Source organism: Vicia villosa, linkage group LG1 (genome assembly GCF_029867415.1).
Source record: "Vicia villosa cultivar HV-30 ecotype Madison, WI linkage group LG1, Vvil1.0, whole genome shotgun sequence".
NCBI classification, from domain to species: domain Eukaryota; kingdom Viridiplantae; phylum Streptophyta; class Magnoliopsida; order Fabales; family Fabaceae; genus Vicia; species Vicia villosa.
In genome coordinates, this window is record NC_081180.1 from 94,532,174 (window position 1) to 94,604,262 (window position 72,089).

The 72,089-nt window shown below is 34.9% G+C and overlaps 7 protein-coding genes across 7 annotated transcripts; 4 read left to right on the forward strand and 3 right to left on the reverse strand.

The window, feature by feature from the left end:
* The first annotated feature begins 15,440 nt into the window (after positions 1–15,440).
* On the forward strand, positions 15,441–16,001 carry LOC131649552 (protein MAIN-LIKE 1-like). The gene is made up of 2 exons (XM_058919313.1): positions 15,441–15,478; positions 15,557–16,001. Exons 1-2 carry the CDS (start codon positions 15,441–15,443, stop codon positions 15,999–16,001), a joined length of 483 nt encoding a protein of 160 aa, XP_058775296.1.
* A 1,885-nt stretch (positions 16,002–17,886) lies between these two features.
* LOC131612709 (probable polygalacturonase) lies at positions 17,887–19,705 on the forward strand. The gene is made up of 5 exons (XM_058884472.1): positions 17,887–17,931; positions 18,011–18,334; positions 18,413–18,708; positions 18,799–18,869; positions 18,999–19,705. The coding sequence occupies exons 1-5, from the start codon at positions 17,887–17,889 to the stop codon at positions 19,703–19,705; spliced, it is 1,443 nt and encodes a 480-aa protein (XP_058740455.1).
* A 2,188-nt stretch (positions 19,706–21,893) lies between these two features.
* Positions 21,894–22,658, forward strand: LOC131649567 (uncharacterized). The gene has a single exon (XM_058919327.1). The coding sequence runs from the start codon at positions 21,894–21,896 to the stop codon at positions 22,656–22,658; it is 765 nt and encodes a 254-aa protein (XP_058775310.1).
* Positions 22,659–23,411: 753 nt separating this feature from the next.
* On the forward strand, positions 23,412–26,273 carry LOC131612722 (uncharacterized). Its single transcript, XM_058884480.1, has 6 exons — positions 23,412–23,906; positions 24,297–24,407; positions 24,506–24,555; positions 24,651–24,748; positions 25,042–25,867; positions 25,938–26,273. The coding sequence occupies exons 1-6, from the start codon at positions 23,833–23,835 to the stop codon at positions 26,021–26,023; spliced, it is 1,245 nt and encodes a 414-aa protein (XP_058740463.1). The 5' UTR covers positions 23,412–23,832; the 3' UTR covers positions 26,024–26,273.
* A 2,802-nt stretch (positions 26,274–29,075) lies between these two features.
* LOC131649574 (uncharacterized) lies at positions 29,076–30,543 on the reverse strand. The gene is made up of 2 exons (XM_058919332.1): positions 29,691–30,543; positions 29,076–29,581 (listed from the first exon to the last, which is right to left on the reverse strand). The coding sequence occupies exons 1-2, from the start codon at positions 30,541–30,543 to the stop codon at positions 29,076–29,078; spliced, it is 1,359 nt and encodes a 452-aa protein (XP_058775315.1).
* A 2,672-nt stretch (positions 30,544–33,215) lies between these two features.
* On the reverse strand, positions 33,216–34,085 carry LOC131649579 (uncharacterized). Its single transcript, XM_058919335.1, has one exon. It carries the CDS (start codon positions 34,083–34,085, stop codon positions 33,216–33,218), a length of 870 nt encoding a protein of 289 aa, XP_058775318.1.
* Positions 34,086–58,820: 24,735 nt separating this feature from the next.
* LOC131649587 (uncharacterized) lies at positions 58,821–59,730 on the reverse strand. The gene is made up of 4 exons (XM_058919342.1): positions 59,654–59,730; positions 59,320–59,577; positions 59,158–59,232; positions 58,821–59,078 (listed from the first exon to the last, which is right to left on the reverse strand). The coding sequence occupies exons 1-4, from the start codon at positions 59,705–59,707 to the stop codon at positions 58,821–58,823; spliced, it is 645 nt and encodes a 214-aa protein (XP_058775325.1). The 5' UTR covers positions 59,708–59,730.
* Positions 59,731–72,089: the final 12,359 nt, after the last annotated feature.

The window sequence follows — 72,089 nt, forward strand, 5'->3', positions numbered from 1 at the left end:
GATCATTTACTATTAAGGCAACTTTGAAGGGACTATGATCTTATGATGATTTTTAATCTCTGTAGGCAACCTTACTTTAGGTATCCTCGGAATCGAGGGACTTGACTATTTAGTACAATTTAGAGGCAACAGGCAACAAGGCAACAGAAGAGGTTACCCTAAAGGTGAGTGTGTGCACCAATCACGTGATTGTATTCAGATATTTATCTTATAATTAGTTATCTAATTCTGTTAAAGGCTTGCACTCCCTAAGATTACTAACCACGCAGTTTAAAATGGCAGAAATTAAAGGTAGGAAAATAAAACCTATGCTATTACAATAAACACCTGCGGGGATGGGGGAAATTAAAAGGCGGAAAATAAGAAGGATCAATAATTAGAAAAAAAAATCCTTAAGCGTCTTGATCTTCCTCGAACCCTGAAAATTAAAAGGAGAATAAATAAGGGTGAGTGCATTGACTATTCGAGGCAAACCCTATTTTGGGCAAAAGGCAAAAGGTAAATAATATTTAAATAAAATAAAATAAAGGATTGGAAACTTAGCTCTGATGGTGTGTAGTCGGAGAATCTTGGCTATCCCTGAAAAGTGAAGAAGAGAAAGGGAAAGAATTGGGCGCGAAAATAAAAAGGCAAAAATAAAGCAAGATATTTAAAGCAGAAATTAAATAAAAGCAAAAAAAAATTAAAATTAAAATGGTATTTAAGCCAAGAAAGAGTTAAAAACTTAGCTTTTTAGTGGGTAAGGCGCGTTGTCGGAGGATTTTGATTAAACCTGAAAATTGGGCACAAAGAAAAGAAATTGTGAGTGCATTAAAATTCCCAACAATTATAATGTGGCAAATTAAAAAGATTAAAAATTAACAGTAATAATTTAGGCAAGAGATAACAAGGTAAAAGGCAAACCCCAAAACAGTGAGTAGTTGTCATGCTAACATCAGGGTTGAAGGCATAAAAATAATTTAAATTAGTCTAAAATTAAATTGTTATTCTAAAATAGTTATTAGCTTAAAAACCAATTTAAAACAAATTATTTTTAACATTATAAGCAAAATCAGGTTTTCGATTGAATTATTGGCAAAATATATTATTAGTAGTAAGTATAAATTTTTAAAAGGAACTTAGCTGGGATCTAGTCTGGTTCCCTTTTGATGGTGTACCATGGATTGCTTGCTTATCTGCGTTGGATCAGCCTGGGTAGAGATCCTATGATGGACGCGTGAGAGTCTATCGTGAGGGTACAGGGCAGGTGAACACCGGATTCGTTGAAACTGCAAGAGAACACAAGTGGTAAAAATTATTTGTCTGAAGCATGATTCGAACTCACCTACCATGCCTCAAATAAAATCCTCTTTTGCCAGTCGCGCTGCAATAATATATTGATATAGCAATCAGTTAAAACAATTAAATAAGAAAACAAGTGGTTAAATGAGAAATTTGAAACAAAGTCAAACTGGGCCCCCTGGATTCTGGCGCGAGCCAATCAAAGCGGAGAGAGCAAGTAAGACCGTGGACTGGCCAATAGCAGCGCAAACACACGTGGTCAAAGGGTCCACGTTACTGTTCATTGTCTTCTTCATTGGATACCTGCGGATTTTTTCACGATATTTGCTGCGGATTTATTTGTGAAAAATCCTTCAAATCTCAAAACCTGTAAAATCAACATTAGTAGAAACAAAGAACAACCCAGATCCACGTAAAATCGTCTTCTGAATTCAATAGTGATGTCCGTTTGGCCTAAAAACGCTTGAAAATGTGGATCCGATCGCGTAGAGCTTTTATGCCCTAACCATGGTGGATGGTTGTTCCTGCACCAAAACCTTCGAAACAATGCTCCAGACAACTCTAAACATGTCCATTAGTACTAATATATGCGCAAGAGTCATTTATATGGCATGAAAATAAAGTTTGAATATGAAGAAATTTTAGACAAACCGTGAGAATGAGGACGAAGTCTTTTCACGTGCTATGGGTATCTGTGATGATGTGGATTGAGTCCTGGGATCCTTAGGAGCATGATGGCATGATTATAGCTCGCTGAAACTTGCAGGGGAAAGCCATGGAATGTGCCCTAGTTCTTTGAACTTTTTGCCACATAGAACCCTTGTCTTTTGGCTGCCTCCACCTCCAGATTTTCGTCCTCTAGCACATGAATGAGTTAAATATATATAGTATGAGAATTAGGGTTGGTTTTTGAGGAGAGAAAAAGGTTTGATTGGTGATTGGAGATTAAAAAGATTTTGAATGAAATTTTCTTCAAATCTTTCTATTCTTGGATCAATTCCAATTCTTGCACCTTTTCCTTTTAATCCTAGCCATTAGATGATATTAAATCAGATTTATTCAAGAGAAAAATTTGATTTATTTATTTGATGATTTATTTGACTTTTATTTGAATTTTAATGATAAAAATCAAATATAAATGAAATAAATATCAAAATAATAATTTTACTAGTAAATGGACCTCCCTTGGGCTCCAAATTTCGTGGATGGTTCAAAATTTTAAAGCCCATTACTCAAAGACTAAAATTCACCAATTAGGGTTTTATGCAAATTCTCAAAAATCGATCAACTTGTACCAAGCATATCTCTCTCATTTTTTATGATATGAAGGTGTTCTCATACTTTTTAGAAAGCTCAAAGAGTCCTTTAAACACTCCTTTTGGTTTCATCTTCATTGAACTTTCCATATTCATATACACTTCTTTGCAAAAAGATGACTTTTTGCGATCTTTTAGAAGGACTTGTAATGTTTTGGCTTATATCTTCCAAATGAAGCATTTTTGGACTTGGCATGTGAGAGACAAAGTTGTAGAGAATTCAATTTCCTTCAAAATGAGCTTTGGATGGGGAATTTTTGATGTTCCATGTGAAAGTTATGGCTGCTCAAAGTTGTGTTGGCTTTTAGTCCAAAACCCTAATTAGAAACTTGAGTTTTTTTTGTCAACTTTGGAGCTCTTCTTGATGAATCATGATCAACCCTTGATTAAGTGATGAATGTAAATTCAAAATATTGATGTTGACCAAAAATCAGAAGTTTTGACTGTGGTTCGACCATAGTTTGACTTTTAGGTTAATCAGTCGATTATTGATCTTTTGGGTCATTGAGTGAGTAATCTTTTGAATCAGAGCTCGAAACTTGGCATGAGGATCATTTGAATCATATGGGAGGACATGGAGGCATCAGAACCTGACTTTTCTTTGACAAAGAGAAAACCCTAGTTGGAAGGCTGTTGTTTAGGAGAGTGTATACTCAGTTGAGTATTGAGACTTTGATATTCAAATGAGCTTGAGTATAAAAATGTAATGGGCAAATTTTGGGGTATGACACCTTACAATATTTATCCTTTATTTTTGGTTTAGTTATTTTGCCTTCGAACCGATAATGCACTCACTGTACTTTGCCTTCTTGGTCTTCCTCCTTTTTCAGGTTTATCAATTGCCAAAGCTACGTCATTGGTAACCCTAAACCTCATTTTATTTTATGCTTTTTATTATTATTACTTGTGTCAAACCCTGATAAGGGATCCGCTGGTTACAATTTCCCGCCCCCTTTATTGCTTTATATTAATATATACTGCGTGGTTAGTAATCTTAGGGAGTGCAAGTCTTGAACTGAATTAGAATGACTTAATCACAAGATAAAATTTCTGAATTAATCACGTGATTGTTGCACCCACGCACACTTTTGGGGTAACCTCTCTGTTGCCTTGTTGCCTGTTGCCTTGTTGCCTCGTTGCCTTGTTGCCTTGTGTTTTTTTTGCAGAATAAGCCATGTCCCTCGAATACGAGGATACCTCAGCCATGTTGCCTCTTAAATAAAGGTCATACGACCCTAATGATGCTGCCTTCGATACACTATATGACCTCGACCCTCGGAAGTTGCCTACGGAAAAGGCTGAGGTATCCTCTGGTTGCCTACGAATAAGGCTTATTCTGATCCTTACCTTAGACTACCTGCCCTTCTATGGCATGGGACAGTCTTATGGCAAAGGATGTTTCGACGACCCTTTAACCTCCAAATGAAAGGCTTCCTGCCCTCTTATGGCAAGGATAGACCCTTTCATTCTGAAAGGCTAAAAAGAGACCTATCATCTGAGTTTAAGGTAATTGCCCCTAATTGCCTTGCAATGCTCATCTTTAATATTCTTTCTCACAATTCTTCGAAAACTGGCTACGCTCATTTACGAGCTAAAGTCCACTTTCTTCTTTCATCTACTGTTTTTCTAAAAAACAAACGAGCAAGCAAAGCAATTAAGAGCCCATGGAAAACCATGGATGCAAAGGGTGCCTTACACCTTCCCTTTGCATAAATTACCCCCCGAACTTAGATTTCTTTAAAAGGTTTTTTTCTGTTTCTTTTAGCCTTTCTGAATTCGTTTGGATAAAATAAAAGTCGGTGGCGACTCTTGCTTAACCGCGACATTTTCGATCATAAAAGTCAGTTCACCGTATTACAGAACTGGCGACTCTGCTGGGGAAAATTCGATAAAAGAGGGGTTACCTTGAAAGTTTAGGAATTACTTAAATGTTTTCTATTGTTTGTTTTGTTTGTTTTATTTTTCAGGGGCGTTTTGGGAAAATTGAAGGACGAATCCTATTCCCGGATTCAAGAACACTTAAGTTTAGGAGTGGCATAGTCATGGAGGCCTCTTTCACATATGTGGGAGATGAGTCAATATGAAGTTCACGCTTGAGTTAGGACTCCATAGCATATGCACACCTTTCTCAAATGAGGGAGGTCTATGTATGTGTCTGTGGGTGCGCCGGAGCTCAAGGACCTTTAGTTACCTTTAACCCATCCTGGCCTTTAGGAACGTAGTGGGGGGACTACTCTTGACAAATGTTGAGAACTAGTCGCTACCCGATGCTACAATTCAGATAGGTCCTTTCTCAAAGTATCATTGCATGGTGCAAATGCATCATGTCCGAGGGTGCTTTAGAAGGGCTGACAATTCTGGATAACTTGTAGAACCCGTTGCTGAAATCTCCTTATCCATAGAAATACCCTTGGGAAGGACACCTGATCAGACCCCATGCAAGCCTTAAGCCAAAAATTGTGTGACTTGCGTGACTTGCCTGTGTTTGCTACTAACCTTCGTTTCCTTGCAGGTTTTGTTAAAAGGACTTGTTTGTCCTTACTATCTCCCACTATGTCTAATGAACTGCATTCGCATAACATCATGACATCATAAGCATAACATAATTAACTAACACTTTCAAGGATCTTAGGAATTTAGGGAGCGCAATTTCAGGTGCTCTTATCAAGGACCGAATTCCCAATCAAGTGGCAAGAGGATTTATTTTCCTCTGGCCACATACCTTCCAATTCAAAGACACAATATCTATCAAGGGGCAAGAGGATTTATTTTTCTCTAGCCATATGCTTTCAAACTCAAAAGTATAAGTATCCCGAATCAGAGGCTATGACCCACTGGATATGGTGAGCTTGATTCCCATGGAAGAACATCCAAGAATCAGAGTTCTTCGAACAAAGATGCGACCAAACCATTTTCTGATGTTGCTAACCAAATTCCTAAAGATCCTTGAAAAGATTGCATTTGCATTCATAACATCACATAAAACTAACTTTTCCTTTCAGGTCGACCAACTGGTCAGAAAAATACCATCAACAAATCAATCCTAATCAGATGAACATTCTGGAAGCTTGATCCCCAGACTTCTGAAACATTCCAATCAGATGAACATTCGGGAAGCTTGACCCCTAGAATTCTGAAACATTCCAATCAGATGTACATTCCGGTAGCTCGAACCCCGGACATTCTGAAACATTCTTATCAGATACACATTCCGAAAGCTCGAACCTCGAATACTCTGAATCTCTATGCTAGTTCCACAAAGACGCAAGTCAGATGCACCTAAGCGTCAGTTCACGAAGGTCAACATGTCACTGGCTCAGGCATTACAATATTTATTGAAAGCAAACTTGATTACTGTGAGGGATCCTCCTGTAAAGCCCAACACTTCCGCTCCTAGCTATAAGCCCAATGCGAGGTGCGCATACCATTCCAATAGCCCCGGACATGATACAAATGACTGTTGGCCATTGAAGAACAAGATTCAAGACATGATCGATGCTGGTGAAATTGAATTCAATCATCCCAGGGTTCCAGTGGTGATCACCGCTCCCATTCCTAGTCACGACAAGACTGACTAACGTCTAAGTGGATGAACTTTTAATCATTAGCTTTACTTTCATTTGCAATTTCAATTCTGTTTGTTTAAACATTCGAATTATGATAGACATTATCTATTTTAATAATCATCATCAGTGCATTGCATATGTTTGTCTTGAATAAATTATTTCGCTATCACTCATCTAAACTACATCTTTACTTTGCATATGTTTTGTGATACTCAACTCCTGCTAAGCTGTAAGCCTTTTGAGGGAGGATGAAGAAAACGATACCGCAACCTCATACTGTATGCTTTTGAGCAGACTATGCTGACGATGTACAGGCATTGTTTCAATTCCTAAACAGTGGAGATATAAGGATGTTAATCCCTCGTCAACCCCTTTGAGCCTAAGGAGTAGAAGTTTCTTTCTTGTACTAATTAAAACCCTTGATCATAACCTGGGACAGGGTAGTTCTCAGTTAATTTGGCTGTGCATTCTATTTTAAGAGAATCATTCAGTACACCTTTCAACAAGGGTTTCAATCACAAGCGATCATCCGCACACATCAAAGAAGTGTTGGAGACATCAATCAAAAGCCAACGATGGTTCATCAATCATTAAGCAAGGCAGTCAATATCTTTCAAAAGAGAAAAATGAAAAAACATATATACAAAGAAAAGCCTGCTAAGTCAAAAAAAAAATCAAAAAGAAGACTTAGGCAAAATCAAGGCATCCCGCTGACTGTAAGCTCAAAATAGACAGTTCAGGCAAAAGTTAGGGATATCAAAAAGATGAAAAAAGAGAAGTCAATAAATTCCTGAACAACACAAAGTTGTGACTACCAAAAGGAAGAAGTGACTGCCATCTCAAAAGTTCTCTTTGTTTGCGAACCATCAACATTATCAAAGGCGCAAATCCAAAAGTCTCTTGGAACCTGAATGCATAAGTCGAACCAACTGAGCTTAAGAATGAAGAACATCACGAAGAAGGGGATGGGTATAAATAAACTTTGAGCCTTTATCTTTTGTTTCTTAAAACCGTGAACCAAGCCACGTTACAACCCTTGAAAGTCCTAACTGAAGCATGGTTAGTTCGAAAGCATACTGTCACCAAAAAGGTATCCCGACTCCTTAAGGTTTACTAAAATGCTGAGTGGATATTTCGCTTCTACAAAAAATAGCATGTTTTACAAATATCACGCTTTTACATCTCTTGTTTTAATGTTTTTTAAAACTCAAGACAAACGTATGCATTGCATCTCATGAATTCATTATTAAACATATTCTGCTACGTAATTTCAAATGTTAGCATCAGAATAAATTTGCACAGGGTATGGCTAATGACTGAAAGTTATCCCGACAAACAAAATCACTCCAAGAAGCCATGTCTCTTACGTATACAAGGGGCATGACATGTTTTGCCCAATCAATCTGAGGCAATCAAGTCAAGATTCCAAGAATCTCTCAAATGACAAACAGTCAAAGGCATATATCCCAAGTGGGTTTCATACTATTTCCCGATCAATCTGAGGCAATCAAGTCGAGATTCCGAGACTCTCTCATGGATGGTCGAACAATCAGGGGCATGCATCCAAGCATATCTAAAGCTACTCCCCAATCAACGCGGGACATTGTCTTGAGCCTATGAGCGCTGGGAGCATATTACCCATAGGGTACCTTTCATAAAGTCCTCGCGAGGCGAATCTTACCAAAGTTCCTGCTAACTGGGGAAAACCTATGCAAGTCCAGTTTGACATTTTCGATCAACACTCATTGGCACGTTCTAATCAACACAGATCCAGGAATGACAAGTGCTATAATACTGGGGGCAACTCTCAAGACACCCATGTCCCCCCACAGAGTCAGGTTCATAAAATAACATCCCCAACAGAGTTGACATCTTCAACACCACCGATACTTTGTTCTTCTCCAACATGGTTTACTAATATCTTTCATCCCCAGTCAGGATCCATCAAATTACTATTCATTCCCAAGCAGAAGTCATAAATCCCCAGCTAAACATCTTCAAGACAAGACCAGACGTCAAAATCACAAAGACATAGAGATTTATTTTCTCGAAAAAGACAACATAAATCATATTTCGCATACCATACGGCACAAACATATTCATACATCGCATACATCACCTCATAAACATACAAAGTCTCTCATTTATTTTGAGGTACTCATTACATAACACATGCATCATGACATAAGAAAACTAACCTCTATTTTTCAGGATATTACTATCTATTCTCAAGTATTAAGTCGACACCTTTGACGGTTCCTTAATACACCAAGAGTTAAGTCGACACCTTTGACGGTTCCTTAACAACACACTTCAGATATAAGTCGACACCTTTGACGGTTCCTTATACAATCTATCTGCATATCTGAGTCGATACCTTTGACGGTGCCTCAACAATATGCTTCAAATTTAAGTCGATACCTTTGACGGTTCCTTAAATAACCCAACACAGATTTGAGTCGATACCTTTGACGGTTCCTCAACATTCAAAAAAGAGAAGACGGCAAAAGCAGAAATTTCGCAACAATCCATACTCCAACAACTACCAGATGGCATCTACAAGCCCATCTCCGACAAAAAGTCCCTACTGCAAATAGGGCAAATTTCTTGGTATTCTATTGTTCAATCATCTTCCACCTTCAGATACCGACTGGCACACAAACCACTCTACATCTTCAGGTTTAAGATAATTGAACAGGGGCAGCTGTCATACCCCAAAATTTGCCCATACCATTTCCCATATGCAATTTCAAAATCAAGACATAAAGCTCCAAAACACACTCTCCTATACAAAGGCTCTGAGTTAGGGTTTGATTCATTAAAAGGAAAATCACTGAATCAATGGCTCAAGATGATTCCATAGGGTCACCAACATCCCAAAGAATCTCCATATAAAGTTTCAAGTCAAACAGAGCAAATTTAGTCCCTCAAATCCTGATTAGGTCAACAGTCGACTCTCAAGGGCAAAACAGTCATTTCAAGTCAATATATAGTCAAAACTCAAGATATTTGGTCAACAACATCCTCATAACCCTAAAATCATCATTTGATCAAGGGTTGATCATGATGATGCAAGGAAAGATCAGAGAAGTCAAAAGTCAAGAGTTACTATTTTGGGCATGAACTGAAAAAAGTCAACCAAACTTTGAAAATTCACCAAATATTCATACTTCATCAGAAAAATTCCCACCAAAGCTCATTTTGAAGGGAATTCATTCCTCTATCCAATGGTCCAAGAAACAGAGCTCATAGGTCAATGGTTTAAGAGATATGGCTTCATACATTATAGGTCCTTTTCAAAAGTCAATAAAAAGACACTTTTTTAAAAGGTCATAAAAGGAGAATGGAAAATGATTTTGATACGAGACCAAAGACATTGGTTAGAGGATTCTCTAAGGTTTCCAAAATGTCCTGGAACACTTCCATACCTCAAAAAATGAGAGAGATAGGCCTTGTCAAAGTTAGGCTATTTTGGAGGGAAAAAATGTGAAGGAATTCAAATATTTTGCAAATAGGCCCAAGTGCTTTTGATCCAAATCTTGCTATACAAGTTATTTAGAAGCTCCATTTGCCATGTCACGAATTATGGATGAATAATTGATTTTATATGATTTTTTATTCATTAAAAATACAAGACTAATCAAATATTTTGAAAGAAAAGAGGAAAAGATGATTTTATTTTGTTTCTAATCAAATTAAATCATCATTTAAGTCATATATTTGATTCAGATTCGTGGTCAAGAGAATTGGAAGGAAAAGATTGAGATTTGGCCATAGTTAGAAATTTGCAAAATCAAATTCCAATCAAAGTTGCAAATCATGATTCAATGAGATTCTCTACAAATATGTTGACCTAAAACGTTCCAATATAAATACACAACTGATCCAAACCCTAAAAAAAAAATCTGCAGTGCAAGAGTCAAAACCGAGTCCAAAAATTCAGAGAAATTTCAAAGTTGAACTCTGAGTTAGAAGCGAATTCAGAGCATCTCTTTGATCCAAACACATTCCTTGAAGATTGTTGAAGCTATCCAGACCATCACCATCAATTTACACGATCAGAATCAACCCCTAAGAAGCTCCACGGTTTGCTTTTCTTTTTCTTATCGATTCGCATTATACAAGCATCATTGATCATATTGGAATGCATATTTGTGTTTATCTCAATGTTCTGATTGTTTCTGGAGAATTAATTGTGCTCTTGTGATGTCTCGAGCGATATGCCATTATTAGGGTTCATGAGCTTCAATTAGGGCTTCCGTATACAGGTGAAATTAGGCCAAATAAAGGCCATAGGTAAACTCGCGAGGCTTGGACGAACACCTTGATGGTCTCGCGAAACGTTTTTGCATAGGTTTGCTTGTATTCTTAATTGCAGGTCTTGTAGCAACGACGCAGCACCGTCACTATAGGTATTTACAGACCTAAGACGACGGTTGGGAGGAAGAAGACGATTACGCGTCACTCCCCCATTGGTCCCCTTCGCGCGCGTGTTTGGTTCAAATCCGGGAAGATCCAGTGGATTAAGATGTACCCATTAGCGTGTTCCTTCACCATCCCAGCCGTTAGATGCGTTCTTGGATCAATCCCACGCACCAGAACATGCAAATGCACCATAGACTTCACGCATGCGCCGCACTAGATAATTACGCTAAGTTTTCTAATTTTTTTTTCTTTTTAATTACATAAAACTATTTTTTTATATATTAATATATATATTGTTTTTGATTGTTTTTTTCTATTATACAATAATAATATATATCATATATCTTTTTCTAAACACTTTCTTTTTATAATAATGATTATTTTACTTTTATATATTAATATTTCTTTAAATATATTTATTTTATTTATATTGCTTAATTATTTTTCATATATACATTTTCTTTTACTCTTATATATTTATTTATAATTAATACTTATTTTATTTAAATTACTTAATTTAAGTCATTTATTATCTTTTATTTAAATTATATTTATTATGTATTTTATTCAAAAAATTCATATATATCTTATTTTCATTCCAAAAATCCCAAAAAATATTTTTGTGCTTGACTTTGTTTTCACATCCCGATTTAATTAATTAGGTCCCGAGACCAATAATTAATTAAATCAATTTACCATTATACTCAATTTGAATCCTAATGTGGATTCGCCATACACTGAAAATATTTTCTTCCTTTTGTGCCTTGCCTTTTCAGGGTTATCGACATGGTTCACTCCGAATACGCGCCTGATTCAAAAACCCAAAGTTAAGTATTTTACTTAATTTAATTTAACTATTCTGTTTGGTTTATTTTATATAAGGGTTTGTTTCGCCTTCATCTTCTTCTGCCTTGTCTCTTTTCAGGTTTAACCTTAAAGGCGTCCTATCAACCATATCAGATCAAATCAAAGCTAAGTATCTATTTTTCTTTATTTATTTATTTAGCCTTACAATATTTATCCTTTATTTTTGGTTTAGTTATTTTGCCTTCGAACCGATAATGCACTCACTGTACTTTGCCTTCTTGGTCTTCCTCCTTTTTCAGGTTTATCAATTGCCAAAGCTACGTCATTGGTAACCCTAAACCTCATTTTATTTTATGCTTTTTATTATTATTACTTGTGTCAAACCCTGATAAGGGATCCGATGGTTACAATTTCCCGCCCCCTTTATTGCTTTATATTATTATATACTGCGTGGTTAGTAATCTTAGGGAGTGCAAGTCTTGAACTGAATTAGAATGACTTAATCACAAGATAAAATTTCTGAATTAATCACGTGATTGTTGCACCCACGCACACTTTTGGGGTAACCTCTCTGTTGCCTTGTTGCCTGTTGCCTTGTTGCCTCGTTGCCTTGTTGCCTTGTGTTTTTTTGCAGAATAAGCCATGTCCCTCGAATACGAGGATACCTCAGCCATGCTGCCTCATAAATAAAGGTCATACGACCCTAATGATGCTGCCTTCGATACACTATATGACCTCGACCCTCGGAAGTTGCCTACGGAAAAGGCTGAGGTATCCTCTGGTTGCCTACGAATAAGGCTTATTCTGATCCTTACCTTAGACTACCTGCCCTTCTATGGCATGGGACAGTCTTATGGCAAAGGATGTTTCGACGACCCTTTAACCTCCAAATGAAAGGCTTCCTGCCCTCTTATGGCAAGGATAGACCCTTTCATTCTGAAAGGCTAAAAAGAGACTATCATCTGAGTTTAAGGTAATTGCCCCTAATTGCCTTGCAATGCTCATCTTTAATATTCTTTCTCACAATTCTTCGAAAACTGGCTACGCTCATTTACGAGCTAAAGTCCACTTTCTTCTTTCATCTACTGTTTTTCTAAAAAACAAACAAGCAAGCAAAGCAATTAAGAGCCCATGGAAAACCATGGAAAACCATGGATGCAAAGGGTGCCTTACACCTTCCCTTTGCATAAATTACCCCCCGAACTTAGATTTCTTTAAAAGGTTTTTTTCTGTTTCTTTTAGCCTTTCTGAATTTGTTTGGATAAAATAAAAGTCGGTGGCGACTCTTGCTTAACCGCGACATTTTCGATCATAAAAGTCAGTTCACCGTATTACAGAGTCATTCCTATTATAGAACACTAATTCTTCAAACTCACGACAAGCAAGTCAATATTTATCAAACGTAAACAATTTGGAATCCCAAAAATGATTGGAGTATTTAAGGATGATCAAGAAATGATCAGAAACATTGCTAGAAAAGACCTACTAGAAAGCCACATCCTAACAATCCCACCAACCATCAACTAAAATGATCATATCAATCTACAAGTTGTAACCCCGTTGGATTGTATTAGAGTTTGACCTAACTTATCCTTACAAAACCGATTTTGTAAGGATGAGTTAGGTCAGACTTTAATATGGTATCAGAGCCTATCGATCGGACTATGGGCCGCCCACCGTTAATATCCACGCATCATCCCAAAAAGAATGCTGGGCGTGAGGGGGTGTGTTAGGAAGATCCTAAAGTCCCACATTGGTTGGAGATAGAGCATTGAAAAAGTTTATATAGAGGGAAATTCCTCACCTTACCAAACCAGTTTTGTAAGGATGGGCTAGGTCAAACTCTAATATGGTATCAGAGTCTATCAATCATATTATAGACCGTTCACCATTAATATCCACGCACCAAGCCCAAAAAAAATGCTGAGTGCGAGGGGGGTGTTAGAAATATCCTATGTCCCACATTGGTTACTCCTCACCTTATCAACCAGTTATGTAAGGATGAATTAGGTTAAACTTTAATAGATTAAAACAAAGTGTATTTCCTTCCCTAGAATGGAATTAAAATCACCCGAACCCTTTTAAGCAATATGAAACTATTGAAGGCTAAACACTCCATTCTAAGACTAGAACCAGAGTGACTCCCACTCCCCACCCTTTTACTTGGTAGTATTACTATTAACAGGAGTAATGAAATATTGGTAAGTTTAAATAATACTGCTAATAACTATTGAAAATTTCTTGTTTATATTAAAAATAAGATATAATAGTTGGTGTTTTATTTTAATATTTAATTTTGTTAGTATTTTATTTTAGGTGAACATTACAATTTCCTAAAATTTAATAATTAAATCTGAAACCAGTTTTATCAAAGGGATATTAATACTCAACCAAATTTAAAGATATAAAATTTATCTTTATTTTGTAAATATTTATATGAATTAGATAAAAATAAATAACAAAAAAATTATTTTATTACTACGTATATACAAACCAGAATGACATAATATATTTCATACCATATTTAACTCTTAAAAACCATACTTGAATTTTAATATACTTTTGTCACCTGTGTTGAACTTATGGACCCATATCTCGCTACAATGAAATGGCAGGTAATTTTCTTTTTATTTTCTTATGATTTTATTCATTTGTGTCCAACATCAATAAACATAGACAATTTTTTATCCTACCCCATGGCCTTTTTTTTTTTTTTAACAAACCCCATGGCCTTCTTACGCACTACTGAATTGATTAAATTGCCTTCGTGATTCCGTAGATGCACTTCCGAAAGCACCTTTTTTTTTATTTAACGTTGGTTTATTCTGTAGATGCACTTACGGGACTATTCTGTAGATGCATCTACGGAACGGTTTGACGTTATAACTCGCCTTTTCCCTCCCTCATTCTCTTCATTTCAAATTTCTTTCTCTTAAACTCTCTAAACCCCAAACACTCTCAAGCTCTCAAACACCCGACCATCAAGTATTAAGATCAAGTATCAAGACATCCATCAACTTCAAATCGTTATTTAACCGGTAAGTTTTTGACATTTTGACTTATTTGAGAGTATTTCGAAATCGAATTAGAATATGATATTTAGGTGTAGGAATGATTGGATAGGATTAGAGATATTGTTTAGAGACAATGTAGGTGCTGTTTGTGGTTTATTTTGGACGATCAATAAAAAAATTGGGGTTTTTGGGTGATTGAACAGTGCAGTTACGCCATTGTTGCATTTCTGAGCTTCAGGGGCTTCCGTAGATGCACCTACAAAAGAGATGATCGTTAGGGCATTCCGTAGGTGCATCTACAGAAGCACCATACATTTTGAAAATAAGATGCTTCCGTAGGTGCATCTACGGAAGCATCGTACATTTTGAAACTAAGATGCTTCCGTAGGTGTATCTACGGAAGGAGTATTTTTTTTTAATTTCTTGTTTATTTATAAATCATTGTTTATGTATAGGTACATAGTAGCTAAGTAGTTGTTATCACAAAGCAGAAATTATGACTCACGGTCCGCATAGAGATATACATGGGAGGACTGCACATCACGCATCCGTGCGGCGTGAACCGGCGCAAGTAGTATCTTAGGTGACTGATGGAGCTGCTGTTCCACCTAATACACCCGCTCCAGTCGGGCCTTCTACAGTTGTCCCAGTTGACGGGCTCTCAGCTGCTGTTCCAGTTCATACACCTGCTCCAGCCGGGACTTCTACATCTGTCCTAGTTGAGGGGCTCTCAGCTGCTGTTCCAGTTGATACACTCGCTCCAGCCGGGAATTCTACACCTGTCCCAGTTGAGGGCCCTTCCCCGTCTACTACTACTTCACGGAGGCCCCGCGATGATGCTTAGGGTTCCTCACAAATACCACCCCCACAGACGTCGTCGTGGCACTACTTCTACTTCTACTCCTGTGCCTGTGCTAATGACGGGCGATACAGGATCTGTTGTGCCACTTCCGACAGGACACGAGGATGAGCCAGTGACAGAGCCTATATGATACCCTGGGGGTCCTATAGACGCAACCTTTTGACAGAGTATGCCTATCATGCATCTAGGCGTATATGGGATGAAGAGGTAAATTTTCTTTGTTAATTACTTTTTTTCTTCAGTTTATAAATTTTATTATTATGCATTGTGTTTATTTTTTAAAAGATTTCAAGATAGGGATCCCCAGAGGCTCTACAACCACGGACGGAAGATTGCGGGTCTTGCGCAGTCTGACGAGCCGTGGTTCCAGGATATACTAGCAGCTTCTGACCTGAGGGACCTCTGTCAAGTGGACTACATGACGATACATAATGGGATGCTAATGGCATTTGCGGAGAGATGGCATCCAGAGACTTTCTCATTTCATCTTCCTCACGGCGAGATTACCATCACTCTAGATGATGTGGCATGCCTCCTGCATCTACTTATCAAAGGTACCATCCTTGGTCACAGTAAACTGACGAAGGAGGAAGCGATGGAGATGCTGATTGCTGAGCTAGGATGCGATTCAGATAACGCACTTGAGGAGGTGGAGAGGACCCGAGAGGCGCATGTGAGGTTTCACACCTTGCAGAGGTTATATGACACAGAGCTTCTTGCGGCACATTAGGCTACTGGCGACGAGGTGGAGGCCGATATACATAGAGAGTGGGTGCTGAGATGTTACTTCCTATATTTGATAGACACTTAGCTCTTTCTGGACATGAGCTCGACGTACACATACGTCGTCTACCTGACGTATTTATAAGATACATCACGTATCCATGAGTACAACTAGGGAGCGGCTGTACTGGCGTACAGTTACTACAGACTGGAAGAGGGATGCTTATGGAAGGCAAGGACGGTAGAAGACAACTATACCCTTTTAGTGGTAACAATCTTATCCCCTTCTACTTATTATATATTTGTGATAGTAAATTAAAATAACTGTGTTTTTTTCAGGCTTGGATACTGCAGCACTTTCCAGACATTATTGAGTGGGGAGAGGTGCCGACCAACACTGAGCTCATGCCGCGTGCCAGTAGATTCAGCCCCCGCAGAGGAACCAGGAGCCTCTATCCTACATGTGCGCACTTGATCGCATTGCTGCCGAGGACGTACGGTATGACTGCTATGCTGAGCACTGGGAGACGGTTCCCTTTGATGAGATAGCGTTGTATTCTGGATGGTTGGCCGCCAGCTCGACCATCCTTGTACGATAACTTCCGGAGCACGTCATGCGTCAGTTTGGCTACGCACAGACGATACCTCGCGACCCCTATAGTCTCCGCTCCTATCACCATGAGCCGTTGGCAGTTAGATGAGGTCTTTGCAGTCTGGGAGCATCACATTGTTCCTGAGGAGGCTCGGGCGACGAGAGCAGAGAGCGACTAGAGCTGCGTCGAGGGATACATCACCTGATACTACAGGGTGTCACACCCGTACATGCTGCCCACTGCACCTGGAGATCTGTCCAGACCAGCCCACAAGGAGATTCTGCAAGCTCATCAGGCTGAGATGGACCACACTCACGATCTCCTTCCTCAGTGTCGTGAGATAGCTGACACGGGTCTATGAGCCATTGCAGATGGTCTATTTCCTGAGGGGTTTGCGCAGAGGCCTGTGGTGGATACTATGTTTAGGCTAGCACATGAGGCATTTCTATACCGTAGAAATCGTGCCAGGAGAGACCGTGGTGGAGAGCATCAGGATGATGTCTGACACACACAGTAGTGATGCCTGTGGTCTATTTTTATGTTTGTATTTTCTTTGATGATGTATTCGACATTATTTATACAATGTGTTTTTATTTATTTACCGACTATTGTATTTAAAATGTGTCTCTTTAGTTTTACATTTGTATTTTAAAATATTATTGTAACCAAAATTGAGTTTGGAGTGAAATGAACATGATTTGAAAATTTAGCAGACTGTTTCGTAGATGCACCTACGGAACACTCCTTCCGTAAATACATCTACGGTAGAAAACACATTTTTTTTAAATTCAGATGCTTCCGGAAGTACATCTACGAAAACTGAAAGTAAAATTAGAATTTTACGTGATGGTTAAGAGTTCCATGGGGTGGATTGAGAAATTGTCTAAACATAAACCTGTATCAACAAAGACACTGTTGATATTTTTCCACTTGCAAACATTTGCCATGCATAACCGACAATTAACTTATGAAAGTATCAAATATTACAAATTATTCTTGAATGACTTTTTTCTTTTATCATTCACAAATCTTAACATTTAATTTCAATCAAAGATGGACATGTTTAGAATTCAATTTCTGCTAATATCGTCAGGAAGAATTAAATTGTAAATATTTTTTTCTCTAAGAATCCAATTAAAATCGTTAAACATGCCATTTAAGCCACTAAACAATAACCGTTGATTGAAGAATAACCGGTCAGATTTTTACGCATTTAGAAATCCATTTTGTAGTCATCATAATCCAATTCTTTTCTATATATACCTCACTACATATACATCTGTTTTCATCACAAGTGTCATGTCTCATCAAAACATGAAGAGTTCAAGTTTTCAAAATTCCTATGTAATATAAACCTATTTTTTGTGTGGTTATTATTATTGTTATTATTATACATATATTCGCTTATGATTGTTTTGTGTAGGTTATTGGTGTGATTTCTATAGTTCTGATATTGGGATCAGTGGTTGAATGCGGAACACCTAGTAGTGAATTGAACGCTTTCGATTATCCTGCAATCAATTGCCGAAAACACAGTGCAGTTTTGACAGATTTTGGTGGTGTTGGTGATGGAAAAACCTCTAACACAAAGGCTTTTAATTCAGCAATAACTAACCTAAGCCAATATGCAAATGATGGTGGTGCACAACTTATTGTTCCACCAGGTAAGTGGTTAACTGGAAGCTTCAACCTCACAAGCCATTTCACTCTTTTTCTCCAAAAAGATGCTGTCATTCTGGCATCTCAGGTATATATCTATCATGATTTTTATTTTACATTATTTGGAAATTTCATAATCCATTAAAGGGGAATTCATATTACTCAGGATGAGTCAGAATGGCCTCAACTTCCAGTTTTACCGTCTTACGGAAGAGGTAGAGATGCACCTGATGGAAGGTTTAGCAGTCTCATTTTCGGAAATAATCTCACTGATGTTGTAATTACCGGTAACAACGGAACAATTGATGGACAAGGATCATATTGGTGGGGCAAGTTCAAGAAGGATCAATTGAAACTCACTAGACCATACATGATTGAACTCATGTACTCTAATCAAATCCAAATATCTAATCTCACTTTGGTCAATTCCCCATCTTGGTTTGTCCATCCAATTTATAGCAGGTTAGATAATGCACCATTTTCAATTTTTTCAACCCTAAAATACATGTTTTTTTCTTTTATATTTTTATTGATCAAGCTTTATTTTTTCAGTGACATAATTATAAATGGACTCACCATTCTTGCACCTGTTGACTCTCCAAACACTGATGGCATAGACCCTGGTAAGCTTTATTTTCTTAATGATCATCAGTGTCCCTGTGTCCGCATCAGTGTCCATGTTAGTATCGGTGTTTCTTATGAAACTACTAACAACAACTATTTGCTTTCCAACTTTGTTTCCTTTTCAACAGATTCGTGTACAAATGTTAGGATTGAAGACAACTACATTGTTTCTGGTGATGATTGCATTGCCATAAAAAGTGGATGGGATCAGTACGGAATCAAATTTGGAAAGCCATCACAACAAATAGTCATAAGAAGGCTAACATGTATATCACCAGATAGTGCGACGGTTGCATTAGGGAGCGAAATGTCAGGTGGAATCCAAGATGTCAGAATTGAAGACATAACTGCAATCACAACAGAATCAGCTATTAGAATCAAGACAGCCGTTGGTAGAGGCGGGTTCGTGAAAGATATTTTTGTCAAAGGAATGAACTTGGACACAATGAAATATGTGTTTTGGATGATAGGCTCTTATGGATCACACCCTGACGAAGGATATGATCCAAAAGCATTGCCTGAAATTAAAGGAATTAATTATAGAGATGTTACTGCTAAGAATGTGACATTTGCTGCAAAACTTGAAGGAATTTCTAATGACCCTTTTACAGAAATTTGTATTTCTAATGCGAAGATTGAAGTGAATGAAGTGAAGAAGAAGAAGCTTCCATGGAATTGTACAGATGTTTCTGGAGTTACTAGTAATGTGAGCCCTAAACCTTGTGAGTTACTGCCAGAGAAAGAGAAAATGGACTGTCCTTTTCCAAGTGACAAATTGCCCATTGAAAGTGTTCAGTTCAAGACTTGTTCTTTCAAAAGTAGTAGCTTCTACTGATAATAATTTGGATTTAAATTTTTATTATTTTTTTCTTTTAATAATAAGAATGTATTTGAACCTTAGTGCTATCATATATTAGAAGCTATACTTTTCAATAATGCTATATTACTTCTTTGTTACCACGCATACAGTTATTCATGTCCTACCAAAGCAGCTAGAGTTACATGCCAAATTAGTTTGAGACCACTTTTATATTTACTGCCTTCACCAAGACCAATCAAAACATTAAACAAAGGGAAAAGGTTAGACAGTGTAACCAAGAGATATACACTACAAGAAAAATGGTGATTGTTAGATGATAAAACTTGATTATTTAGTTGGTTATTAACTATGTTATTTGCACAATGTTTTTTTGGTACATGTAGAGAAAAGGAAAGAAACAAGTCATGGAAAACAAAAGAAAGGCAGCAAAATAAAATCAATTACTAGTGCCTCTCAACTAGCAGCTTATCCGCATCGGCCTATAAAATAGGAAGTAAATCATCCGATGAAATAGAAAATTACGGTCAGGGAGCTGATCTAGTAGCCCTAATCTTGGCCAAACAATCAACTGCAATGTTAGCTTCTGTAATGAATTAAGGCCCAAGTTCTATAAGCCCATTATAATTAATAGTAGTGAGTCACTACTCTTTAGAAGGATCTAGATAATGGAATTAGTTTATGCTTATGTTATAAATATGTAATTGGTGAATGTAATGATCATGAATGAAAATGAATGGAAAAGTTAGTTTTAGATTTGTTACTATCTTTTTAGTGTAGTTTCTCTCTATTTCTCTTACCCTTCAAGTTATGTTCATAACAACTTCTCTCAAAGAATGCGTAAGAAAGACTCGCCAGTCTCTCCCCAACAACTCATTAATGTTTGAAATAATATAAGCAAAATAATACCAAAAAATAACTTATGCCTCCACTAAATGGATTGCGAAAGTAGAATTGGAATAACAAACCAAGTCTCTAATCCCTTATCCTATGCTACTGCGAGACCATAGTATAAACCAAGGAGTTCTACATGAAGGATTGTAGAAACACTAACACTATCAGCAAAATTGGTTAATCGCCAAGAACCATCTAGCTTCTTAAGCTCACCGCCAAGCCTAGATGGTTCGGGGTTCCCCTGACCATGCCATCTACATTGAGAACCCTAGTTGTCCCGCCACTACATGCCAAAAAAGCCATCTGTTATTTGCTTCTACAACCTCTTGAGAAGGAAATGCATGCGTCCATAGAGTCTTTGCAAACTTGAAAATTTGTAACTTAAGATGATAAATAGAGATATTCTCATTCATCATGTAAAGTTGGTTCTTTATTACAATTTGCTAATGATACGATAATGATTGGGGATGGTTCGATAGATAACTTATGGGCTTTGAAGGCTATATTCCGAGGATTTGAGATGGTTTCTGGGCTGAATATAAACTTTAGCAAAAGCAGACTCTTTGGTATTGATATGGCAGAATACGATTTGGAGGCTTCAGCGCAATTTCTAGGTTGTAAAACCGATCAATTCCCTTGCAAATTTTTAGGAATTTTGATCGGTGGGTGTCATCAGAATGTTAAATTCTGGAATCCGGTTATCAAGACTATGAAGTCTAAGCTGTCACCGTGGAGGAGCAGGACCTTATCGTTTGGGGGAAGGATCACGTTGATTAATTCGGTTTTGGCAAATCTACCAATCTATCAACTGTCTTTCTACAAGCTGCCCTCAAAAGTCACTTACCAAATCATTGCAATCCAGAGGAACTTTCTGTGGCAGGGGGGAGCGGATAAGAGGGGGATGGCGTGGGTTAGTTGGGATACTATTTGCAAGGATAGAAACCAAGGAGGTTTAGGGATTAAGGACATTCGCTGCTTTAATTCCGCATTGGTTTCCAAGTGGTTATGGAGAATGCTGACAGAAGATGATGCCATATGGAAAGATGTTTTGCAGGGGAGATATGGAGACCTTAGAGAGAGGGTGTGGAATGGGCTAGAGTACGTGGCAAAACCGTCAGACTCGTTGTGGTGGAGAGACGTCATGGTAGTGAGCAAAGAACCTCATGGAATTCTGAGTAAAATCACAGTTAAATTGGGCAATGGAAATATCGCGCTTTTTTGGAAATCAATTTGGTTCGGGAATGGCTGCTTAGCAAACCAGTTCCCTAATTTGTTCTTATAAGCTGCCAATAAATTAAGTAGAGTGTGCAGTATGGGGAGGTGGGGTTGTGATGGGTGGCAGTGGAGAATTAGGAACGGTGAAGACGTGTACGGGTGTGAAGCGTCAAAAGAGCTAGCAGAATTGGAAGACATTTGGCAAGGGTATCAACCGGTGCCGCAAGGGGTAGACGTTATTGTATGGCCTTTTGAAAATTCCAAAAATTTTAGCGTTAAATCCTTATATAAGTTGTTGAATCATTCGGTGAGAGGAGTAGATGTGGATAATCAAAGGGCAGAGGGGCTGCGTAACGTTTGGAGGGCTGCTGTTCCGTCTAAACTTAAATTCTTTGGTTGGCGGTTACTGTTGGACATATTGGCCACGAGAGCGCAATTGCGTACAAGGAGCATTATAACCCAGCATCAAGAGGCTCTTTGTGTATTCTTCCACCTCCAAGAGGAAGACATTAATCATGTCATGTTGTCCTGCCCCGTTTTGCAGCCACTTTGGAGGAGGATCTACAGATGGTTACAGGTATATATTCCGTTAAACATCGATTGCTGTAGTCACTTTAATCTATGTATCGATTTACTTGGGGGTAACATGGCGCGCAGTAGGATTGGTGCCATTTGGATAACAGTTTGCTGGAGTATTTGGAGGATTAGAAATGAGGTTGTCTTCAATAATGCTGAAGTGGACATTGAAGAGTTGTTTGGCATGATTTTGTGGTCTTCATGGTGGTGGTTGGCAATAAAATCTAGGGATAGAATTCTGTGTAGTTTCTATGAATGGTTTCACAATCCTTTTTTGTGTTTGTGATTTTGTAGGAGTGTTTACTGTGGAATCTCTTTTCTTGTAAGGGTTGGAGTACCCCAGTGCTCCCATCTATTATATTTCAAGAAGTTGCTTATTAAAAAAAAAAAAACCACCAACAAGTAGTCAATAACATGTCCTAAGCCAGTCCACTAAGTTGTTAGAGGCGGAAAAATTAATGTTATCCAAACCAACATAAAACTAAACATGTCTAGTAAAAACTTTAGGAGAGACCAAAAGTGTGGACATAAAACTTTAGGAGGACCATTCTTTAAAAAAAATATTTTGAGATTGACCATATTTAAAGGGAGAAAAACATGTTTAACCCAATAAAAAAACAATAAATGCTTAAAAAAAAACTATAAATAAGAGTTTAATTTAATTACACAAACACACAAGCATGCAACAACCACAAGAGTAATATTAAGTTGGAAATTAGCATTGAATCCCAAGTGTTTTAAGTTTTATAACATTACCAATTTCGATCAATACCACATGAAAATCTAAATTTTAAGAAAAATTACAAACAAAACTATACAAAACTAATATGTATTTTACGAGACCAAACATATGTCGTTTCATTCTAGCTTATAAAAAAAAAATGTCGTTTCATTCTCGTATACAACAACGATAAGGGACTGTGGCTACTGACAAGCGAGTGAGGTCAAATGCGTCCTGGCGCGTCACGTCGCGTCGCAGTCAATACTATAAATAGAGTGAAAACTCGTATCGTTCATTTGGTACTCGGTTTTGTCTTACTTCTTCTGCAAGTTTTTTTTCTCTTCTTTCTTCTAATTTTCTTTCCCCCCAAAATCATTTTCTCCAGAAAATCCATAGCGAGAGAAAATGTTTCCTTCGTATTTTCCTTCTCTTCCTCCACGGCCACCTCAACCTCCCAACGCCATTATCGTTGCTGCTACGGTTGCTATTTTTCTTTTTGCCGAAAATCTCCGATGATATAGATATACATTTTCAGTACATTCTTCATTTTAGGGTTTACGACCTTCTTCTTCTTGATCTTTAGGGTTTAGAAGCTTCTTCTTGATCTTTAGGGTTTAGAAGCTTCTTCTTGATCTTGATACTTCTACAGTAGTTCTTGCTCTTGTGAAGTGTATTCCAAGTTTCTTTGCTTCAACACTACATTACCGATTCTTAGGATTCTTGAATCTTGTGACTGAAAATGAGCAAGGAGAATCGATATGCACCACTCTTAGCAGCGTCTAGTTCCGATGTTTACATCAAAGATCCTAACAAGTAAATCTCCACTTGTGTGATTAGTATCGTTATCTTGTACTAATTAACCGTTTTAATTTTCATTATGTTTTAATCATGTTCTGTTTTGAGTTTGTTATTATTTTAATTATATACTTTTTTGACGGATATTACTTTTTATTATAATTAATTATTGTGTAAAAAAAATTATATTATTAAATTTTTGATCCTATTCGATCAATTTTTTATTTTGTTTAACTACATAGTATATTACAGTGTTCTGTTTTTAGTTTGTTAGTACTATTTATTTTACTAGTTATATAAAAAAGATTATTAATAATTATCTTTTTAGTTTATTATTTTTTTCCGCCTGAGTAATGCATTATATATAGTGTCATTATTAATGAGGATTCTGTTAATTTGGTTTTGCAGAAGTTCAAGAATAACATACACAAGAAGCTTTCTTCTCTCTTTAGCAAAAGCTAAAGCTGAAAGTTACAGAACGCTGAAAATGTCAAAGGAGATTAAGTTTGCAATGGCTTGGTAACAACAAACCTTCTTCTCTACATTGTGTTTTTTCTTAAAGAGGTTGTGTATTCTTTATGTATAGATTGCTTAATTTGTAAATTTTTCTTGATCAGCCTGTATGAAGGTTCACTTGATCTCCTACCCTCACCTTATAGTGAACTAGGTATATACTCTTTAATTCATTATCTTCTTGCTATTAGTTATTACTATTAGCATCTTTGCACAAAAGCATTTATAAACATTTATTCTTTGATACAGATTCTGTTAGTCCGAAAGTTTATGCGTCAAAGGTTCTGGATAATGTCAATCTACTGCATAAGAGTAATAAACCATATCTGCCTCCATGTCGCAACAAGGTTTGATTTTAATTATCTTTACTTATAATACTTAGCTTATTACTTATTTTACTATCTGCAAATATGGTTTAGTTTCTTGATGAAATAAGGTTGATTTAGCCGTTCAGATATGGTTTACTTTCTTGATGGAGTAAGGCAGATTTAGGCATTCAAATATGCTATTGTTTTTGATGAACTAAGGTAGATTTAGGCATTCAAATATGGTTTTGTTTCTTGATGAACTAAGGTAGATTTAGGCATTCAAATATTGTTGATTCTTGATGAATTAAGGTCCATATTATCCTGCTTTTCAGGCACTATCTTCTTCAAGTGGAGACAGCAATGGCTCACTAAAGACTGACATATCTGGATCTTCTGAGTGTACAAATCAGGAAGTGCAAGCAGAACTAGATAGTTCAGACTGTTCAAGTAGAAACGTTTCTCCTGCAAAGCTTCCAAAGAGTGAGGAGCTTTGGGAGACTTATTTGTATGTTGAACCTCCATTGATCCATGATGTCCAAATTCAACAGGATTCAGAACTTAAGTCTTCCAATACCAGCTTCGAAGACTGTTCAAGTTCTATCTCTGGTTTTAGTTTCCCTGATGAGGACAGTTTAATTACATATGACGGACCTTTCTCGACCCTTGAAGTGGAAATTCCGCCTAGTATTGATAGTTTCATGTCTTCCCCTGAAAGCAATCTGACTGAAGATGATTTGGATAGTCCAGACTCAACTTTTGAAATGATCAAGAGTCTTATAGAATCTGTACTCGATGGTGATGATGATGATTACGATGACGATTATTATAATTTTGATAAGGATAATTCCAGTATGGATGATATTATGGCAGAGCTGGTCCAGCATGGAGCTAGAGTTGCTAAACTAAACCTTTCTTACCCGCAGTTGAATCTAGGAAGGGGTCTGTTCTCTGTGTCTTCCCACTCTTGCCTATGCGGCAAAATTTGTCACAGTGATCATGAGCTAAGAAGGTTTGGTCTTGGAGCTGGTGAATCAATGTTTCAACAGGGTATAATGCCATCACTTGAGGTGCCTTCATGGAAGGAGAAAACAAATCTAATGCAGAATTGTTTTGAATATCAGCATCCAGGCTATGACTGTTCTGTAAAGGGAACTCCTGGTAAGAAAATGTCTGCATAATATTTTGTTTGAGTCAAGTGCTTTTATAACTGAAAACTTAAACATGTTAGATTCTCTTGGTGATGGCAATGGAGTAATTGGCAGCTTCGAAGACAGGGAACTGGGAGCAAGTCAGTTCATGGGAGGTTTCTACTAGTTGCAGACTTTCCACAGTGATTAGCAATTGTTAATATGGAGATAGGAATATTAGGATGAAGAATAGAATGTGATAATCCTTTGCTATTTTTCAAATTTTCTTGTGAAGCAGCCATGAATGCTCTGAAGCTGCTGTAAATAGATCTCTCCTAGCTAGTATATTAAGAAAGCAAAAAACAAAAATAGTTAGCTCCTAGTTACTACTATATTTCTGTATTTTTTTTGGATAATGTGTTTGCTTGTTCTAGACCTTGATTAGTTGTCTGGTAGCCTCTAAGAAGATTTGTCATCAGAATAAGGAGTCACTTATTCTGAATGATGTTTGTCTTCATCTTAGTTTACTTTCAATCACAGCTAAATGATAACTGACGTAAATATAAAAGCCACCCAAAATGGTAATAAAATCAGAAGTATGAACATTTATAAAATTTCAAAGCTAAACCTCAGAGTCATTATATTTGATATGTGTCATTATTGTTTATCATAGCTTTGCTCTAGCAATATGGATTATCATGGTAAATTAAACTTTATTACATGCTTGATTCCATGAAGATATTCTTAAAGCAGCAGGGAAAAACTCAAATGCAGTTTGAGAAGAAAAACTATTGTAGAGTACTTTCTTGGCCATTGCAACAAAGTGGTACATGGTGCAGTGAATACAAATTTTGGTGCTGCTTTGCCAAAACCACATAGGTCCATGACATGGATGACTTTAACCTGTGAACTCTCCATAATAGTTATGATTTTTCAGAAGCTCAAATTCTTAAGTTATAAAATCAGTGCAGAGGGTAGTACAGTGCATAATTGAAATCATGCTATCATAATCTTGTAAATATAACTAGCTTTTTCTATTCCATTTGTCCTATACGACCAAGAAGTGACATAGCAGACACAACAAGAGGCTGATTTTGTGTGCTTTAATTGCAGACTCGTTAAAGCTCTTTCTCATTGAGCGTATTCAATTTTGCGAAGTCATGATTATGATTTTATATATACTTGAAAGCATACATATGATGCAAATGTGTTGATGAATTCAATGGCTTAAATTTTAGAAGACATGTCTACTTAGTGTTCAAATGAATTGAAATACTAAGAAGAAGAATCATTTGATGAAAATATTGAGATTGAGAAAATTTTCTATTTGGCTGAGAAGTTCCCAAGTTTACTGTACTTTGACCTTAATGTAAGTTACTTCATTTTGTTAGTCCTTGTTGAAGTATATGCCACCCCTTGATAGTATATAACTTGGTATGTCATCCACATCATCCTCGCATAGTCATATTCATGTGACTGCTGCTTTGATCGTTCTAAATAGTCATTGAATCTGGCATCTTTTGCCTTCTGAGCATTGAGAATGTATCCGCTTCGCACCGATCATCCGGATGCACCTTGAGCGATTGGAGGAATGCCTCATTTCTGTTGAGGACGAATTTGTTGGAAGCAACAGAACCTTGTGTCAGCCACGGTCGTCATTGTTAGCTAGATAAGAGTATGCCTTGATTCTAATCTAATATAATAATTTATGCATTGTAATAGTTTAAGAAAGTTTTGAATCATATTCTCATGTGGTTATGAATTGACAAGATTTTCATTTTTCCTCATAAATACACACAATAACTTATCACCATTTTATGATGAGATCCGAGGAGATAGAGGACAGATGGACTGGAATTTTTTGTTGTACAGGAACTTTGCAAAGCCTCGAGCAAGATTCGTGTTGTGGCTGAGTTTGCTGGGCAGATTAAGCACCAAGGATAGACTGCTGAAGCATGGCAGTAACATTGATGAAAAATGCGTGTTCTGTGTTCTGCAATAAGGAGGAAACATTAAACCACTTATTTTTTGAGTGCTGTGATACAAGGCAGACCTGGAGCAAAGTGTTACACTTCATTGGCTATCATCGGGCTCCCCTGGGCTGGAACCAAGAGATGACATGGGCTATAGCTGAGACAAAAAGGAAGGGGTGGCGAAGAGACTTACTGAAAATAGCACTGGCTGAATGTGTGTATGGAGTTTGGTGGCAACACAATGACATGGTTTTCAATCACACTCCCAGTGACCCTCACCTTTGGAAATCAATTGTTCAAGATATCTGTATTAGAAGTACTTTACATGAGAGAATTAGATATCATGTTAATTTAGAAACAATGAGTATCTCACCTTAAGTGGAGAGATTAGTTTTTCTGGATGCATAATGCATCACCTGGATCTTCGGATCGGTTTGTATTGATTGTTTTGGTAATAAAATATCCTTTATTCAAAAAAAAAGAAACTTATCACCATTTTAAAGGCTTTTGTTTTCAATAAATATGAAATATACTAGTATTCAATTGTATTATTTTAAAAGAAATTAAAATAAGAATCAAACAATTCATACTTATCAAATTTTTTTGTAAGCAAGATGAATTAATAAAGAACAAAAGTTCTATGAACTCGGTTACAAAAGAGCAAAAGAACCGAAAAAGAAAATTACACACCGATTGCAACCTAACTTAAGTAATACAATGGATTATTGCTAAACTCATAAAAGTTACAATTGGATGAGTAATTTTCTCGATATACGACCATCTCCAAACAAGCGCTTTGCACCCCCAAACCACATCCCTCACATTCCAAGAGGAGTTGTTAAAAATTATATCATTCCTACATAACCAAAAACTCCAAACAATTGTCAACCAAACGACACCCGCCTTTCCTCGTCTAACTTGATTAAAAAAGCAATAGGACCACCAAAAAGTAAAGCTTTCTTTGAAATCAAAGGAGATATGATATATCAATCCTATCCACTCGGCCATTTCCTTCTAAACGATTACGGCATAACGACAAAACAATAAAGAATGGGACGAAGACTCTCCCACTTCATCACAAAAAACACAAGAAAGATTCGAAGAAGAATTAAGAATACCTCTAATGAAAAGCGAATCTCTAGTTGGAATTTTGTTAATAAAACATCTCCAAGCAAACGCTTTCACTTTAAGCGGAACTTCCACTTTCCAAATATCCGAATAGACATGATCGAATCGATTCGCCGGACCAAATGAATTTGAACAATTTCATAGAACCTTATAGCATGAGGAAACTGAAAAAATACCGTCTCCCGTGTGAAGCCAAGATGTCGTATCAGTGCTGCCAGGAGAGTGAACAGGCGCTGGCAGCAGCAGCATAAGCCTGTTAACATCCGTGGTACTGCCCGTGACAGTCGGGTTCAGAATGTCGAGGTCTCCCCAATGCCAAACATCGTCTATCCAACCTCCCATACCTCCAATCGAAGCATCTTGCAAGAGAGACAAAGCAAATAGATCCGAGAAAATATCCTTAATAATTCCCTCATCCAACCATCGAGCATGCCAAAAAGATATGGAATAACCAAGGCCAACCCGAAATTTACAAGACTTAGCAAAAAACTCTTCCGGAAGCTTTTTCCCCAAAGCTAAAATATCCGACCACCAAACCGATCTACTACTTTTCTTCACAAAATTCTTAACTCCAGCTGCTGCACATAATTTAACATCCGCGTATCTTGCCTTCAACATCCGAAACCACAAAGCATTCGAGGCTCCTAAAATTCTCCAATTCCACTTCAAAAGGAGCGCATTGTTGAAATCTTGTAATCTTCTAATACCAAGACCACCCTTCTCCACCGGATTGCAAACATCTTTCCAACTAACCCAATAAACTTTCTTGATCCCCTCCGAACCCCCCCCACAAAAAATTGCTTTGCATCTTATTAATCTCCTTAATAATCTTCTTAGGGGCTTTGTAAAAGGATAGAGTGAAAATCGCCAAACTACTCAAAATCGGTTTTAAAAGAGTAATCCTCCCTCCAAAACTAAGCCATCTCCCTTTCCAAGAGTTCAATCTCCTCTTAATGTTTTCCAAGAGAGGCCTCCAAGAAGAGATTCTTCTAGGATTAGAACCACTGAGAAAATTAAATTCTTTAGCCTCCGTCCTACAAGAAAGAAAAGAAGTTGTTTCTTCCAAAAAATGCGGATTAATGTTGATACCAATAAGCTTACTCTTGTGATAATTAATTCCTAACCCCGACACCAATTCAAAGCCTCTTAAAACCGCCTTTATCGCCCAAAGATGGTTCCAACTCCCATTTCCTACCAATAAAGTGTCGTCTACAAATTGAAGAATATCAATAAAAAAATTTCCATTAACGTTACAACTCATGAAATCTCCATTTTCAACCGCCTTACCTACCAAAACCTTTAGACCTTCCGCCACAACGACAAATAGAAAACGAGAAATACGATCACCTTGACGTAATCCTCTTTCCACACCAAATTCCTTGGTAGGACTACCATTAACAAGAACCGACATATTGCTTGTAAAAACCAAAGACTCCATCCACCTCATCCATCTTATCCCGAACCCCATCCTCCTCATCATATATCTAAGAAAATTCCAACTCACTTTATCGTAAGCTTTTTCGAATTCCACTTTAAAAAGAAGACACTCTTTCCCTTCCCTATTAGAATAATCCACCAATTCATTAGCAACAAGAACCCCATCCATCATTTGTCTACCCGGAACAAAGGCACATTGACTATTAGAGATAATCGAAGAAAGGACGTTCTTGATCCTACTAGCCAACAATTTAGAGATAATCTTATAAATTCATCCCACTAAACAAATTGGTCAATACTCATCTAGACCCAACGGATTATAATTCTTCAGAATAAGGGTAAGAAATGAGGATGTTATAGATCTAGACAAAACCGCTCCGGAATAGAAAGCGTTGAAACAAGAGAAAACATCATCTTTTAGAAAGAACCAACAATTCTTTAAAAATAGAAGATAAATACCATCCGGACCCATACTTTTCGACCCATCGCAACTCCACACGGCTTCTTTTATCTCCACCTCCGAAAAAGGAATCTCAAGAGACAAACTAGCCTCCGTACTCAAAGAATTGATAAAAATACCATCCAAGGAAGGTCTATTGAAACAATCCTCTTTGAATTTATCTTCAAAATGAGTTTTCACCTCTTCCTTAACCTCATTAACCGAATTCAAGAATCCACTACTTGAATTTAAAGAACTAATACGGTTTCTTCTCCTCCTCTCCTTCATTGATCTATGAAAAAATTTACTATTAGAATCTCCATCATTCAACCACTTTAAACGAGACTTTTGGATAAGCATGTTCTCTTTTATCTTAAGATTAAACCAAACTCTCTTGCTAGCCTTTGACTTGATAGCTTGCACTTCCTCCTCCCATGTTTCTCTATCATCAAGATCATTTAAAGCCTTAACTCCTTCCTCCACCTCCATATCGTAATTACGAAAAATAAATTTATTCCACCATTTCAACTTTTCTTTAATAAAAATGAAATTTCTCTTTCAAAAAAAAATCCCCTCGCCCGTGCACCTCTAAACTCTTCCACTCCTTCTCCACCAAAGGAATAAAAGCCCTTATCGGAAAACCATTCGTTATTGAATTTGAACAGCTTAGGGCCCCAATCCTCTTTATCAACAATCAACCAAATCGGGCAATGATCCGAAACATCCCTCAAACCAATCAATTGACCAACCACTCCTCAAGACGAGACAATGTTTTCGGACACGAGGAACCTATCAATCCTACTATTTGATTTCCCATCGCCACTATACCAACTAAATTTCTTACCTTTACTAGGAAATCCACCAAGTCAATATCTTCTATGAAATCCGAAAACTCCCTCCATTCCACATTGCTTCTAACCAAAGTTATACCAAATCTCTCATTCCTCTTCTTTACCGCATTAAAATCTCCCCATATAATCCATTCACCATCTTGATGCCTTTGTTTCAAAACCAGCAAGGTAGACCACAGTTCACGTTTTTGACTAATCGAGCAAGCAGAATAAATGTTGACAATGTAAAAAATACCTCCGTTCCAAGAAACCTTTGTGCCGAGATAACCAATCCCGCGGAAACTATAAATAACCATCACCGATTGAGTTCTCCACAAAGTCAGCAGACCTCCCGACAAACCTTCTGCCCCAGAATAAGAAAAGCCAATATCATCCGTCCTCCAGAAACTACCTGCAATAGAATCTGAAACCTCCTTCAATTTGGTTTCTTGAATAAGAAACATATCTGCCTTCCCTTTGTTGATGATGTTACTAATCCTCTTTCTTTTGATTAAACTACCGCCTCCCCTAATATTGAAAGTACCAATAATCATTAAGAGTTATTTATTTGCACCTTCCGTCCTTCCTTGTTTCTAGCTTCTCCCCATTTCATGTCTGCAAATTTCTTCTGAAATTCCCTTCTGGACAGACCCAAGCCACACCTAATCTAACAATTGCATCACATAAGCGTTCATTAGATGAAGAATCCAGATTGGAGCGAATTCTGGAATTGCATCGAGCAAAGTCGGATGATTCTGGCTGAATAGGCTTAGAAAAGGAATAAGAGCTGCTTCTGTCATCCGAAATAGTAGAGGAAAAAACCTTCAAAGGATAAGAAAGAATTGGGCCTTCAATATTGTTTGAAGCATCCTCTAGATGAGAATTGGGCTTCTTGAAAATATTTCTAGTTGGCCTTGTTAATTTACGGTTCGTAGGCCCACTGAACTCCACTGTATTTTTAAACCTAGTTTTTTTTCCTTTCCTCTTTTTTCCAACCAATTTAACTTTTGGTGACTCAGTAAATAATACATTTTCAATAGGGGACCCGCCTTGACAGTACATGGTTGACAAGAATCTGCCACTTTTGAGCCAGAAAAGGTAGAAAGGTTATGGTCAGATACAAGGACCAAAGCTCCCTTTACCTTTGGAATGATAAGAAAATTTTGCCTCCCTTGTCGTCTGAATTGCAGCATCGAAAGAAGTGCCCACCTCACTTGTCACAATCCCTTTTCCTTTAATAACCACATCAACACCTGCAACCTCCCCTATTGTGCTGTGTAACACCTTTCCTATTCCCTCTGTCTCTTTCTGTCCTATTACATCCCCACTCCTTTCCAAAGCAGCCTCTGAATTATCCGGTGGATCAACCATGGTATCTAACTCTTCATCTCCAATTGAGGCATCAGAATTAGATTAGATTTCTTCAGAACTTGATGAAGAATATGAATCCTCACTATTCTCAATCTTCTTGGAAACAACTTGATTTACTAAACGAACAGGACCATACGATTCTTCGTGAAAGATCAACGTAAAGCTAACACCGTCTATGACAACCACTAAACATTCCTTCAATTAAAAATGGAAAGGGACCCTTATTAAAATCCTTGCTATATCCATATTGCTTTCTGCCAGGGTATTCTCATCTACACAGACATAAGAACCAAGGAAATACGCAATCCGTTCAAAGAAATTTAAGCTCCAAGCATGGCAAGGGATTCCATGGACTATAATCCACACCACCCGCTCTGAATCTATATCGCTCTCCTGCCATGGTCTTATCATTTTGAACCATCGTTTCCACAACGAACCCTGTTCTAATATCAGTTCTTGTATTACTCCTTCGTCCATCTCTTCTAACAAACAAAGATTCGCCCCTAGTGGATGAACCTTGATGGAGAAAAATCCTTCAACTTCAAGATGATTTTGAATGTTATAAGATTCACCCGAGAAAAGAACTTCACCAATATAAGCCTTCTTCCACCGATTCCTAATCTCGTGATCAGAACTAAATGTGAAAGACGTAACTTCCCCCGGAACAACTTCTTTCTTCCCCTCCGAAACAATATCCGCAAAGGATTTAGACTCCTTAACGAACCTTGCTACAGGCGGATTGAACAAATTCCTCTGAAAACCTTTCAGTTTCTGGGATGCCTCCATACCACCTTTACTTCCATTCCTACTATACCTCGGTTGATTAGCATATATCTTCTTGTCGTCGATCATAATGTTTTCGAGTTTCACCGCCAACATTCTTTCATCCTCAACCCCTCTAAATCTTGCAAACCCGAACCGTTTTCCAAATTTATTGTTCCTTGGAGATATGACAACCTCCACCACTTCAGCCACACAGCCAAAAAGATTGAACAAGTCCACCGCCCTCGACCTCATCGGAAACTCAGAGATGTAGAAAGATGAAACCACCTCCCCCTCCCTCAACTGCATCCTTTCGTATGGAAAAGAATCCCATTTAGAAACTAAATTACGAAAAACCTTCGTATTAGCCCTCTACCAATCCATGGAGTCCGAAAAAATCTAACTCTGTTGAGAAAGAAACTAAAGAAAAAGCTAGAGAGAAGGGAGAGTGTTTTTCTCTTTCTCTCTCATCGCAATAGTTTAAAGTGTATATTTCATACTTATCAATAATTGTGATTCCGTGACATTGTAAAAAATCTTTATACTGAAATGTCAGTGTATTTTAATTAAATTCATATTATAATATGTTATGTAATTTTTTATTATTATGATTATAGAAATTATTATTATATATTATTGTGTAAAAAAAATACTATTGTTAAGTTCTTTAAAAAATCAAATATGCCTTTATTACCGCAACAAAGATAAATAATAACCAAAAACAAAAGACTATTCCAACGTGTTTTAATTATATTAATAAAAAGTTAAATAAAATAAACTTTTTTTCTAATATATTGGGATGTTTGTTATTAATTTAGAAAATATAAGACAAAAAAACTATAAACAAATCTAACCGAATATAAAGGATGCTAAGTTAAATAAAATAAAATTGAAAAGTTTGTTATTTAAAAAAGATAAGTTAAACTAATTAAAATCTATATAAACCAGCATTTAACGTTTCATTCAACACCTAAGTGAAAAGTTAGAGTGACTCATTGAGAATCACATTCAGAATAATCAAAGAGGTAAGTTTTTAAACTCATGGATTCTCATGTATATTGTTTATATAATCAACTTTTAATTCATAAAAAAAAAAAGAACATTTCTTTTTTAAATGTTTAATGAACTTGAAATACAAATGTATCTGGTAACAAATGTACTCAAATAATATTTTTTTTTTATTAAAGTTTAACCGAAAAATTATACTCGTCAATTATTTTCCGTCTAGTTTTTATAGAAAACTGTTTGAACTTGGTTGAATTTTTTAATGGAAATTTCAACAATGACGCTATTTAACTTATGATGACTTTGTGTTTTTTTCTTTTTTTATGTAATTTGGTGTTGCAGAGAGTTTTTAAATTAGAAAGGGTGATTCAACTTGCAAAATGTCTAGGTAACAAAAACTCTATTTTTTATAATGTGTTTTTAAGTGATTTTGTGTTTTTTTAATGTAGATTGGTTAATTTTTTAACTCTTTATATCAGTATGTTTGAAGGTCTCCTATCCTCGCCTTATAACGAATTAGGTATATATTTTTAATTCATCATTTATTTTCTATTAATTATGAGAAATTGTGAATAACTTATCAAAAATATTTATGCTTTTGTATAGATTATGATTGGGAGTACCGTATGTTTTATGGACGTCCAGTCCCTTACGATGTTCAGATTCAATCAGAGTCAAAATTAAAATATTTCAATACAAATGTACAAGATTGTTTTGTTGATCGTATATGTGATCAAAATTTGTCTTGGTAACAAAAACTCTCTTCTCTACATTGTGTGTTTTTAAATGATTATGTATTTTTTTGTTATGTATATTGATTAATTTTGTAACTCTTTTTGATCAGCATGTTTGAAGGTCCAATTGAGCTCCTACCATCACCTTATAATGAATTAGGTATATAGTGTTTAATTGTTCATTTTTTCTATTAATTATGCAATATATTTAAATATATTGAATTATTTAACAAAAATATGTATGCTTACAGATTATGCTTGGGAGTACCGTATGATTCATGGATCTTCAATTACTTATGATGTTCAACCTCAACCTAAGTTAAAATTAAAATATTTCAATACAAATGTAGAAGATTGTTCAACTCGTCATATCACTAATCAAAATTTGTCTCATGAGGATAGTTTAATAGCACGCAGTCTACCTTCTATCTTATTTGAAGATGAAAATTTGGATGAGATTGAAAGTTTTACAACGGCCTCTGAAACTAGTTTGAATATTGAAGATGATTTGGATGAGATTGAAAGTTTTACAACGGCCTCTGAAACTAGTTTGAATATTGAAGATGATTTGGATGAGATTGAAAGTTTTACAACGGCCTCTGAAACTAGTTTGAATATTGAAGATGATTTGGATGAGATTGAAAGTTTTACAACGGCCTCTGAAACTAGTTTGAATATTGAAGATGATTTGGATGAGATTGAAAGTTTTACAACGGCCTCTGAAACTAGTTTGAATATTGAAGTTTGAATATTGAAGATGATTTGGATGAGATTGAAAGTTTTACAACGGCCTCTGAAACTAATTTGAATATTGAAGATGATTTGGATGGCGACTCTACTTATGATATGATTAAAAATTTATTAGAATCAATACTCAAAGATGATGATGATTATGATCTATCTATTATGGATGACACTAAAACGGTGAAGGAGCAACATGGAGTTATAGTTTGTGACTCATGTCTTTCTTGCTTAGGGTAAGAATTTGATTGCATATTATTTTGTATGAGTTATGTGCATGTATAATAAAAAATTTTAAGTAGTGTTTTAAATACTAACTTTTTACTCTAAACATTTTAGATTTACGTGATGATGATGGTGATGGAGAAAGGAATATTATCATGAAGCATTTGATGATTTTTAAAGACTCTGAAACTACTTTAAGAAATCTCACATATTCTATTATTAAAAACAAAACAAAAAATCTTTTAGTTACAGTTTATTTTATTTGTTTTGGATAATATGTTTGAGTAAGACTACATTTTTAAAGTATATTTGTGTTTTGGCTTTTGAATAATTTTGTTTTGGTTGATATACTTTATTTAATTGAAGTGATTATAGAAGAATTGGGTAAAAAAAAAGTGGTTGATAAATGTTATAAGCAAATTTAAAAGAATTAATTTTGTTTGAATAAATATTAAAATTACTTTTAATAGATTACAAATACGGATTTTGTGGATTTCAGTTTAATTATTTAATTTTACTCAACAGAAAAAGTACAGTCGCTTCCATTAAAAAAAAATAAGTTGTGATTTTTCAAAAGCTTAAGGTTTTCTTTGTTTAAAAAATCAGTGCAAGGTAGTTAATACACAGTGCAGAATTGAAATATTGCCATCATAATTTTGTGAAATTAATTTGATCCTATAACACCAAGTGACATTGCAAACACAAAACAAGAGGTTGATTTTATGTGTTTTAATTGCACTCTTTAAGAATATTTTTAACTTGATCGAGACCTGGCGCGGGACATTGATAAATTTTTTTTAAATGATATAGAATTACATAAATATTTTAATTTTATTTAGTATAGTAAAAATTGTAATTGAGACGATAAAATAAAGAGAATAAAAAAGAGAGAACAATTTTAAACGAAAAAAATATGTTTGAATTATAGAAGTAATAAGTAAGATGTTACTATTTTCAATAATTTTGTTTCATATTTCTTTTCTTTTTTTCCCAATATTTTTAAAAATGTTAAATCTTCATCATTTTATAAATGCAAAAATTTTCATCATTTTAAATCTTCATCATTTTATAAATGCAAAAATTTTCAATAATTTTGTTTTATATTTCCTTTTCTTTTTTTTTACTCCAATATTTTTAAAAATATTATATCTTCATCATTTTATGGTTGAGAGACAAATTCACCAAAGATCAAAAGATAAATGATCGTCTATTTCAATAAGGTTATTCAGGCCATCATAATAAAATTTTATGATACAAGTTTAGGGATGTCAATGGGGCGGGGCGGGGACGGGGGATACGTTCCCATCACAATCCCCGCCAATGAATCTATTCCCCATCCCCGCTTCGGATCCCCGTTTCGGGGGGATTTTGTCCCCCGTCCCCGTCCCCACGGATCCCCGCGGGTCCCCACGGATCCCCACGGTTCATGCGGAGATCTATAAACATGTTTTTTTTTATATACTATTTTAAACCAAATTAATAGTAAAAGCTTAAAAAACAAACCAATAAATATATTGTTTTTACAATATTTAATCTATAATATCGAACAAAATTTTCAAACTAAAAAAAATGAAAAAATCATTTATATCACTCTTTTACTAACAATAAATATATATTTTAAATTTGTGTATAAGATTAATTATATAAAATGTCAAATAAACTTACATAATAATTTAAAAATTATATATAAATTAAGGACATTATGCTATTTTATTCGGGGCGGGGACTCCACGGGGCGGGGGATATTTACGCCACCCCCGTCCCCGAAGTGCCTTCGGGGAGACTTTGATCCCCATCCCCATCCCCACGGGGGGAAAATTCCCCATCTTTGGAGCCCCAAACGGAGAATCCCCACGGAGATCCCCGCTAACGGAGGCAAGTTGACATCCCTAGTTAATGAATTGAGGAATAAAATATAAAATTAAAAGTGTATTCTTCAAAAAATAGAGAGATTTATTTTAGATCTTGATTTTAATAGTGATGATGAGTTACATAGTATCTGAGTCGTTCGAATGTAACATTTTAGTGTAAATCTTTTAAGGTTATTACTTTATTTTTTGTTTACTTTACGATCGTACTTGATCAGAAGGATCGTCAAGGTCGGCAACATGATAAACTTCTGCGAACTGGGGGGTGTGCCTGCAAGGTACTTTGATGCCAAAGTGAGTTCTAGAGTAAGGAGAGTAAGTACAAAAGAGATAGGTTAGAGTGAATAATGAATACCCGACCCTCTAGTGAAAGAGGCTATTTATAGCCCCCGGTGGCCAAGATTTCCTAATTGGGCCAAATCCATTGGAGGCCTACGTGCTAGGAAACTGCCAGAACCATACGTGGTAGGGCTGAGTCAGCAGAAGCCTCATATTCTAGATACATGAAGCGTAGGGTTCGGAGCGAGTTGCCCGAATCTCTCGCTAGTGGGTTTGACCACGTGCTCCTTCGCACGCACGTGAGATTAATGTTCACAACGGCTAGTGCGTGCGCTTACTGGGCATGGAGCAAGATTGGGCATGTTCGGCCACATCTTATGGGTTGGGTCCGTTCAGATCGGCCACAGGTGTTGGGTCTGCTCGGCCCAGACCTGAACATTTTATATGTACATCTATCAACTAAGTTTTTGTTAGTTAATTGTATTGTATTTTCTAAACAAAACTTGTATTATATTGCTTTAAATAATTTATCTATATTGAGTAAATAGATAGAATTAATTTTATCTTTCAAGAATATATTAAAGATGAAATAGATGAAAGAATTGCAAGAAAAATATATAAACTATCTTTTAAAATTTATAAATTATTTTGATAGATTTGTGTAGTTACTAGTGTTGAACCCATGACATCTAATAGAGAAATAAATTTATTTGAAAAATAAAGATAATTTTTTAGAGGTGTCACATAGAAACATATTTGATGTGGTAATATATATATATATATATATATATATATATATATATATATATATATATATATATAATAAATTTTTGTAGTTATCGAGTGTTGAACCCCTGACATCTAATAGAGAAATAAACTAATTTAAAAAATAAATATGAGTTTTTCGAAGTAATGAAAAGAGATCAAGCATACAGATTTAACTTTTGTTAAGCATACAGATTAAAAAAGATCAAGCATCATATGCAAAAGAGTTGAAAATATGAGATGTTAGTAATTTGAGTATTCTTATTTAGATCAATAAATAGACGGTTTGAGAGCATATGAAACACTTGTATAATCAATTAAATTTTGCAAAACTGTACTAGATGAAAAGCAACAATAGGGCTCTTAAACTAAATAGTATGACCAATCTAGAATTTTATTTGGTCATGACTAATTTATGGGATTAATGGGCTCTTAAGGAATCAACTAAATTAAAATTTATCAAAGCATACAATGTCCAAAGAGAAGAGGAGTGTCTCGTTCAATTTCTGGTGGTCCTTCGGGATAATTTTGAGAGTCTTTGTGGAAGTATTCAACACCACACTCCTTTTTTCAATGTTGATCCAGTTGTTAATGAGTTGTTGGTAGAAGAAATCACAGTGAAGTCTCACTTTAATTTAATTTAAAAATAAAGGAACATTCTACATTTCTCTATCTATTTTTGGTGCTTATATTCACAAAGGAAAATCTTAAGGGGGAATTAGAGTTGGTATTTATGATGTGATTTTCGTAAGGAAAAAAGTCATTGGAAGTCACAATGTTTAAAACTGTAAAGAGAAAATAAGAATAAGCTTAATAACACATCGTCCGATATTGTTGTTGCGGCTCCTACTACCGTTGGTTTTGGTTATGGTCATGTATACTCACCTGAAACCACTGCTCAAATATCTAATATGGATAGTAGCTTCAAAATATTCTTGTTCCTCACCCACGTGTTATGTTTGCTTCCCATGTTAAAGGTTTTAACTCTTCCAGTATGTCAGGTTTATATGACTTTTTATATATCTCATATGACAATAAAATCATTTATGTCTTTAAATCACGCTTCATATATGTTGGTTATGACTACTCACTATGCCAAACAACAGCTTTTCGTAGCATCCCCTTTAGCATCGCTTTTTCCAGAAAGCACTTTCGTAGGTTGCGTTTTTTTTTATGTTTTTTTTATCTTAGGCAGCGCTTTTAATTAGAAAGCACTTTCGTAGGTAGGCCTTTAAGAGCGTTTTTGAAAGCGCTGTCGTTGCTAAGTTCAGTATTTTAAAGTGCAACCTGTAATTTAAGCCTCCCAGTTCGACCTGTAATTTATATTTATTTTCAACCTGTAATATTTTCAACATGTAATATATTTTCAATCTGTAATATTTTCAACCTATATTTATTTTCGACCTGTAATATATTTTCAACTATAGGTAGGACATTATATACCATTATATACCAATATAATACTATTATATACCCATATAATACCATTATAATCCAAAATAAAATATATACCCATTAATATAGTTCAATTCACATGTTTACAACAGATACATATAACTAAATCATCAACAAAATATAAGCCCGAAATTCTCAAAATTCGACAAGCGCACGGTCCTGGTCCTGCAAAGTATGAACAGAACAACACGGTCAATTAAACTAACTTTGCTCAAACACAATTAAAGGCTCCAACACAAAGTCATTATCAAAATCCGTCACACAATAATGAGCAAGCAACATAGAACGACCCAATCCCCTCATATAAAATTCTGCACTAATAGTATCTCTTCAATATGAAAATAACACTAAAATTCTATACCACAACAAAGTTTCAAAACAGACCCCACAACAACATCTATACTTCAAATTTTTCAAGAAAACAAATAGTCATTCAGAAACATCAACAATTTTATTAGCAACAATTTCATGTGATTTGCAACTCAATCCACCAATGTAATGTGTCATCAATCCAGTCTCAAATCAAACTATCAGCATCACTTGATTTATATAACAACGTCATCATTGTCAATTAATATTAAGCAAAATGAACCAACATCCACCAAAGAAACTCAAACACAAAGTCATTATCAAAATCCGTCACACAGTAATGTATTCATAAAACTTTTCATACAATAATGTATTCATACCTATATGAATAGTCGCTGAATATAAAATTGACACAATTCCTCTTTGATTTCTTCCAACTTAAGTTTTGTGTAAGAAGCAGCATAGAAATCATCAAAGTACTACATAACAAAAACATAATATGCATGATTTAGTTAAATGTAATAAATTATAAGAAATTATCCCAAGTTATAAATCCATACCGTGATTGGAATCTCTAATTGATTCGTTTGAAGGATTTCTTTCAAAAACCTCAAAACAAAGTATCCGCAATGTGTACTGTTTCGCTGTTGCGGACACTTCATAGGAAAACAAATAAGATTTTATAGTTGTCTTGTTTTATCAAGTAGCATAACTATTATAAGCAAAATTGTGAAAATTAATGTACCTGCACTTTGATCCAAGTAATGTTGTTTGACTTAGTCCGGGATACCTGGGCGTCTCTTTGACTTCGGAACACTTGTATTGATCTAACAAAAATATAAAAGCATATATTTAGATCAATCTCACAAATAATTAAATATATAAATATACAGGAATATTTAGAACGATCTCACTTACCTATCAATCGTTGACTTCATAGCCGGATAATTGGTCCACTCACCATCTACCGAATTCAGAAAATATACCACTTCTTTTATACGGTTGATAGCAAGCAACAACCAGTGTGCTTTATAAATTAAAACAAAAGTTTATATGAAAATTTTTCTACGCAAAAGAAACAAAGATTAGATGAACAAAGAATGAAAAACTAACCCCACTAATCGGGTATTACACACCCAAAGATACAGGCTTTCTGTATTGCCGGTGGTCATGAATCTATCGACTAAGCTCTGTCTAACTGAATCCGGTTCCGTAGCAATTGTCTGTCCGCTGCAATGGGAGGAAGACACGAAATGGAATCTGTTTGACAATTCAGTCCTGCGCAACACTTTGTCATACAACAACCTTAAATAAAAACATAATAAACATTAGACTATTTTCATTGAAATGTGTAAATAAATTGTTCAACTAATTAAATAATATATTTATCGGATTACCGGATGTATGAGTGAACATTACTGACGCCTAATTGGTCATGGGTAAAAATCTCTTTCGTGTCATCTAGTGCAACATTTTCGGGGAATTCAATACCAAAGACAACTTCATCCATATTATTTTCACGGATAGCACATGTCGTCAAATTTGACATATCAACAAGTGTTCCGAGCGTCTGCCGGTATCGAGGCACAAAAGCACCTCTTTTGGCCACGGCCTTTGAGGGACCCTTTTCCTTGGGCGGTACGCTACGAACTTGCTGCGTCACTTGTTGTGACCCTCGAGCAGATACCTAAAAATCATATAACTTAGGTAAATTATAAAATCATGCAATTTTAGATTCAGATCATATATTAACACTTTAAATGTACCTCTTTTAGTGATGCAACAGACTCGTCCTCCTGTAAAATCCCTTTACCCTTAATTGCGGGTTTTGTAGGAGTAGTCTAAAATTATCATGTAAAAAATAGTTAACGTAACGGTTCAGAATTGATATTCAAAAACTAAATGATTCATAATGGTTTTCAACATACCTCATCACCAATGAAAATGAGCTCCGAGGGCCATGCAACAAATGACCCTATTGCATCTCGCAGCAATATTGTCTTTGAGACCATGTCAGGTACCGGTAGCACCGCATCATGATCTAATACAACATCAACTGATACTTTCAGGTGTCCATCCGGGAGCGGTCTATGGTGAAGTAAATCTCCCAAAGTATTGTGCACTTTTCTCTTGCCAACTAGGCGATAATTCGGTGACGATAAATATAGTTGGCAAGATGAAATGCCCTAAACCAATAATAATTATAGAGTCATTATCATTACAGAAATAGAACAATTGTAAGAAAAAAGAATTTATAATTACCTCGAGAAATTTTATTTGACAGTTTATACTAGCTTTATCACTAGTTTCTTTCACCGATTAAGTATTGCACTTTTCTCTCATATATATCTCTTTATCTCTTTGCAATTCAGAGACTTGTGCTTGTAATTCCTGCAATTTTTGCAACACTTCTTCATTGGTAAGATTTCTTCTCCTAGAATGCTTATAGAAAGAGGTTGGAGTCACACCATGACCTTTACCCCTCATCCGACCGGGATACTCAGGAACATCTAGTGCTCTACTAAGTACGCTCCTATTATCCTGGTCCTCATCGGTGGATACCGATTGCGACATGGTCTCCTGTAATTCATTTACATTTCAAAAATTATTAGTGGAGATAAAAAATCAATTATATATTAATAAACATTTGGTTTAATTAAAGACACAGTGTTATACTTACACATTCATCATAAACTTTTTGAACATCAGGATCAACAGCTCGATTCTTGCCCACACAAGCTTCCTTCCATAACACATGTACTGGAAGTGAGGTTTCCTCACTTTTCGTCTCCTCTAACTATGCATTGACACAAATGATAAAATCGTCAATTAAAACACATTTAGACAATTAATAAGAACGTAGCATTTCTATTTACTAACAATTTTTTCCTCTAAGCGTGCATATCCCAAACGCCATTTTTTGTATGGATACGCGGGTTTTGATGCTCTCGCCCTATTTGTGGCACTCTTTTTTCGGAATGCTTCATCTCTTTGATTTACAAACTCAACACAATCTTCTTCTTTAATGAAGATCTCATACTTTTTTGGACGTCCCGGTGCCTCTTCAAGAAAGTTTCCTTCTTTATCCTTAAGATATGTGTTTGTTAAAAAATCTTTCCACCCTCTATATCTTTTTCTGGCCAAACCAAGTATGTAGCGTTTACGCTCATCTGGTATGTTAAAAGACCTCTGCGAAAAAACATACGCATAGAGTGTGTTAGTATAAGTAATTTAAACAAATTATCGTCAAGATAATAACAACAACCATATATGATACCTTAAGCTCATCCCAAAGCATATCTTTTTTATCGTCCAACGATTTGCTTTTCAGATTCCATCTAGATACGAAGATTGGAATATGCAAACGAACAAGTGTACCAATGTAGCTTGTCAACTTTGCAACATTAGTACCAATTGCTTGGTTATCAGAATTCCATTCTAAATTATATATTAATCCTTTGTCTCTATCTCGAATGATTCCCTTCATAATGGTGATGCCTCGTGCAACTTCTGTTGATGATGTATCAGATGGAGGATTTGTATCTGTAGCATCTCTATCTTGTGAGTTTTCTTGTGAGTTTTCTTGATTACTAGCCATTTGACCTGTATCAAACAAACTAAAGCACATTAGTACACTATTAATAAGTTAACAATCTATACAAGTCAAATGGAAGTCAAAGTAACTATGTACAAGTAAATCGGAATCGAAATCGGTGAAATCAGAATAAGTGTCAAAAAAAGAAAGTTGTCAGAATTGAACGAAATTTACGTGGCTTTGGTAAAACGTCCTCACGGACTCAAAAATGAAGTCGGTTTTCCGAAATTCAGACCCTAAGCCCGACTTTTGATTATGGACAGAAGCAAAACCGATAAAAAAACAGTCCCGAAATACAAAGATAAGTGCATGAGCAGCTCCGGAATCGTCAAAATAGTATAGTTACATGTAAAGAAGTCGACAAACGGATACATGGTTCAAAAGTTATGTACAAAACGAAAATATGCACCAAAATCGGATGACAAGTATTGTAACAATCAGAATACAAATTGAAAAAAACTATACAAATTGAATATATAACAATCGGTAAAAATTGAATAAAGCACATTAGTACTTGTGTCAAAAAAAGAAAGTTGTCGAAATTGAGTATATATACTATTACCTTTTTCACTAACGTCTCTTTCTTTTCTTGGTAGGAATATGTTCTACGCGTCTCTTAACAATGCGAACGGTTGAATTGATCCAAATACCCTCATTATGATCATTTCTAGTACAAGATTCATTCTCATTTTTATCGTTTCTTGTACAAGATTCAATGCCAACACCAATATCACCTTGATCTCCAATGTTTTCATCAATTATTTTGTTAGATAAAAGCACTATAGACCATTTCGTTCTTGTCGGATCATTGACATAGAACACTTGTTTAGCTTGAGAGGCTAGAATGAAAGGCTCATCTTTGTACCCCACCCTATTGAGATCCACTTGCACAAATCCTGACTTATCCATTCGTATGTGTCATACCCCAAAATTTTCCCATACCATTTCTCTTGTACAAATTCAAATCAACACACAAAGCTCCAAGACACACTCTCCTAAACAAGGCTCAAAAACTAGGGTTTGGTTTGTTCAAAAGAAAATCAATGAATCAATGGTTCCAAGGCATCCCATATGGCTCAATATATCTCACACTACCTCTATGACAAGTATCAAGTCTCAGCTTAAAGGATTGATCACTCAAATGTTCAGAAAGTCAATAGTCGACTAGGTTGACCTAAAAGTCAACTGTGGTCAAAGTAAAGTCAAAACTCCTGATTTTTTGTCAAGATCCTAATATTGAAGTATCATTCACCATTTGATCAAGAATTGATCATGGTTCATCAAGGAAAGACCAAAAATCAACAAATCAAAAGTTTCTAAATTAAGGGTTTGTATAGGAGAAAGTCAACTGAACTTTGACTAGCCATAATTCTCACATGGAACATCAGAAATTTTCCATCCAAAGCTCATTTTGAAGGAAATTTGATTCTCTACAAATTTGTCTCTCACATGCCAAGTCCAAAAATGCTTCATTTGGGAAATATGGACCAAAACATTATAGGTCCTTTTCAAAAGTCAACAAAAAGTCACTTTTTTCAAAAGGACACACAAGGAGAATGGAAAAAAATTTTGATATGAGACCAAAGACATTGGTTAAAGGACTCTTTAAGGTTTCTAAAAAGTCCTAGAACACATCCACACCTCAAAAATTGAGAGAGATAGGCCTTGTCAAAGTTAGGTTATTTTGGAGGGAAAATGTGAAAGAATTGAAGTATTTTTGCAATTGAGCCCATATTCTTTTTATCCAAACCTTATCCTAAGCCCATCCACGCCCCAAAAACATACCTCTCAATTTTATATTGGGGCTTTCTATTTAAGCCAAAATTAGGTTAAATCGATGCCATAATCATGCTTAGGGATGCTGGACGATTCGTTTGGTGTGGTCGCGCCAAATATTTGGTGTAGTTTTGTGTTCGTTTGATTTTCACAGGTGTAGAAGATAAAGCTTTTTACAGCTACCATGGGAAAAGCGCTGTAAAAAGTCCTAGTCTGAAATTCCAACGAAGAAGACGATGGCGCGTCTTCCTCTGATTGGTTGACCAGCGCGCGCGTTTGGATTTCAAATCCGTCCAGATCCGTTGCTTCGCGCGTATGCTCCTATGGTGCGCTCTCCACATGCCAGCCATTTGATCATCATCATCCTCAATCCAACGCCTCAGATCACGCAGGTGCACCATGATCTGCATACGAGTGTCACACAAGATAAAAAGTTAAGTCTTTTGTAATTTTTTTTTATTTTTAATTACATAGCGTCTTTTTATTTTATATATATATATATATTGTTTTAAATCTTGTTTTATCATAATAAAAATATTATATGTTTTATTTTCAAATCTTTTTTTTATATATAATTAATAATTTATTTATTTTATTTATTAAATTCATGTATACTTATTTTCTTTTATTTATTTAATTAATATTTATTATTACATTTTATTTACTTATTTATATATAATATTTATTTCATTTAAATTATTATATTTATATATTTATTTATTTTCTTATAATTATATTACTTACTTATATTTTCAAAAAATCATATATATTTTATTTTAACTATAAAAAATTCATAAAAAATACCTGTGTGTCTGATTTTATTTTCTCTTCTCGATTTAATTAATTAGGTCGCGAGACCAATAATTAATTAAATAGTTTATGTTATTTTATTCAATTCGTACCCTAATCAGGGTTTACGATGATCATTCCATACACTGAGAATATTTGTTTTTTTGTGCCTCTCTCAGGGTTGCTCTTCCAATACACTCCGACTATGCGCCACGTCAAATTCAAAGCTAAGTTCTAACCTTTCTTATTTAAATATTTTTGCCTGTTATTTTATTTAATTAGGGTTTAATTCTCACTGTCAATGAACTCCTCCTACACTTACTTTGTCTTTTTATTCTTTTGCCAATTCTTTAATGATCAGGGTCAATGCTTAACGCCCAAGGCAAATCTTTACCCATCAACCTGCATTAATCGAAGCTAAGTATTTTTACCCTTTTCTCGTATTTTTACTTTTATTGATTAGGGTTAGTCATGTTTGACTTCTGAACTGATAGTGCACTCACATACATCTTGTTTCTTATTTTTTCCACCTTTTCAGGGTTTGCCAATTGCCAAAGCTTCGAATAGTCGGTAACCCTAAACCTTGATCTTAATTATTACTTGTCCAGACTTATTGCTCTGTTTATCTCGCTGGTTTCATTTTCCCTTCCCCCGCTGGTTTCATATTCCCTTTCCCCATTATTGCTTTCATTGTTAATATTAATTGCTGTGGTTAGTAATTCTAGGGAGTGCAAGCTTGTAATTAACCTAGAATAACTAATTATAAGATAAATATTTGAATCAAATCACGTGATTGTTGCACCCACGCACACTTTTTGGGTAACCTCTTTGTTTCCTGTTGCCTGTTGCCTTGTTGCCTTGTTGCCTTGTGTATTTTTTGCAGAATAGCCCTGTCCCTCGAATACGAGGATACCTCAGCCATGCTGCCTCGATAAATACAAAGGTCATAAGACCCTAATGATGCTGCCTTCGATACACCAATATGACCTCGACCCTCGGAAGTTGCCTACGAAAGGCTGAGGTATCCTCTGGCTGCCTACGAAAGGCTATTCTGGTCCTTCCCTTACACTACCTGCCTCCCTATGGCATGAGACAGTCTTATGGAGAACGACATTGCGACGACTCTTCAACCTCCAGATGAAAGGCTTCCTGCCCTCTTATGGCATGGATAGACCCTTTCACCCTGAAAGGCTAAAAGAATCTTTTTACAAATATTAAGGTAATTGCCCCTAATTGCCTTGCTCTGGCTAAAAAAATTTCATATTATTTCTCATAAACCTTCAAAATGGCTACGCTCATTTATGAGCTAAAGTCCGTATTCACTTCTTCTACATTTCTGAAATCAAAGAGCAAAGCAATTAAGAGCCCATGGATAACCATGGATGCAAAGTGTGCCTTACACCTTCCCTTTGCATAAATTACCCCCCGAACTCAGTTTTCTTTAAAAAGGTTTTTCCTGTTCTTTTAGCCTTTCTGATTAATTTGGATAAAATAAAAGTCGGTGGCGACTCTTGCTTAATCGCGACATTTCGATATAAAAGTCAGTTCACCGTATTACAGTATGCCATTATTATTTTCAACCCACTTGCAACCAAATACAGGGATCTGAAACTTCGTGTAATCAAACACCAAAATGCGCTCGATAACCCCAAAATGTGACAAATTTGCAAATTTCGGATTTAAGTCATTCGCACTTGATATGTGCATTGCTTCAGCTTCCAAGGTAACACCATTATTTTGCATAGTACTTTTATCATCCTGTTCTTTGGTATAAAATGTGTATCCATTAATTGCATATGCGCACTAAGAAAACACAACTATACTTGGACCATATGCTAAACATCTCAACCTTTCTGTTACTGAAGCAGGATCTGAACGATACTTTGAATAAATATATTCCTTAAACCACGGTATGAAACTTCGATTGTGCTCTCGTGCTATCCAATTCTCATTTCTATTCGGATTTAAACCTCGGAGAACACCCTTGTGCATTTCAACATACGGATCAACCTCAATCTCATTGTGGAGAACATACAAATGCACTTGATCCCGTTCGACCATTGATACTGTCACAACTTTATTTCCAATTAGCCTTTTTCCTTCTTTTTTTCAAACAATATGAGATTTGGGGAGTCCAATTGATTGAACATTTGACAGATATTCAGTACAAAACTCAACCGCTTCTTCAACAACGTATCGTTCGGAAATACAACCCTCCGGTCGACTTCTGTTTTTCACGTACCCTTTTAATATTTTCATATAACGTTCAGCAGGGTACATCCATCTCATATAAGCTGGTCCGCACAATTGTGTCTCTTTCACAAGACTAACGACTAGATGAACCATTATGTCAAAAAACGAGGGAGGAAAATACATTTCAAGATCACATAAAGTAACAACTATCTCTTTTTGCAATGTTGGTAAGATCGCGGGATCGATCACCTTAATGCAAATTGACCTGAAGAAAAAACACAGTTTAGTTATTGCGCTTCTTACTTTTTCTGGCAGAATAAAACGTATACCTATTGGTAGAAAATGTTCCAATATAACATGGTAATCATGCGTCTTTAAACTCTTTAACTTGAGGTCTTTCATGGACACAAGTCTTCTAATATCTGATGAGTAGCCTTCTGGAACTTTAACTTCACTGAGGAACTTACACAATGTTTTCTTCTCCTTTCTAGATAGAGTGTAAACAGCAGGTGGCAGATATGTTCGTCTTCCTTTCGTCACGGGTCCCAATTCAGTTCTCATTCCCATGTTTACCATATCATTCCTTATGTTAAGGTCATCCTTAGACTTTCCTTGTAATTTGAGTAACGTACCTATAACACTGTTAAATACATTTTTTTCAATATGTATAACATCGAGAAAATGTCTTACGTACAACGACTTCCAATATGGAAGTTAAAAAAAAATTGACCTCTTCTTCCACTCACCCTTGACAAGTAAATGTGCAAAAGGCTTGCCAAACTGAGTGCTCACATCTTCCACCTTTTAAAAAATTTGATCACCTGTCAAAAAAGGTGAGGCTCTACGTCGTCCGGCCTTTCCATTGAATGTTTTTCTCCACCCACGGTAGTGATGATTAGAATTTAAGAATCTACGATGACCGAGGAAATCCGCAATCCGTTCATAGAAATTTAAGCTCCAAGCATGGCGAGGGATTCCATGGACTCTAATCCATACCACCCGCTCTGAATCTATACCGCTCTCCTACCATGGTTTTATCGTTTTAAACCATCGTTTCCACCACGAACCCTGTTCTAATATCAGTTCATGTATTACTCCTTCGTCCATCTCTTCTAACAAACAAAGATTCGCCCCTTGTGGATGAACCTTGATGGAGAAAAATCCTTCAACTTCAAGATGATTTTGAATGTTATAAGATTCAACCGAGAAAAGAACTTCACCAATATAAGCCTTCTTCCACCGATTCCTAATCTCGTAATCTGAACTGAATGTGAAAGACGTAACTTCCCCCGGAACAACTTCTTTCTTCCCCTACGAAACAATATCCGTAAAGGATTTAGACTCCTTAACGAACCTTGCTACAGGCGGATTGAACAAATTCCTCTGAAAACCTTTCAGTTTCTGGGATGCCTCCATACACCTTTACTTCCATTCCTACTATACCTCGGATGATTAGCATATATCTTCTTGTCGTCGATCATAATGTTTTCGAGTTTCACCGCCAACATTCTTTCATCCTCAACCCCTATAAATCTTGCAAACCCGAACCGTTTTCCAAATTTATTGTTCCTTGGAGATATGACAACCTCCACCACTTCAGCCACACAACCAAAAAGATGGAACAAGTCCACCGCCCTCGACCTCATCGGAAACTCAGAGATGTAGAAAGACGAAACCACCTCCCCCTCCCTCAACTGCATCCTTTCGTATGGAAAAGAATCCCATTTAGAAACTAAATTACGAAAAACCTTCTTATTAGCCCTCTATCAATCCATGGAATCCGAAAAAATCTAATTCTGTTGAGAAAGAAACTAAAGAAAAAGCTAGAGAGAAGGGAGAGTGTTTTTCTCTTTCTCTCTCATCGCAATAGTTTAAAGTGTATATTTCATACTTATCAATAATTGTGATTCCGTGACATTGTAAAAAATCTTTATACTGACATGTCAGTGTATTTCAATTAAATTCATATTATAATATGTTATGTAATTTTTTATTATTATGATTATAGAAATTATTATTATATATTATTGTGTAAAAAAAATACTATTGTTAAGTTCTTTAAGAAATCAAATATGCCTTTATTACCGCAACAAAGAAAAATAATAACCAAAAACAAAAGACTATTCCATCGTGTTTTAATTATATTAATAAAAAGTTAAATAAAATAAACGTTTTTCAAATATATTGGGATGTTTGTTATTAATTCAGAAATATAAGACAAAAAAAAAACTATAAATAACACTAACCGAATTAAAAGGGATGCTACGTTAAATAAGATAAAATTGGAAAGTTTGTTATTTAAAAAAATAAGTTAAACTAAAATCTATTTAAACAAACATTTAACCTTTCATTCAACACCTAAGTGAAAAGTTAGAGTGACTCATTGAGAATCACATTCAGAATAATCAAAGAGGTAAGTTCCTTTTTTAAATGTATCTGGTAACAAATGTACTCAAATAAAGTTTAACCGAAAAATTATACTCTTACAAAATGGTCAATTATTTTCCGTCTAGTTTTTAATGTAATTTGGTGTTGCAGAGAGTTTTTAAATTAGAAAGGGTGATTCAACTTGCAAAATGTCTAGGTAACAAAAACTCTGTTTTTTATAACGTGTTTTTAAGTGATTATGTGTTTTTTTTAATGTAGATTGATTAATTTTTTAACTCTTTATACCAGTATGTTTGAAGGTCTCCTATCCTCGCCTTATAACGAATTAGGTATATATTTTTAATTCATCATTTATTTTCTATTAATTATGAGAAATTGTGAATAACTTATCAAAAATATTTATGCTTTCGTATAGATTACGATTGGGAGTACCGTATGTTTTATGGACGTCCAGTCCCCTACGATGTTCAGATTCAATCTTGTATATCTGATCAAAATTTATCTTGGTAACGAAAACTCTCTTCTCTACATTGTGTGTTTTTAAATGATTATGTATTTTTTTTTTTTGTATATTGATTAATTTTGTAATTCTTTTTGATCAGCATGTTTGAAGGTCCAATTGAGCTCCTACCATCACCTTATAATGAATTAGGTATATAGTGTTTAGTAGTTCATTTTTTCTATTAATTATGCATTATATTTAAATATATGAATTATTTAACAAAAATATGTATGCTTACAGATTATGCTTGGGAGTCCCGTATGATTCATGGATCTTCAATTACTTATGATGTTCAACCTCAACCTAAGTTAAAATTAAAATATTTCAATACAAATGTAGAAGATTGTTCAACTCATCATATCACTAATCAAAATTTGTCTCATGAGGATAGTTTAATAGCACGCAGTCTACCTTCTACGTTATTTGAAGATGAAAATTTGGATGAGATTGAAAGTTTTACAACAGCCTCTGAAACTAGTTTGAATATTGAAGATGATTTGGATGAGATTGAAAGTTTTACAACGGCCTCTGAAACTAGTTTGAATATTGAAGATGATTTGGATGAGATTGAAAGTTTTACAACGGCCTCTGAAACTAGTTTGAATATTGAAGATGATTTGGATGGTGACTCTACTTATGATATGATTAAAAATTTATTAGAATCAATACTCAAAGATGATGATGATGATGATTATGATATATCTATCATGGATGACACTAAAACGGTGAAGGAGCAACATGGAGTTATAGTTTGTGACTCATGTCTTTCTTACTTAGGGTAAGAATTTGATTGCATATTATTTTGTTTGAGTTATGTGCATGTATAATAGAAAATTTTAAGTGGTGTTTTAGATACTAACTTTTTACTCTAAACATTTTAGATTTATGTGATGATGATGGTGATGGAGAAAGGAATATTATCAGAAAGCATTTGAAGATTTTAAAAGACTCTGAAACTACTTTAAGAAACCTCGCATATTCTATTAATAAAAACAAAAAAAATCTTTTAGTTACAGTTGATTTTATTTGTTTTGGATAATATGTTTGAGTAAGACTATATTTTTAAAGTATATTTGTGTTTTGGCTTTTGAATAATTTTGTTTTAGTAGATATACTTTATTTAATTGAAGTGATTATAAAAGAATTGGGTAAAAAAAAGTGGTTGATAAATGTTATAAGCAAATTTAAAAGAATTAATTTTGTTTGAATAAAATATTAAAATTACTTTTAATAGATTACAAATACGGATTTTGTGGATTTCAGTTTAATTATTTAATTTTACTCAACAGAAAAAGTACAGTTGCTTCCATTAAAAAAAAATTAATATCAAATGGAAGATTAAGTTGTGATTTTTCAAAAGCTTAAGGTTTTCTTTGTTTAAAAAATCAGTGCAAGGTAGTTAATACACAGTGCAGAATTGAAATATATTGCCATCATAATTTTGTGAAATTAATTTGATCCTATAACACCAAGTGACATTGCAAACACAAAACAAGAGGCTGATTTTATGTGTTTTAATTGCACTCTTTAAGAATATTTTTAATTAGATTGAGACCTGGCACGGGACATTGATAAATTTTTTTTAAATGATATTGAATTACATATATATTTTAATTTTATTTAGTATAGTAAAAATTGTAATTGAGACAATAAAATAAAGAGAATAAAAAAGAGAGAATAATTTTAAACGAAAAAAATATGTTTGAATTATAAAAGTAATAAGTAAGATGTTGCTATTTTCAATAATTTTGTTTCATATTTCTTTGCTTTTTTCCCAATATTTTTAAAAATGTTAAAACTTCATCATTTTATAAATGCAAAAATTCTAGATTAGAGTGTCTCAGACTCTATGCAACAATTCATCATAGTCAAAATTTTCAATAATTTTGTTTTATATTTCCTTTTCTTTTTTTTTTACTCCAATATTTTTAAAAATATTATATCTTCATCATTTTATGGTTGAGAGACAAATTCACCAAAGATCAAAAGATAAATGGTCGTCTATTTCGATAAGGTTATTCAGGCCATCGTAATAAAATTTTATGATACAAGTTAATGATTTGAGGAATAAAATATAAAATTAAAAGTATATTCTTCAAAAAATAGAGAGATTTATCTTAGATCTTGATTTTAATAGCTAGTGATGATGAGTTAGATAGTATCTGAGTCGTTCGAATGTAACATGTTAGTGTAAATCTTTTAAGGTTATTACTTTATTTTTTGTCTTACTTTATGATCGTACTTGATCAGAAGGATCGTCAAGGTCGGCAACGTGATAAACTTCTGCGAACTGGGGGGTGTGCCTGCAAGGTACTCTGATGTCAAAGTGAGTTATAGAGCAAAGAGAGTAAGAGCAGAAGAGATAGGTTAGAGTGAATAATGAATACCTGACCCTCTAGTGAAAGAGGGTATTTATAGTCCCCGGTGGCCAAGATTTCCTAATTGGGCCAAATCCATTGGAGGCCCACGTGCTACAAAACTGCCAGAACCCCACGTGGTAGGGCCGAATCAGCAGAAGCCTCATATTCTGGATAGATGAAGCGTAGGGTTCGGAGCGAGTTACCCGAATCCCTCGCTAGTGAGTTTGACCACGTATTCCTTCGCACACACGTGGGATTAATGTTCACAACGGCTAGTGCGTGCGCTTACTGGGCATGGAGCAAGATTGGGCATGTTCGGCCACATCTTATGGGTTGGGCCCGTTCAGATCGGCCACAGGTGTTGGGTCTGCTCGGCCCAGACCAGAACATTTTATATGTACATCTATCAACAAAGTTTTTGTTTGTTAATTGTATTGTATTTTCTAAACAAAACTTGTATTATATTGCTTTAAATAATTTATCTATATTGAGTAAATAGATAGAATTAATTTTATCTTTCAAGAATATATTAAAGATGAAATAGATGAAAGAATTGCAAGAAAAATATGTAAACTATCTTTTAAAATTTATAAATTATTTTAATAGATTTGTGTAGTTACCCGGTGTTGAACCAATGACATCTAATAGAGAAATAAATTTATTTGAAAAATAAAGATGATTTTTTAGAGGTGTCACATAGAAACATATTTGATGTCAACAGCTAAAACTTGTAGTTGAAAGTCAACAGATACATGTAGTTGAAGAGAATCAACGGATACATGTAGTTGAAGTCAACAGATACAAGTGTATGTGGAAGAGAGAGCTTCCACATGAGGGGGAGCATTGTGTAAGATTCACACTTGAGAGGGAGTGTTGAGAATCAAGTGTGCTCCCGACTCGATCCTCCCTCGATTGTTGCGCTAACAGATTTAACTTTTGTTAAGCATACAGATTTAAAAAGATCAAGCATCATATGCAAAAGAGTTGAAAATATGAGATGTTAGTAATTTGAGTATTCTTATTTAGATCAATAAATAGACGGTTTGAGAGCATTTGAAACACTTGTATAATCAATTAAATTTTGCAAAACTGTACTAGATTAAAAGCAACAATAGGACTCTTAAACTAAATAGTATGACCAATCTAGAATTTTTTGGTCATGACTAATTTATGGGATTAATGGACTTATAAGGAATCAACTAAATTAAAATTTATCAAAGCATACACCGTCCAAAGAGAAGAGGAGTGTCTCGTTCAATTTCTGGTGGCCCTTCGGGATAATTTTGAGAGTCTTTGTGGAAGTATTCAACATCACACTCCTTTTTTCAATGTTGTTCCAGTTGTTAATGAGTTGTTGGTAGAAGAAATCACAGTGAAGTCTCACTTTAATTTAATTTAAAAATAAAGGAACTTTCTAAATTTCTCCATCTATTTTTGGTGCTTATATTCACAAAGGAAAATCTTAAGGGGGAATTAGAGTTGGTATTTATGATGTGATTTTCGTAAGGAAAAAAGTCATTGGAAGTCACAATGTCTAAAATTGTAAAGAGAAAATAAGAATAAGCTTAATAGCACATCGTCCAATATTGTTGTTGCGGCTTCTACTACCGTTGATTTTGGTTATGGTCATGTATGCTCAAATATCTAATATGGATAGTAGCTTCAAAATATTCTTGTTCTTCACCCACGTGTTATGTTTGCTTCCCATGTTAAAGGTTTTAACTCTTCAAGTATGTCAGGTATATATGACTTTTTATATATCTCATATGACAATAAAATCATTTATGTCTTTAAATCACGCTTCATATATGTTGGTTATGACTACTCACTATGCCAAACAGCAGCTTTTACAGCGCTTTTTTTGGGCTTTTAGAGCGCTTAGCGCTGCCGTAGGTAACGACAACGCCTTTTGGTACACCAAAAGCGCTTTCGTAGCATCCCCTATAGCAGCGCTTTTTCCAGAAAAGCGCTCTCGTAGCATCCCCTATAGCAGCGCTTTTCTAGGAAAAGCGCTTTCGTAGGTTGCGCTTTTTTTATTTTTTTATGTTTTTTTATCTTAGGCATCGCTTTTAATTAGAAAGCACTTTCGCAGGTAGGCCTTTAAGAGCGTTTTTGAAAGTGTTGTCGTTGCTAAATGCAGTATTTTAAAGTGCAACCTATAATGAAGCCTTCCAGTTCGACCTGTAATTTATATTTATTTTCAACCTGTAATATTTTCAACCTGTAATATATTTTCAATTTGTAATATTTTCAACCTATATTTATTTTCGACCTGTACTATTTTCAACCATAGGTTGGACATTATATACCATTATATACCGATATAATACCATTATATACCAATATAATACCATTATAATCCAAAATAAAATATATACACCATTAATATAGTTCAATTCACATGTTTACAACAGATACATATAACTAAATCATCAACAGAATATAAGCCCGAAATTCTCAAAATCCGACGAGCGCACGATCCTGGTCCTGCAAAGTATGAACAGAACAACACGGTCAATTAAACTAACTTTGCTCAAACACAATTAAAGGCTCCAACACAAAGTCATTATCAAAATCCGTCACATAATAATGAGCAAGCAACACAGAACGACCCAATCCCCTCATATAAAATTCTGAACTAATAGTATTTCCTCAATATGAAAACAACACTAAAATTCTATACCACAGCAAAGTTTCAAAACAGACCCCACAACAACATCTATACTTCAAATTTTCCAAGAAAACAAATTGTCATTCAGAAACATCAACAATTTTATTAGCAACAATTTCATGTGATTTGCAACTCAATCCACCAATGTAATTTGTCATCAATCCAGTCTCAAATCAAACTATCAGCATCACTTGATTCATATAACAACGTCATCATCGTCAATTAATATTAAGCAAAATGAACCAACATCCACCAAAGAAACTCAAACACAAAGTCATTATAAAAATCCGTCACACAGTGATGTATTCATAAAACTTTTCACACAATAATGTATTCATACCTATATGAATAGTCGCTGAATATAAAATTGACACAATTCCTCTTTGATTTCCTCCAACTTAAGTTTCGTGTAAGAAGCAGCATAGAAGTCATCAAAGTACTACATAACAAAAACATAATATGAATGATTTAGTTAAATGTAATAAATTATAAGAAATTATCCCAAGTTATAAATCCATACCGTGATTGGAATCTCTAATTGATTCGTTTGAAGGATTTCTTTCAAAAACCTCAAAACAAAGTATCCGCAATCTGTATTGTTTCCCTGTTGCAGACACTTCATAGAAAAACAAATAAGATTTTATAGTTATCTTGTTTTATCAAGTAGCATAACCATTATAAGCAAAATTGTGAAAATTAATGTACCTGCACTTTGATCCAAGTAATGTTGTTTGATTTAGTCCGGGATACCTGTGCGTCTCTTTGACTTCGGAACACTTGTATTGATCTAACAAAAATATAAAAGCATATATTTAGATCAATCTCACAAATAATTAAATATATAAATATACAGGAATATTTAGAACGATCTCACTTACCTATCAATCGTTGACTTCATAGCCGGATAATTGGTCCACTCACCATCTACCGAATTCAGAAAATATACCACTTCTTTTATAGGGTTGATAGCAAGCAACAACCAGTGTGCTCTATAAATTAAAACAAAAGTTTATATTAAAATTTTGCTACTCAAAAGAAACAAATATTAGATGAACCAAGAATGAAAAACTAACCCCACTGGTCGGGTATTATACACCCAAAGATACAGGCTTTCTGTATTGCCGGTGGTCATGAATCTATCGACTAAGCTCTGTCTAACTGAATCCGGTTCCGTAGCAATTGTCTGTCCGCTGCAATGGGAGGAAGACACAAAATGGAATCTGTTTGACAATTCAGTCCCGCACAACACTTTGTCATACAACAACCTTAAATAAAAACATAATAAACATTAGACTATTTTCATTGAAATGTGTAAATAATTTATTCAACTAATTAAATAATATATTCATCGGATTACCGGATGTATGAGTGAACATTACTGACGCCTAATTAGTCATGGGTAAAAATCTCTTTCATGTCATCTAGTGAAACATTTTTGGGGAATTCAATACCAAAGACTGCTTCATCCATACTAATTTCACGGATAGCACCTGTCGTCAAATCTGACATATCAACAAGTGTTCCGAGCGTATGCCGGTATCGAGGCACAAAAGCACCTCTTTTTGCCACGGCCTTCGGAGGACCCTTTTCCTTGGGCGGTACGCTACGAACTTGCTGCGTCACTTGTTGTGACCCTCGAGCAGATACCTAAAAATTATATAACTTAGGTAAATTATAAAATCATGCAGTTTTAGATTCAGATCATATATTAACACTTTAAATATACCTCTTTTAGTGATGCAACAGACTCGTCCTCCTGCAAAATCCCTTTACCCTTAATTGCGGGTTTTGTAGGAGTAGTCTAAAATTATCATGTAAAAAATAGTTAAAGTAACGGTTCAGAATTGACATTCGAAAACTAAATGATTCATAATGGTTTTCAACATACCTCATCACCAATGAAAATGAGCTCCGAGTGCCATGCAATAAATGACCCTATTGCATCTCGCAACAATGTTGTCTGTGAGACCATGTCAGGTACCGGTAGCACCGCATCATGATCTAATACAACATCAACTGATACTTTCAGGTGTCCATCTGGGAGCGGTCTATGGTGAAGTAAATCTCCCAAAGTGTTGTGCACTTTTCCCTTGCCAACTAGGCGATAATTCGGTGACGATAAGTATTGTTGGCAAGATGAAATGCCCTAAACCAATAATAATTATAGAGTCATTATCATTACAGAAATAGAACAATTGTAAGAAAAAAGAATTTATAATTACCTCGGGAAATTTTCTTTGACAGTTGATACTAGCTTTATCACTAGTTTCTTTCATCGATGAAGTATTGCACTTTTCTCTCATATATATCTCTTTATCTCTTTGCAGTTCAGAGACTTGTGCTTGTAATTCCTGTAATTTTTTCAACACTTCTTCATTGGTAGGATTTCTTCTCCTAGAATGCTTATAGAAAGAGGTTGGAGTCACACCATGACCTTTACCCCTCACCCGACCGGGATACTCAGGAACATCTAGTGCTCTACTAAGTACACTCCTATTATCCTGGTCCTCACCGGTGGATACCGATTGCGACATGGTCTCTTGTAATTCATTTACATTTCAAAAATTATTAGTGGAGATAAAAAATCAAATATATATTAATAAACATTTGATTTAATTAAAGACACAGTGTTATACTTACACATTCATCGTAAACTTTTTGAACATTAGGATCAACAGCTCGATTCTTGCCCACACAAGCTTCCTTCCACAACACATGTACTGGAAGTGAGGTTTCCTCACTTTTCGTCTCCTCTAACTATGCATTGACACAAATGATAAAATCGTCAATTACAACACATTTAGACAATTAATAAGAACGTAGCATTTCTATTTACTTACAATTTTTTCTTCTAAGCGTGCATATCCCAAACGCCCTTTTTTGTATGGATACGCGGGTTTTGATGCTCTTTCCCTATTTGTGGCACTCCTTTTCCGGAAAGCTTCATCTCTTTGATTTACAAACTCAACCCAATATTCTTCTTTAATGAAGATCTCATACTTTTTTGGACGTTCCGGAGCCTCTTCAAGAAAGTTTCCTTCTTTATCCTTAAGATAGGTGTTTGTTAAAAAATCTTTCCACCCTCTATATCTTTTTCCGGCCAAACCATGTATGTAGCGTTTACGCTCATCTGGTATGTTAAAAGACCTCTGCGAAAAAACATACGCATAAAGTGTGTTAGTATAAGTAATTTAAACAAATTATCGTCAAGATAATAACAACAACCATATATGATACCTTAAGCTCATCCCAAAGCATATCTTTTTTATCGTCCAACGGTTTGCTTTTCACATTCCATCTAGATACGGAGATTGGAATATGCAAACGAACAAGTGTACCAATGTAGCTTGTCAACTTTGCAGCATTAGTACCAATTGCTTGGTTATCAGAATTCCATTCTAAATTATATATTAATCCTTTGTCCCTATCTCGAATGATTCCCTTGATAATGGTGATGCCTCGTGCAACTTCTGTTGATGATGCATCAGATGGAGGATTTGTATCTGGAGCATCTCTATCTTGTGAGTTTTCTTGTGAGTTTTCTTGATTACTAGCCATTTGACATGTATCAAACAAACTAAAGCATATTAGTACACTATTAATAAGTTAACAATCTATATAAGTCAAATGGAAGTCAAAGTAACTATGTACAAGTAAATCGGAATCGAAATCCGTGAAATCGGAATAAGTGTCATAAAAAGAAAGTTGTCGGAATTGAACGAAATTTACATGGCTATGGTAAAACGTCCTCACGGACTCAAAAATGAAGTCGGTTTTCCGAAATTCAGACCCTAAGCCCGACTTTTGATTATGGACAGAAGCAAAACCGATAAAAAACAGTCCCGAAATGCAAAGATAAGTGCATGAGCAGCTCCGGAATCGTCAAAATAGTATAGTTACATGTAAAGAAGTCGACAAACGGATACATGGTTCAAAAGTTATGTACAAAACAAAAATATGCACCAAAATCGGATGACAAGTATTTTAACAATCGGAATACAAATTGAAAAAAAAACTATACAAATTGAATATATAACAATCGGTACAAACTGAATAAAGCACATTAGTACTTGTGTCAAAAAAAGAAAGTTGTCGGAATTGAATATATATATATATATATATATATATATATATATATATATATATACTATTACCTTTTTCACTAACGTCTCTTTCTTTTCTTGGTAGGAATATGTTCTACGCATCTCTTAACAACGCGGACGGTTGGATTGATCCAAATACCCTCATTATGATCATTTCTAGTACAAGATTCATTCTCATTTTGATAGTTTCTTGAACAAGATTCAATGCCAACACCAATATCACCTTGATCTCCAATGTTTTCATCAATTATTTTGTTAGATAAAAGCATTATAGACCATTTCGTACTTGTCGGATCATTGACATAGAACACTTGTTTAGCTTGAGAGGCTAGAATGAAAGGCTCATCTTTGTACCCCCACCCTATTGAGATCCACTTGCAAAAATCCTGAATTATCCATTCGTATGCCATTATTATTTTCAACCCACTTGCAGCCAAATACAGGAATCTGAAACTTCGCGTAATCAAACACCAAAATGCGCTCGATAACCCCAAAATATGACAAATTTGCAAATTTCGGATTTAAGTCATTCGCACTTGATATGTGCATTGCTTCAGCTACCAAGGTAACACCACTATTTTGCTTAGTACTTTTATCATCCTATTCTTTGGTATAAAATGTGTATCCATTAATTGCGTATGCGCAATAAGAAAACACAACTATACTTGGACCATATGCTAAACATCTCAACCTTTTTGTTACTGAAGCAGGATCTGAACGATACTTTGAATAAATATGTTCCTTAAACCACGGTATGAAACTTCAATTGTGCTCTCGTACTATCCAATTCTTATTTCTATTCGGATTTAAACCTCGGAGAACACCCTTGTGCATTTCAACATACAGCTCAACCTCAATCTCATTGTGGAGAACATACAAATGCACTTGATCCCATTCGACCATTGATACTGTCACAACTTTATTTCCAATTAGCCTTTTTCCTTCTTTTTTTTCGACAATATGAGATTTGGGGAGTCCAATTGATTGAACATTTGACAGATATTCAGTACAAAACTCAACCGCTTCTTCAACAACGTATCATTCGGCAATACAACCCTCCGGTCGACTTCTATTTTTCACGTACCCTTTTAATATTTTCATATAACATTCAGCAGGGTACATCCATCTCATATAAGGTGGTCCGCACAATTGTGTCTCTTTCACAAGATGAACGACTAGATGGACCATTATGTCAAAAAACGAGGGAGGAAAATACATTTCAAGATCACATAAAGTAACAACTATCTCTTTTTGCAATGTTGGGAAGATCGCGGGATCAATCACCTTACTGCAAATTGACCTGAAGAAAAAACACAGTTTAGTTATTGCGCTTCTTACTTTTTCTGGCAGAATAGAACGTATACCTATTGGTAGAAAATGTTCCATTATAACATGGCAATCATGCGTCTTTAAACTCTTTAACTTGAGGTCTTTCATGGACACAAGTTTTCTAATATCTGATGAGTAGCCTTCTGGAACTTTAACTTCACTGAGGAACTTACTGTTTTCTTCTCCTTTCTAGATAGAGTGTAAACAGCAGGTGGCAGATATGTTCGTCTTCCTTTCTTCACGGGTCCCAATTCAGTTCTCATTCCCATGTTTACCATGTCATTCCTTATGTTAAGGTCATCCTTAGACTTTCCTTGTATATTGAGTAACGTACCTATAACACTGTCAAATACATTTTTTTCAATATGCATAACATCGAGGAAATGTCTTACGTACAACGACTTCCAATATGGAAGTTCAAAAAAAATTGACCTCTTCTTCCACTCACCCTTGACAAGCAAATGTGCAAAAGGCTTGCCAAACTGAGTGCTCACATCTTTCACCTTTTCAAAAATTTAATCACCTGTCAAAAAAGGCGGGGCTCTATGTTGCCCGGCCTTTCCATTGAATGCTTTTCTCCACCCATGATAGTGATGATTAGAATTTAAGAATCTACGATGACAGAGAAAATCCGCAATCCGTTCATAGAAATTTAAGCTCCAAGCATGGCAAGGAATTCCATGGACTCTAATCTATACCACCTGCTCTGAATCTATATCGCTCTCCTGCCATGGTTTTATCATTTTGAACCATCGTTTCCACCACGAACCCTGTTCTAATATCAGTTCCTGTATTACTCCTTCGTCCGTCTCTTCTAACAAACAAAGATTCGCCCCTAGTGAATGAACCTTAATGGAGAAAAATCCTTCAACTTCAAGATGATTTTGAATGTTATAAGATTCACCCGAGAAAAGAACTTCACCAATATAAGCCTTCTTCCACCGATTCCTAATTTCGTGATCAGAACTGAATGTGAAAGACGTAACTTCCCCCGGAACAACTTCTTTCGTCCCCTCCGAAACAATATCCGTAAAGGATTTAGACTCCTTAACGAACCTTGCTACAGGCGGATTGAACCAATTCCTCTGAAAACCTTTCAGTTTCTGGGATGCCTCCATACCACCTTTACTTCCATTCCTACTATACCTCAGTTGATTAGCATATATCTTCTTGTCGTCGATCATAATGTTTTCTAGTTTCACCGCAAACATTCTTTCATCCTCAACCCCTATAAATCTTGCAAACCCGAACCGTTTTCCAAAGTTAATGTTCCTTGGAGATATGACAACCTCCACCACTTCAACCACACAACCAAAAAGATGGAACAAGTCCACCGCCCTTGACCTCATCGGAAACTCTGAGATGTAGAAAGACGAAACCACCTCCCCCTCCCTCAACTGCATCCTTTCGTATGGAAAAAAATCCCATTTAGAAACCAAATTACGAAAAACTTTTTTATTAGCCCTCTGCCAATCCATGGAATCCGAAAAAATCTAACTTTGTTGAGAAAGAAACTAAAGAAAAAGCTAGAGAGAAGGAAGAGTGTTTTTCTCTTTCTCTCTAATTGCAATAGTTTAAAGTGTATATTTCATACTTATCAATGATTGTGATTCCGTGACATTGTAAAAAATCTTTATACTGACATGTCAGTGTATTTCAATTAAATTCATATTATATATGTTATGTAATTTTTTATTATTATGATTATAGAAATTATTATTATATATTATTGTGTAAAAAAAATACTATTGTTAAGTTCTTTAAGAAATCAAATATGCCTTTATTACCGCAACAAAGAAAAATAATAACCAAAAACAAAAGACTATTCCAACGTGTTTTAATTATATTAGTAAAAAGTTAAATAAAATAAACTTTTTTTCTAATATATTGGGATATTTGTTATTAATTTAGAAATATAAGACAAAAAAAACTATAAATAAAACTAACCGAATTAAAAGGGATGCTAAGTTAAATGAGATAAAATTGGAAAGTTTGTTTTTTAAAAAAGATAAGTTAAACTAAAATCTATTTAAACAAATATCTAACCTTTCATTCAACACCTAAGTGAAAAGTTACAGTGACTCATTGAGAATCACATTCAGAATAATCAAAGAGGTAAGTTCCTTTTTTAACTTATCTAGGTAACAAAAACTCTATTTTTTATCCCGTCAAAAAAAAAAAAAAAACTCTATTTTTTATAATGTATTTTTAAGTGATTATGTGTTTTTTAAATGTAGATTGATTAATTTTTTAACTCTTTATACCAGTATGTTTGAAGGTCTCCTATCCTCGCTTTATAATGAATTAGGTATATATTTTTAATTTATCATTTATTTTCTAATAATTATGACAAATTGTGAATAACTGATCAAAAATATTTATGCTTTCGTATAGATTACGATTGGGAGTAACGTATGTTTTATGGACGTCCAGTCCCCTACGATGTTCAGATTCAATCTCGTATATCCGATCAAAATTTGTCTTGGTAACAAAAACTCTCTTCTCTACATTGTGTGTTTTTAAATGATTATGTATTTTTTTATGTATATTGATTAATTTTGTAACTCTTTTTGATTAGCATGTTTGAAGGTCCAATTGAGCTCCTACCATCACCTTATAATGAATTAGGTATATAGTGTTTAATTGTTCATTTTTTCTATTAATTATGCATTATATTTAAATATATTGAATTATTTAACAAAAATATGTATGCTAACAGATTATGCTTGGGAGTACCGTATGATTCATGGATCTTCAATTACTTATGATGTTCAACCTCAACCTAAGTTAAAATTAAAATATTTCAATACAAACGTAGAAGATTGTTCAACTCATCATATCATCACTAATCAAAATTTGTCTCATGAGGATAGTTTAATAGCACGCTGTCTACCTTCTACGTTATTTGAAGATGAAAATTTGGATGAGATTGAAAGTTTTACAACGGCCTCTGAAACTAGTTTGAATATTGAAGATAATTTGGATGAGATTGAAAGTTTTACAACGGCCTCTGAAACTAGTTTGGAAATTGAAGATGATTTGGATGAGATTGAAAGTTTTACAACGGCCTCTGAAACTAGTTTGAATATTGAAGATGATTTGGATGGTGACTCTACTTATGATATGATTAAAAATTTATTAGAATCAATACTCAAAGATGATGATGATTATGATCTATCTATTATGGATGACACTAAAACGGTGAAGGAGCAACATGGAGTTATAGTTTGTGACTCATGTCTTTCTTACTTAGGGTAAGAATTTGATTGCATATTATTTTGTTTGAGTTATGTGCTTGTATAATAGAAAATTTTAAGTGGTGTTTTAGATACTAACTTTTTACTCTAAACATTTTAGATTTACGTGATGATGATGGTGATGGAGAAAGGAATATTATTAGAAAATTTCTTTGGCCACCTCCCTATGGGGGTCACCCCCAGCGAAAATACCAACATACCCCTGCTTCGGAAATGAACTTCCGAAGCGCTTTTTTTTTGAAAAAATTGACTTATTTCGGAAGTTCATTTCCGAAGCAGGGGTTTCGGAAGTGAACTTCCGAAATACTGCGATTTCTGCAGATTTATCAAAACACTCCCCCTCCCCTAATCATTTACCCTAAATCAAAACAAAAAGTGGCAAAGGCGAAAATTTGTGCAAACAGAATTCCAAAGCTGCATCAAGGCTCCAATCACACTGCTAAACAACATTTAAAAGCCCTCAATCCTAACACTTTGTAAGTTTTGAAATTTTTAGATCTATTATTCAAATGCATGTTATTTAGGGTTTTAATTGCATAAATGATATATGGTTAGGTTGTTAGTAGTATTTAGGTTGTTTAGAAGCATTTTGATTTGGTTTGAAGTTTGGTTTAGGGGTCTGCCATGGAAGTTGCAGAAAAGTCCATCGCATGGGTGTTTCGGAAGTTCATTTCCGAAAACACCTCCCTCCCAGTTTTCGGAAATGAACTTCCGAATTGTATCAGAAGTTCAAATTTTTTGTTTTTTATTTTGTCTCGCATATTAATCGATTTCAAATGTTTACAGGAACATGTAAGGCAACCAACAAGCACGCAGGACTGCGTCTTCTAAAGAGGGCGCTAAGGGAAGAAAGGGTTCTTCAAAGAAGGAGGTGAAAGAGGTGAAGGAGGTGAAAGAGGTGAAGGTGGTGAAGGAGAAGAAGAAGCTTTTGACTGGTTCTGCTTCTCGTCCCCTGGGAGTCCATGGCTCGGACGCGCAGGCTCAGCCTTCAGGCGTGATCAACGCTGATGGTTCTGATAATGAGTGGGATGAAGATTGGTATAATTATCTTCATTCGGAGGAGTTCGCTCGTCGAGAAGAATAAAGTGTTTTTATTTTGTTTGATGTGTATTTTGTAACGCTCGTCGGGCAGAATAACATGTTTTTGTTTTGTTTGACGTGTTTTGTTTTGTTCGGATTTCGGATTGTATCGCACAGTGTTTTTGTATTGGATTTATCATGTTAATAAAAATACGTACTACTGTAAGTAACAAATGACGGAGGAGGTGTAACCGGGGCCGGAACATATGACGGAGGAGGTGGATGTCCGGAGGAAGAAGAACCGGAGGTACGTCCACCGCGAGACAAAGGAGCCAATCATTGTAAGCTATAGTTTATCATTATCATTTGGGGACGTCATTTATAAAAAATCAAGATTAAAAATAATAAGATTTTTTTCCCAATTTTTTGTAAGATGTTGCTATTTTCAATAATTTTGTTTCAGATTTCTTTTCTTTTTTTCCCAATATTTTTAAAAATGTTAAATCTTCGTCATTTTATAAATGCGAAAATTCTAGATTAGAGCGACTCAGACTCTATGCAACAAATCATCATAGTCAAAATTTTCAATAATTTTATTTTTATTTCCTTTTCTTTTTTTTACTCCACTATTTTTAAAATATTATATCTTCATCATTTTATGGTTGAGAGACAAATTCACCAAAGATCAAAAGATAAATGATCGTCTATTTCAATAAGGTTATTCAGGCCATCTTAATAAAATTTTATGATACAAGTTAATGATTTGAGGAATAAAATATAAAATTAAAAGTGTATTCTTCAAAAAATAGAGAGATTTATCATAGATCTTGATTTTAATAGTGATGATGGGTTACATAGTATCTAAGTCGTTTGAATGTAACATTTTAGTGTAAATCTTTTAAGGTTATTACTTTATTTTTTGTCTTACTTTATGATCGTACTTGATCAGAAGGATCGTCAAGGTCGGCAACGTGATAAACTTCTGCGAACTGGGGGTGTGCTTGCAAGGTACTCCGATGCCAAAGTGAGTTCAAGAGCAAGGAGAGTAAGTACAGAAGAGATAGGTTAGAGTGAATAATGAATACCTGACCCTCTAGTGAAAGAAGGTATTTATAGCCCCCGGTGGCCAAGATTTCCTAATTGGGACAAATCCATTGGAGGCCCACGTGCTAGGAAATTGCCAGAATCTTACGTGGTAGGGCTGAGTCAGCAGAAGCCTCATATTCTGGATAGATGAAGCGTAGGGTTCGGAGCGAGTTGCCCGAATCCCTCGCTAGTGGGTTTGACCACGTGCTCCTTCGCACGCACATGGGATTAATGTTCACAACGGCTAGTGCGTGCGCTTACTGGGCATGGAGCAAGACTGGGCATGTTCGGCCACATCTTATGGGTTGGGCCCGTTCAAATCGGCCACAGGTGTTGGGTTTGCTCGGCCCAGACCAGATCATTTTATATGTACATCTATCAACTAAGTCTTTGTTAGTTAATTGTATTGTATTTTCTAAACAAAACTTGTATTATATTGCTTTAAATAATTTATCTATATTGAGTAAATAGATAGAATTAATTTTATCTTTCAAGAATATATTAATAATGATGAAATAGATGAAAGAATTGCAAGAAAAATATATAAACTATCTTTTAAAATTTATAAATTATTTTAATAGATTTGTGTAGTTACCGGGTGTTGAACCCATGACATCTAATAAAGAAATAAATTTATTTGAAAAATAATATATATATATATATATATATATATATATATATATATAATATATAATAAATTTTTGTAGTTATCGAGTGTTGAACACATGCCGTCTAATAGAGAAATAAGCTTATTTAAAAAATAAATATGAGTTTTTAGAAGTGCCACATACAAATATATTTGATGTGACCTAAATGTTCAATGATATGACAAAATTAGAATTATATGATCTAAGATGTTAGGGTCTTTTTTTTAATATATATAATAATAGATAACACTTTTGTGTTACATATTTTTATACCACTTAACTTGTTATTTAAAAAATATGATGCAAATCCGTTCACGAATTCACTGGCTTGGATTTTGGCAGATTGTCATAGTCTACTTAGCGTTCATTTGAATTGAAATATGAACAACCACTCGATGAAAATATTGAAAAATTTCAAGTTAGTAGAGAAGTTACTTGAATTTGTTTTATGCATAAAATTACGATTGTTGGAGCTATTTAACGGGATTTTTGTTAAAAGGAAAAATGATGAGAAGTTATGTTGATAAAACTTTTGTTAAGCATACAGACTAAAAAAGATCAAGCATCATATGCAAAAGAGTTGAAAATATGAGATGTTAGTAATTTGAGTATTCTTATTTAGATCAATAAATAGACGGTTTGAGAGCATTTGAAACACTTGTATAATTAATTAAATTTTGCAAAACTGTACTAGATGAAAAGCAACAATAGGGCTCTTAAATTAAATAGTATGACCAATCTAGAATTTTTTTTTGGTCATGACTAATTTATGGGATTAATGGGCTCTTAAGGAATCAACTAAATTAAAAGTTATCAAAGCATACACTGTCCAAAGAGAAGAGGAGTGTCTCGTTCAATTTCTGGTGGCCCTTCGGGATAATTTTGAGAGTATGTGTGGAAGTATTCAACATCACACTCCTTTTTTCAATGTTGATACAGTTGTTAATGAGTTGTTGGTAGAAGAAATCACAGTCAAGTCTCACTTTAATTTAATTTAAAAATAAAGGAACTTTCTACATTTCTCCATCTATTTTTGGTGCTTATATTCACAAAGGAAAATCTTAAGGGGGAATTAGAGTTGGTATTTATGATGTGATTTTCGTAAGGAAAAAAGTCATTGGAAGTCACAATGTCTAAAACTGTAAAGAGAAAATAAGAATAAGCTTAATAGCACATCGTCCAATATTGTTGTTGCGGCTCCTACTACCGTTGATTTTGGTTATGGTCATGTATACTCACCTGAAACCACTGCTCAAATATCTAATATGGATAGTAGCTTCAAAATATTCTTGTTCCTCACCCACGTGTTATGTTTAGGGGTGTGCAAATAAACCGGTTCATTAGAACCATTTTAAAAAATTGGAGAACAAATTTTAAAAACCCAGATTATTTAACATACAAACTGGCCCATATCCATTTAAATAAAATCCATAAAAACCGGTACCCATTTTAAAAACCAATATCTATATCCAGTACCCGTTTTAAAAACATACTTGTAAACCTAATATATTGGTCAAACATCGTAGCTGCCACAGCTTCTCAGGGTTTCCTTTCTTCTCTCATTTCACTTCTTCTGTTCATTTTTTAAATTCAAAATCAAACTCATTAACTACACAGATTCATATGCTTTCACTATTCTCTACAATCTGTTCTCTTTTTGTCTTGATTTCATCATGATTTGTTCTCCTTTCAAAACCATAATCTAGTGATGTTTTCGTCATCTTGTCAAGGCTCTGGTGTCGGAAAATACCCCGACGAAAATGGTAAGGTAAATCTCTCGATAAAGTCTTGCGGCGGGGGAATATCGATACTCATTTCCAGAAGTTGGTCTTAAAAATGAATGAGTTGTGATAAAAAATTATAAGAAAAAACATAGATGGAAATTCATGACTCAGTAGCCTATTTAGTTTTTTTTCTTCTCTTTTTTATTTTTTAAATATAACATCTTTCAGTTGCAATTTTTCTATTTTTAATAAAAAATGTTTTACTATTTTTCTAACTATTTTCATTTTAATTTAAAATATAACAAGTCAAATAAATAAATTAGAAGAAAAGAATGTTTGGCTTTAACTTTTAAAATGTTCTTACTGAAAATCAAGCTTTTAAAAACTAACAGACTTGAAAACTGATTTTAAAAGAAACTAATTTTGAACTGGTTTCAAATAAATAACCGGTTTTGAACCAAATATATCTTAATATAAACCGGTTTTGTGAGACTAAACCAATTTTATTAAAACAGTTATATGAAAACCAAACTGAACCATATATTTGGATCGGTTTGGGTTGGTTTATGAACCATGCACACCCCTAGTTATGTTTGCTTCCCATGTTAAAGGTTTTAACTCTTCCAGTATGTCAGGTATATATGACTTTTTATATATTTCATATGACAATAAAATCATTTATGTCTTTAAATCACGCTTCATATATGTTGGTTATGACTACTGCTGACACTCATAAGTCATAGTAGACATATTAGTTTTGTCTCCACAACTAATATGTCATTTTCTAATATTTAGTTTATTCCTAACTTACTTTGAGTCTTGCTTTTGTTAGTCAGTTGTGTGATTGTGATTATTTTGTTATATTTTCTTTCACTTCCTTTGGCATGAAGGATCCATATTTTAGAAGGTTGATTAAAATCTGCCGTAGACAAAAGGGACTTTATGTTTTGGATTAGTTGGGAGTCTCATGTATTGTAGCCTTAACTTCTAGTTCCAATATTGATTTATGAGCTTCTTTTTGTTTGAAATTTTTCCAATTTTTGTTTATGGCATTCTCGTATAGGGTATGGATCTGTTTCTAGATTAAATTAATTAGCTTCTAATAGAGATTTAGGAAAGTTACAAACCAGTGATATCTTAGATTATTGTGGTCGTAAACTTGCTAAATTCTCGACTTTACCTTTTAATGAAAGTGTTTCTATTTTATATACGCCCTTTGATTTAGTTCACTCTAATTTATAGGGTCCACCACTAGTTCCTACAAAATGTGAATCTAGATATTATATTTAGTTTATCGATGACTATACTAGTTATTGTTGGATTTATCTTATGTTGAAATTATTAAGATTTATAGTTATTTTAATTGATTAGTATGAGGCCCATTAAGTAAGCACGTTAGGTTTAGATTTATCTATATTCATGCGTTTATTCTTGTATTGTAAATTTCAACTTTGAAATTATTAAAAAAACTTATTCTACTTGGTATCCCGAG

Bases quoted from the DNA above. Each gene is read 5' to 3' on its own strand.
- LOC131649567 (XM_058919327.1), top strand. From the start codon at position 21,894: ATGGGGAGGTGGGGTTGTGATGGGTGGCAGTGGAGAATTAGGAACGGT.
- LOC131649552 (XM_058919313.1), top strand. From the start codon at position 15,441: ATGCCTATCATGCATCTAGGCGTATATGGGATGAAGAG. The intron at 15,479-15,556 runs GTAAATTTTCTT...ATTTTTTAAAAG, and splicing joins GGCGTATATGGGATGAAGAG to ATTTCAAGATAGGGATCCCC.
- LOC131612722 (XM_058884480.1), top strand. From the start codon at position 23,833: ATGAGCAAGGAGAATCGATATGCACCACTCTTAGCAGCGTCTAGTTCC. The intron at 23,907-24,296 runs GTAAATCTCCAC...TTGGTTTTGCAG, and splicing joins TACATCAAAGATCCTAACAA to AAGTTCAAGAATAACATACA. The intron at 25,868-25,937 runs GTAAGAAAATGT...TAAACATGTTAG, and splicing joins TTCTGTAAAGGGAACTCCTG to ATTCTCTTGGTGATGGCAAT.
- LOC131612709 (XM_058884472.1), top strand. From the start codon at position 17,887: ATGTCTCATCAAAACATGAAGAGTTCAAGTTTTCAAAATTCCTAT. The intron at 17,932-18,010 runs GTAATATAAACC...TGTTTTGTGTAG, and splicing joins CAAGTTTTCAAAATTCCTAT to GTTATTGGTGTGATTTCTAT. The intron at 18,709-18,798 runs GTTAGATAATGC...TTATTTTTTCAG, and splicing joins GTCCATCCAATTTATAGCAG to TGACATAATTATAAATGGAC.
- LOC131649587 (XM_058919342.1), bottom strand. From the start codon at position 59,707: ATGAAAGAAACTAGTGATAAAGCTAGTATCAACTGTCAAAGAAAATTT. The intron at 59,578-59,653 runs GTAATTATAAAT...TTATTGGTTTAG, and splicing joins GTCAAAGAAAATTTCCCGAG to GGCATTTCATCTTGCCAACA. The intron at 59,079-59,157 runs GTATATTTAAAG...TATAATTTTTAG, and splicing joins CTGTTGCATCACTAAAAGAG to GTATCTGCTCGAGGGTCACA.
- LOC131649579 (XM_058919335.1), bottom strand. From the start codon at position 34,085: ATGCAGTTGAGGGAGGGGGAGGTGGTTTCATCTTTCTACATCTCTGAG.
- LOC131649574 (XM_058919332.1), bottom strand. From the start codon at position 30,543: ATGGATGGGGTTCTTGTTGCTAATGAATTGGTGGATTATTCTAATAGG. The intron at 29,582-29,690 runs GTTAGTTGGAAA...GGAGAATTTTAG, and splicing joins GGATCAAGAAAGTTTATTGG to GAGCCTCGAATGCTTTGTGG.